This window comes from Arachis stenosperma, chromosome 2 (assembly GCF_014773155.1).
Source record: "Arachis stenosperma cultivar V10309 chromosome 2, arast.V10309.gnm1.PFL2, whole genome shotgun sequence".
Classification (NCBI taxonomy): Eukaryota; Viridiplantae; Streptophyta; class Magnoliopsida; order Fabales; family Fabaceae; genus Arachis; species Arachis stenosperma.
The window spans coordinates 62,566,821-62,638,909 of NC_080378.1; the positions used below are offsets into that span (position 1 = coordinate 62,566,821).

Sequence of the window (72,089 nt, forward strand, 5' to 3'; positions counted from 1 at the left end):
TGTTGCTGGGTTTGATGGTGCATTTGTTTGCTCAAGTTCGTGAATGCATTCACTCTTTAAAGATTCATCACTTCTTTTTCTGAAATTGCATTCCGTGGTTTCTCAAATGAGTGTTGGTTGTTGACTCTTTTGTCATTGAAATTTGCAGTTCCTTGGGCAGTTGTTGTCGCTTTGAGTATGCCATCTGAGAAGTAGTCCACTGCTTTTCTTGTTTCTGGGGTTAATCCCTCATAGAAAGCTCGGAAACCCACTTTGTCAGTTGCTTTCTTGTATCTTTCCCAGCCTTGAAGAGTGGTTCTTCTTCTCCTTGTGTGAATGGATGTACCCCCTCTTTCAGCTTGATGATCTGTTGGGATGAGGAGAATTTGGCCAGAAATTTGGTAACCAAATCGTCCTAACTAGTGATACTTCCTTGGGGAAAGGTTTCGAGCCATTGTGCAGCTTCACCCCTTAGTGAGAAGGGGAATAACAAGATCTTATAGGTGTCATGATCTATACCATCGGGTTTGACAGCACTACAAGTCCTCAGAAAAGTGGATATGTGCTGTTTGGGATCCTCCAATGGATTTCCGTCATAGGAACAATTGTTCTTGATTAGTGTAATGAGTGGTGGCTTCATGTCATGATATTCATCTTCTGCAGAGACTTCTTTTCCAATATTAGTCTTCCCTCTGACTTCTCTTCTTTCCTGTGGCATGCAAACAATCACAAGGAACAAACAGCAGTACTCTTTGAGAATTGAGTGCAGTTAGTTGAGACAAATTCTCAAACAGTTAGTGAGTTGACAGAGGCAAATCTTCAAACAGTTAGTATGTTAGTTGAGAACAAAAGAAAAGAAAAAAAATGCTTAATCTAGATCTCCACTTCACTTAATTATTGTCAATCTATTTCAATCCCCGGCAACGGTGCCAAAAACTTGATGTGTGGAAAACGATCCAACACAAAACTCACCGGCAAGTGTACCGGGTCGCATCAAGTAATAAAACTCACGGGAGTGAGGTCGATCCCACAGGAATTGAAGGATTGAGCAATTTTAGTTTAGTGGTTGATTTAGTCAAGCGAATCAAGTATTAGTTGAGTGATTTTGTATCCAACAGTAAGTAAATAGCAGGAAATGTAAAGGGAGAGGGATAATTTGCAGAAATTAAAGAGACTTGAAAGTAAAGGTACTGAATCTTAAAGAACAAGAAACTAAATGACTGAAACTTAAAGTGCAAGAAATGTAAATTGCGGTAACTTAAAGTGCAAGAAATATAAATTGCTTGAATGAAGAAGGGATTTGAGGATTGGGACTTTAGAATTTAAGCTAGGGAAATTAAATTGCAACAATTATCAAAGCAAGAGATGATTTGAAATTAACTAGATCTCGAACAGAAATGGAAATTTGATTGCAGCAGTGGTTCAGCAGAAGAACCAAAAGGAAAATTAGATCTCAAGACTCCAAAGACTAGATAGTAGAGTCTAGATCTCAATTGCCTTCCTAGATCCAAGTTCACAAAGCAATTAAAGAGAAATTGAAGATTGAAGCAGTAAAGGAAATTGAATTCAACTTAATTATGCAGTAGGAAAATCAAAGAGATCTTAAATGGAAATTGAGATAGAAGTTCCTCAATTCTTCACACTCAAGACTCAAACAAAACCCAGTAAAGAAACCAAAATGATCAGAGGAAGAAGAAGTGAATTCTCTCCTCCAATTCTCAAGCCAATTGCAGAAAACAGAAAAATGGAAAGTGAGCTCTCAAGTTGACTAAGGATGAAAATTAAAAATGAAAGTAAGCTCCCTTTCTAATCCTAACTAACACCTATTTATACACTTTCTATTTTGGATCTAAGAATTTTGAGTGGGCTTTTTGGTTTGGTGAAGAAATGAATTAAGTTGGATTTTTGAGTGAAATTCAGCCCATGTTGCTCCCAGGAAGTTGCTCTGCGCTTATGGAGGGCAGAGCAGGGAAGCTTTGTGTAAGGATCCAACTAGCGTGCCAAATTTGCGAGGGGCATCAGGATGCTGCCCCGCCCTTGTGGAGGGCAGGGCAATGTTGGCATGGTGCGTCCAAGCTGCACGCCCAAGCTTCCTTGCTGTGCGTGCTGGCCGTGCCAATTTGTGTGCCGTGCACCAAGAAATGCTGCCCTGCCCTCCACAAGGGCAGGGCAGCACAAGCTTTCCTTGTTCTTGGGTGAGGTCCCAAGTTCGAAACTTGCTGGATGGCTTTTGTTGCCCCTTTTTTCTTGGTTTTCTTGGTGCCAAGGTAGCGCCTAGTTTCTTGCTTCCTCAAGGTCTTGTGTTCGATCCTTGGAGGTTGAAAACAAGCTAATTTTGGCTTGTTTTCCTTCCTTTTGAATGCTACTTCCTTCCCTCTTGAGCTTGGTTCGAAACCCATGGATGGCACTTGAAGAACAATTTCCTTGAATTTTTCCATGAGGAGCCCGAAACTGCTCTTGAGGAGGGCAGGGCAAAGATTTTCCTTCTCCCATTTCTTGGCCTAGAATTGTGCTCCGCCCTCAAGGAGGGCAAGGCAGTGAAGCCTTGAATGCTTGGTTCATTGTTGTGCTCCCTTGGAGGGCAGTGTGCTCTCGTGGAGGGCAATGTGGCTTCCTCCCTTCCATGCGCTACATTCTTTTCTTCCTTGAGCCACGCTTTCTTAAGCCACGCTTCCTTCTTTTCTTCTTTTCTTCACCTACAAATAATCAAAACAACCAATCAAAGTTTCACTAAATTCACAAGGTTTATAAATCAATTAAAAATCAATTAAATTTAGCTTAAACCTTATGATTTAGCATCAATTAAATGGTGGTTGTTTGATTCAAATAAAACATGCAATTCCACTCTAAATTGCTTACTTAGGGTTCAAGAAAGGACATAAAAACTAGTGAAACAAGTGAAATTAGCTTGAGAAATTGGTATATGATGACTTGTCATCAAAACACACGTGCGAAATGAGCGAAAAATATTAGTATGGGCAAAACGAGCGAAAAATACAAAAATATAATAAAATAAAAAAACACACATGTACGAAACAAGCGAAAAACACACATGTGCAGAACGAGCGAAAAATACAAAAAAAAAACATACACGTGCAAAACGAGCGAAAAGCAAAAAAATAAATAAAAAATCACACACGTGTAAAACGAGTAAAAAACACAAAAAAAAACACACACGTGCAAAACGAGCAAAAAATACACACGCCCGAGTCGAGCAAAAAATACGCACACTTTCGAAAAGAGTGAATAACTCGTACGAAACGAGCGAAAAATACGCACACGTGCGAAACGAGTGAAAAGGACAAAAATAAAAAATAAAAAAACACACACATGTGCGAAACAAGCAACAAACACACTTATGAGCGAAAATCATGCACACATGCGAAACGAGCGAAAATCACAAAAAAAAAACACACAGACACACATGTACGAAATGAGCGAAAAACAAAAAAATAAAATATAAAAAAACACAGGCACGTGCGAATCAAGCGAAAAACAGAAAAAAAACACACGTGCAAAACGAGCAAAAAACACAAAATAAATAAAAAAACCAAACACACATGAAAAACGAGCGAAAAACATGCACACATGCAAAATGAGCGAAAAACGAACACATGCGAAAAGAGCTAAAAACCACAAAGAAAAACACACACGTGCAGAACGAGCAAAAAACACAAAAAAAAATAAATAAAAGAACACACACGTGCAAAATGAGTGAAAACCACTCACACAAGCAAAACGAGTGAAAAACACAAAAAAAAACACGCACACGCGCGGAACGAGCAAAAAATATGCACACATATGAAAAGAGCGAAAAACACAAAGAATAGCACATAGAAAAACACACACGTGTGAAACTAACGAAACACACAAAAACTACACACGCACACACGCGCCAAACGAGCAAAAAACACAAAAAAAAAAACACACGTGCAAAACGAGTGAAGAACATGCATACATGCGAAACGAACAAAAACCACAAAAAAATAAAAAATAAAAATACACACGTGCGTGAAACGAGCAAAGAGCACTCACCTAAGGAAGAGAAAAAGAAAAAGAAAAGAAAAAGAGAATGTGTGATGTCTAAAGCATATCTACTAATAGATCAAGTATGTTTTAATGCATGGACATATTTTTGGTGTCGCCTATGATGTGCATGTCTTTTCTTTCAAGAGGTTAATTTGTTAGTCACTATATCATAATAGGGTACGCAATCCTTTTCAACTTAGAAATCCATAGAAACACCTCCAAGACAATGCCATGTGATCCCTTATCACTCCTCAAAAATAATTTCAGTTGGAAATTGATTTAAAGGTTCCTTACTTCCCCTTAGCATCCATATATACTAAATTTCTTGAGGTCTATAGCAACAGAAGTCATTTGCATTCTCAAGTATCCTAACTGAAATACTTATTTCTCATACAAGTTCTTTGAAAAATCAATACACAATATGGGTTTGCGCATTCCAAGTATTAGAAGGGCAGCAAAAACAATTTCCAAGGTGCTTGAAGTACCAAAAGGCTACCTTGAAGTCTATGTTGGAGACAACATAAGGCGGTTTGTATTCCAATGTCATACTTGAACCAACCTTTATTTCAAGAATTGTTGAGTTAAGTTGAAGAATATGGATACGATCATCCAATGGGTGGTCTCACAATTCTGTGTAGTGAGGATGAGTTTCTAAACATTGATTCTCACTTGAATGAGATGTAGATCATACTATTAGTTTGAAGATAAATTAGTTAAGAGATATTTGTACAGAAGGCACTTCATTCTTTGTCTTGTGGAGACTTTCCATCTTGCTTTCAATCTTATGGAATTGTACAGATTTTTTCTGAATGAGAAAGTAGTTATGAACTTCTGGCATGAAACTGTTGCAACTTAAAACACTTGTTGCTATTGTTAAATTCAATTCTCTAATGAATTTAACTCGTTCAAATGATATACTAAACAAGTGAATATAGATCATCAATCTAACAAAATAATTAGTACACTTGTTGCAATTGTTATATTTAATTCTCTAATGAATTTAACTTGTTCAAATGATATACTGATGAGTGAACGAATGGCTCTCTCTTACAAAAATTGAGCTCCAAGGGGAAATTGAGAACTGAAGTTTAGAAATGCATCCTCACTGCATGGAATTGTGAGACCTCCATTTGGATTATCATAACTGAATTCTTCCTTATTGTTTGACTACATATACTGCATATAGTTACTAAGGGCTTCCTTGAGAAATAATATTTGATAAAATGGGGTCTACCGTAATATGTACAAGGGATCACAAGAAATCACATGGTATTGATAGAAATCTTTATTAATGCACAAGTAAAACCTAGTTTTTGCTCTTGCAATGTACTATATACCACAAGTAACATCTCACATGTGTCTTAGGTGCTGATAATGAAATCAATAAATGATGATCAAGATTCAGGACCTTCTCTATGGGTTTGTTAAACAAAGTATTTATATAAACTTTACCTTTCAAGGGCAACATAATGTTGAACTTCTCAAACTATGAGAAACATGATGCAACATTAGACTTAGTTTGCATATATGCCTCTTAAGTCCATTTATCTATAGCTTTCAACTTCATAATAGTTCATCTCAAAGATATATACTAGTTGGCTGTTACACCTTAACATGTAGGAGGCTATGATCTATTATTGGCCATTGTTTGAGACTCTAAAACAGCATCTCATGATTTCATATGCATGACCCCATCTTTTATACCCCTACAACAATCATTTCTCTTGCCTTCAGAAACAACACAACACAACTCCCTGGCAATCTGAAGATCAATACTTGAACACCTTCTTAAGCACTAGAGCTTTCCCTTGCTCTTTCCATTCCCTACATACAGAAAAAAAATGGGGAAAGGCATCTTTCTCAGCTAAGCAAGCAATTTCAAAATCAGTACAAGAACAAAGGGTTATCTTGCAGTGTATGTCGGAGATAATCAAAAGCGTTATGTGATTCCCATTTCATATTTGAACCAAGCTTCATTCTATGAGTTGAGTGAAGTTGAGGAAGAGTTTGGATATGATCATCCCATGGGAGGTGGTATGATCATCCCATGGGAGGTCTCACAATTTCTTGCAGTGAACATGTATTCCACCAACTCGCATCTCCCTTGAGTTGAGATTGATGAAGAATCTGAAAATGACAAATTCAAAGAGTATGTGTTCTATACTTTTTTTTTGTGCAACACAAATTGACAATGAATTCAATCACTCATATCTATGACATCTTTCAATTCTCGAAGCAAGTAACAGCCTATATATGCCTGAGAAAAACCAGATTCTAGTGCGAATACATTTCAAGCATGAGAAAAACCAGATTTGATAAATTTCATATTGTGCTAATAGAGAAAGAAAACTCTATTGTGGAACCAGGAGATCCTTCACCATTTCAACTTCATATAATCAACTATACCATCAAACTTCAATATTCTAGAGTAAAAAATAACAGATGACATCATTTCACAAAGTAAGTGTCAAGCATACCATCATATCCAATTTTATAGACTCATAGGGACTAATATCCTTCATCACAATTCAATTTCACAAGGCCACATATATTATTATGTCTCAATATTGTTGGATAGAAAAATCCAGATATATCATACATTGCCACAATTTGATTTTGCAATCATATAGGACAAACATATTACTCTTCCACACATTTCATTTGTCTAGGCTCACAAGAATAATGAACATGATCTCACAATTTTACCATCAAAACAAATCATTGCACAATTATTTTCAACGGACAAAATTTTAATTTGATGTACTCGTAAGTGAACAGAAAAAACATCAATAAAAGAATTGAAATGACTCAGCAACTAAGTTGTCATGCTATAAAAGTCCATCACAAATAGATAATGAATTCAATCACTCAATTATTTTTTGTTTATATATAACATCTTTCAATTCTTGAGCAGCTTATATATGCAAAGTTACTTGTAGTGAGAAAAGCCAGATTTCATGGTTCAATATTCTAATAAATTTCAAAACATGAACAAGAACACATCAGAGAAAGAAAACTCTATTCTGGAGCCAAGAGATCCCTCACCGCATTTCAACCACATTGGGGCCAAACGATCCTTCACCATATTTCAACGTCATAAGGTCAATTAAACCATCAAACTTCAATGTTCATGGGTCAAACAAGCCAAATAACATATACATTCAAACTTTATCATATTCGATTTTTTTGGGTCATAGAGACCCTTCATCATAATTTCATTTCGTAGGGCCACACATCATTGTATCAGATTTTATCGGCTCATAGGGACTAAGATCCTTCATCACAATTCAACTTCATAAGGCCACATATATAATCATGTATGAACTAAAATCCTTTGCCACAATCCAATCTCGCAGGGCCACATATATTATCATTCCAATTTTATCGGGTCATAAGGACTAGATCCTTCATCATAGGGTCACATATGTCATTACTTTGTGATTAGACAGAAAAAGCCAACTAAATTACCCTTCCACACAAACATTTTTCTAGGATCATAAGCATTATCGACATTATCACACAATTTTACCATCAACAAATCATTACACAACTTTTTCGAGGGACATCTTATTTGATCCATATAGTAATAAAAATCGTCTCACAAGAATTGAAACAACTCTGCAACTAAGTTTGTCATGATGTAAAAGTCAGTCCTATATCATCCTGCAACAAATGCATTTCCTAAACGCTCAAACATACATTGTGCAAGGTAAAATAAAAATAAATTCTAAGTCCAGAGTCACATCCAAATCATAAAAATAATAGAGAAAACAGTCAATCCCTAGAACTATCAAAAGGCAAAACTCAACTGTCCTTAATAATAGAAAAATAGATGGGGAAATGAAGAAAAACCAACCTTTCCAAAACTAACTCATCCCCAAGATAATAAAAATTTAACACCAATAATCGAAAGCAAACCTTTTTCTTTTTTGGACATGAATATATTCCATAAAAGCAACAATTTGCACACAATTTTGTAAAACACAAATTGACAATGAATTCAGTCACTCAATTATTTTCTGTTTGTCTAACATTTCCGACAAAATAATTATCTCATCTTTCAACGCTTGAACAGCTTGTGCAAAGCTACTTGCAGTAAGAAAAATCAGATTTTACTGTTCACTCTTTCTGATAAATTTCAAAGCATGAAGAAGAAACATCAGAGAGAAAAAATAGTATTTTGGACACAAGAGATCATTCACCACATTTGGAGCCAGAAACCCTTCACCAAATTTTAAGGTCATAGGGTTTACTATCAAACTTCAATATCATTTTGCAATATAAGGGTCAATTATATCATCATATCCAATATACTCAAGTCATAGGGACTAAGATCCTTCACCACAATTCAATTTTATAGGACCACACATCATTGTATCCAATATTTTCGGGTCGGGCCATAGCGACTAAGATCCTTTGCCATAATTCAATTTCATAGGGCCACGCATCATTATATCTGAGTTTTTTGGTTTATAGGGACTATGATCCTTCATCACAATTCAATTTCATAGGACCACAAATTATTGTATCCAATTTTTTTGAGTCATAAGGACTAAGATACTTTGCTACAATTCAATTTCATAGGACCACGCATATCATCTTATCCAATTCTATCACGTCATAAGGACTAAAATCCTTCATCAAAATTATTTTATCGGGTCATAAGAACTAAAATCCTTCATCACAATTTATAGGGCCACGTCATAAGAACTAAAATCCTTCCACACATTTCAGTTTTCTAGGATCATAAGCATCATGGACATTATCAGACAATTTTATCATCAACAAATCATTACAAAACTTTTCAAGGGATGTTATATGATCCACATAGTAAAAAATCATCACAAAAGAATTGAAAAAATTCTACAACTAAGTTTGTCATGCTGTAAAAGTCAATCATATATCATTCTGCGACAAATTCTTTTCCCAAAAGACTCACACATACAATATGCAAGGTAGAATTGAAATAAATTCAAAGTCTAGAAGAGAGAAAACAGTGCATCCCAGAATTATCAAATGGCAATACTCAATTGTCTGTAATTCAATCACAGAAAACTAACTTGTCTAAAACCAATTCATTCCCAGGATAATCAAGAAGTAACAACATAATAAAAAAGCAAACCCTTTTTCTTTTCTTGCACAAAAAAGCCATCTTTACAATGGATTCCGACGTTAAGCACCAAAATGCAAAAGATTTTCGGGGGAGGGGAAAGAGAAGGGGGGACATCTTTATAAAGAGAACCAACAACAAAAGGGGGGGAATCATCCCCATTACCGAAACGTGCAGATAATAAAGATTCTTCACTCACCATTGTTGATTCATACATTCTTTAAAACTCTAATCAATTAGAGTTTACAAAAGCACCAACAAATTTCCTCGTATTTACCGTAGAAATTTTGTTAAACCGAGCCTCCGAAATTCACCCACAGTAGAGCCTTGAGCCCATTACTCCATTCCCATTATTCAAAGTTATAACAGAGAAAGAAGAACCCAGCAATTGGGAAAGAAGAGGAGAAAATAAAGAGCAATAGTACCACAGAAAACCAAATTTAAGAGGAACAAGAACCGCTTATTGAGAAATCACACCCAACGTAGGAAGTGCAATTGAAGAGTGAAGTTGAGAAGAGTTTCGCATTCTTATATAGGTTGTCAGTAGCGGTATTTTAGGCTTAGTGCACTATGTTTAGAAATTTAATAATTACATTTATAATTTTTTAATCCTTTCTATTCTTTTTTTTTCTTTTGTAGGTCAATCACTAATTGACTTATGCATTTATTTATCTAGTGTAAAACTCGGACTTTGCCGGGAACAAATATTATTTCAATATAAAAATTTGTTAATAACTATCTATTAATATATATCTTATAATTTATAAGTATAATTTAAATAATTGAGGTTAATTTCCAAATTCTTAAACATACATTATTAAGTAGATTTATAAAATACAAATAATATTATATATCTTAATAAATCGTATGTCATTTTAAAAAATGTTAATATTTTAGTAGAAGAATAATGATTAATGATATTAATTAAATTACAAAATACATAAAAAATATTATTCGTATATCAAATATTTTGTATATCCATATAAAAATACAATTGTTATTAATTAATTACATATTAAAATTTTTTAACTAACAAAAGTAATAAATCCATATATAATTGTTAAGAAAATACCAATATCAAAATAATATTTATTAAAAAAAATGTACACACAGAGAATTAAAAAATTAATCACTTAATACATTTTTTAAAACTATTTATTACTTTATTAGTAATAAATTAATAATTTATCTTTTATTGTAGTATGTCCTCTTCTAAAATTTTGAATAAAATAAAATAAAAAATTTGAATTATTATCTACTATGATAACAGTCAAGATTGCATGGTTTTTTTTTTTTAATTCTTCCATAACAAAATGCTATACTATACAATATCTAAAAATAAAAAGACAAAAATACTCCCTACAAAATTAATAGTAATAACATACACCACTATCATTAGGTACATAAATCTTAAAAATTAAAAAATAAAAAATAAAAAATTATAGATGAGATCAAATATAAATTTTAAATTCTATAAAAAAAGATCACTATTAATACCAAAAAAAAAAAATAGTGAAAAGTAAAGAATTTTGATATGATTCAATTTTTACATGTCTCTCGAATTTTTCTCTATCTATTTGATAAAATTAACCAAAAAAAATTTGTATTCTCAAAATCATATAAGAGACTAATCTTATATTTAAATTAAAAAATTTTATATTCATTTTACTCTAATTATTAAATTTTTATCACCATTGTACAGAAAATCATCAAATCACATTCACTTCGACACTTGAACTTTCCTAGTTTTAGGATACAATATCAAAATAAATTGAAAAAATAAAATAAAATATTACTTAAATAAATTTTTAAATGTCCACAAAGCTTTCTAGAGTTCACATCCATAGCCAAATAATATTTTCTTCCATACTTCCTAATAGTATACTTAGATTGTGTACTTATTCAATAGTAATGTTGTTGTACATTTAATTTTAAATAAAATATATATATATATATATATATATATATATATATATATATATATATATATATATATTTAAACTGAAACTCAAATATTACTGTCTGTAACTATACATTGAATGCAAATAAATTGTATAAAAAAATATAATAATATCTTTCTGGTACCTTATTCTATTAGTATTATACTAATATTTTTACAAATACTACACATAGCTAGAGGCCTAATCACAGCTCCATTTTATTTTTTTTTTAAATATGTAAAGTTAACTCATTTTTAAAAACTCGTTCTTCTACACTCCTATTGAATTGCACATTTTCTTTCTTTGCACCTTCGATACTCCTAGTTATAAAGAGTTGATTATGACACTCGAGTCAAAATCCTATCCTAAATCAACAATAAATCCCTCAACATCTCTCTTGTTTGGAGGTTCATTCTTGGTATTGGTCAAAAATAAACAATCAAGCAAACAAAATAAATGGAGAACACAAAACATCAAACAAGATCTCATATGAAAGGACTAAAAACGCAGTATACTGAGTGCGAGTGATGCTGATATGAGTGCCTAAGGTATAAGTTGTAATAAACTTGGAAGAATCCCCTAAAAACTAAAATTTATCAGTAGGCACAGAAAAATAAAATAAATCAAGCTGCTTCTATTTAACCTCAAACATGCATTTAGGATTTAGCCATTAACTTGTTAGCTATAAAGCTTCTATTTTATTTGCAATCTCCATTTTCATAAATAACCACAACAAAGTACTAACTTGAACTCTACAAAATGGACAGTTAAGATCACATTTTGACATCATCTATTTATATATCTTGATTCAAATTAAACCAACTTTTCTATCATCGCCGTGACTGCAATTTAAAATAATAGACAACTTTAAAAAATGAAATACAAAGAGGTTCACAGTACTCTTTCAATAAGCTTCCTATATATGAGGTAACACATGAAATTATCTATATAGATGATAGAGTACTGTGATATTTCCACTTTCTTAATATAATTGAATTATAGCCTGATGATATCTATTGTTTGAAGGCACTAAAGACTTTTGGCGCTAGTGGAGTAGATGCAATCATAATAGCATGGATTTTAAGCTTGCTAAGATCAAATTGCAAACTCAAAAAGTTTCAAATTCTATGGTTTACAGAAAAAAATAAAAATGAAAAAAATCATGCATTATACAATAGCCAAAAACTTGTTTAACAAAAAATGGAATTGCATAATTCAACTTATAACAATTACCTTATCATAGATGATAGAGTACTGTGGATATTTCCATTTTCTTATTCTTCTTGGTTTTTCATATAATTGAGTCCTCAAAATATGAGTATGAAAGCCAAAAAATTAACAAAATAAAGGATAATTTAGTAAGAGTTCTAAAAAGATAACCACTACCCTGATCAACAATCAAAAGATTTATTAATACTGCGCTCATAAGAAACTAAAACTTGACATTAAATAATGAAAGAAAACAATATATTACATAAGTTCTTTATTATCTATGCAATCTAATAATTCAATGGGCACATGTAAATAGATGTACTTTCAAATGCAAATTACGAAAATGTCTATTCAACCATTATGGCATCACATAATGAGTTTGAATGATTTCTAATGAACATGAGCAAAAACATAATAACACACCATGAGTTGTTTGAATGTTAAAATTTGTATATGCTATATAAACTTAATTAAGCATGTGCTATAGCTAATTGGTACAAATCTCAATTGTAGTATTTGGAATGAATTCAGAGCTGTTGTCAGGATCAAAATTTATGTCCTTTCCTGGCAACTTTGATAGTATAATATCATAGTTATTAAAACAACCTACAATTTTATAATACCTTGAAAAAAAAGCAAAAATGAATGCTTGTGAAGATGCAACCAAATAAAACAACAGAAGCTGGAATTTATCTTATGTAGACAAATCAATCAAAACAAACTACAAAATCAACAAATCCTATGTTGTAAGACATGCTACCTATACATGTAACATATATAGGAGAGCAATCAACTTGACACTAATGTAAGAATTCAATATGAATGCAAAAATATGGTAGTTGTTTAAAGAGATTAAACCTTAGCAGGCTTCTCAAAGGAGTTGTTGGTGCGGGGGAGTCTAGTTGCTTCGTCGGCAAATCGGCAACGACCATAATTCAGAATGATCATCCCTGTGATCAGTGACGGATTCAGAAAATTTTAACAGTGGGGGCAAATATATATAGTATGATAATAATTTTTACAATTGTATTATAATATTGTAATTTATAAAATATAATTACTTTTTAAATTATCTAACCAACAAATTATTAAAGATAATTTTATGTTTAAGATTTCAAAATTTTAGAGGGTTTTAATAAATCCAATATTACAGCACCTAATGTATGATTTTAGAGGTAAATTTTTTATTTTTTCAACCAATCAAAAGGCTAAAATTACTATTCAATCTTATTTCAAATATGAAAATGTCTACAAAAGTTGCCAGTAACCTATATTAGTTTGTTGTGGGGGCAAAATTAGTTTTGTGCTGGAGGCAACTAACTTATATTATCAAGAACTATTAACAAATTTTCAAATTTTCTCTGGGGGCACTTGCCCCCACTACTTCAAGAGTAGATCCGTCCCTGCCTGTGATGGAGCCTCGGTTTCTGGTGTTCTGGTGCCGGAACCCTTGCCGAAACCATCACACCTTCCTCTGGCGGTTCCTTTGCTTGCATCTCGAACCCTAACGACATTTTCTGTAATTTTATTAAAATTAAAGAAGAAAAAAATTTCTACCTTCAAAAAAGAAAAATGACCTCTGCAAAAAATATGGATGGTATATGGATCTCAGAGCTCTCCATTCTCTTGATCGATGTCCTGAACTTGTTGCCAACTGCTCCCTAAAAGCTCAATAAGCTTCTCAAGAACACTAAATGCTAGTGACATGGCATTTGCATTATGGAATTTGCAAGAGAGGAGAAATTTAAAATATAAACATCTTTGTCAGTATCAAATACCAAACATATAAACCAAAATAAGTATAGATCAAATAACATAATGACCAGAGACCAAAATACAAAAATAAAATAGTATGCTTCAAATAAATTTAGTTGGCAAAAATAGTATATTTTGCTAGAAATAATTTAGGATGATACAATGCAGATTTGAACAAACCAAAATTTATCCATATATACCATTATCATTTGATCAGAAGACAGATCAGAGATTTTCAATGTTGATAGTACTATCATTGATTCTAAGAATAAGATCTTTAAAAGATGGATCTCAAAACACGTTTTTTGATGAATAATTAAGAAAATGTATGAGCTTTAGAAGTGAACATTATGATATATGCTTTTGGTCACCATATTCGTTATCACTATTATAAAACAGAAATTACATGAAAGAAAAATACCTTAAGTTCATACTTGCACTTCTGCCGCATGATTTTTAATGGTAGGGGAAGAGCAGAGAGAAAAAATATCAAATTGCAATTAAAAAAATAAATTTATCAAAATGAATCCCATGGCAGAGGCAGAATAGATAAGGGAGGCAAAGCAAGACCAGGTGTTGGGCACGATGGCTATCGTCCTTTCCGGCGGTGACGACGGTGAAGCGGCGGTGTATGGTAGCTGAAGGGCTCCTCCTCTCCCACGTTCTCTGCTTCCGGTCTTCCTCTCTACTTTTCTTCTTCCAATTTTTTTTCTCCCCTCTTTCCAATGAATTTCTTTTCTGGCGTTGGATTTAGCAGCAGCGGTGGCCTCCATCACTGTCGTCACCTCCTTCCTCTTCCTTTCTCTCTCGGTGTAGCCTCCTTTCTCTTTGACTGTTCTATTTTCTCTCTTCAATTGATTCAGCGGCAACGACAACCTCTCTCACCGCGGTCGTCGCCTTTGTCATCTCCCTTTTCTGCTTCTTCCATCGCGCTTCCCTTCACTGGTGATACGTGGTCAGGAGAAAATTTTTGTCATGTTAGAGCTAAGGGACGGAATGATAATCTTGCCATATTCAAGGATCTGAATTCTAGAAGAATTGTGCCATGCCAGTCTTGGACATCAAGAAGACCAAGAGTCCGTCTCAAAAACAGTGGTACTGAAAGGACAACAATTCATAAGGCCCATTGGGCTAAGTCAGGATAGCAAGAAGTCCAATAATGCTTTTCAAATTCTATGGGAGGCATAAATTATTAATATTTTTGAATTTTTTTATAATTTATTTTAATTTGTTTTACCGTTAGAGTTTGTTGGAAGATTTGATTTACTTCTGATTTGCTTAGTAGTATTTTTAGGAATCTTAAATTTAAATCAAATCTGATCTAATCAATTAAAGATCAAATCTGATTTAAATTAGTTATCATATCTTTAGGATTTTAAAATTTAAATCAAATCTGATCTAATCCAATTAGATCAAATCTTATTTAAATTAGTTATCTTATCTTTTAGTTAGTTTGTTAGGAGCCTATTTAAACACCTCTGGTGAGACCATTTGGGATAACTTTTGATGAATAAATTTTCAGTTGCTTTTTAGCACATTTTTATTGTGTGAGGAGTGAGGTGAGTGATTTGCTTCGCTTGTTGCATGGAGAAAATTGAGTGATTCAATTTTCATCCCTCTGATCTAGGTTGTCAAGGACAAATTATTTGAAGGTCAAGGACAAGTTCTTTTTTCTTAGTGTTTTAGATGTGTATTATTTTTTAGTATGAATGTACGAGAGACTAGGGTTCATCAGTTTATGATAGAGCATCAATAAGATTGAACAATTTTTTTAGTGTTGATGAATAATTAAAAGTGTTTTTGTGTTTTATATAAAAAATTTAAAATTAACGTTAGTTGAATTTTAAAATTTAATTAATTTAAATAGATAATTTTTGTTCGATAAAAAAAAGAATATTTAGATTTTTTTTGTAAAATTAAATAAAAAGATTTTTTGTTTAATTAAATTATAAGGGTGTTTAGTAAAATTATTGATATGATATATATTTTTTTAAAAGAAAATTAAATATTGACATAGATAATATAATCCACGTGTCTTTTTGTTATTTGTTTACGTTTGAATTATATCGGTACGTAAAAATTTATCATCGTACTGTAGAAAATACTAAAATTTTTTGTTAAAAATTTAAACGGAAAATATATAGTAATTATTACTATAAATATTTTATAATTTAAAAATATTAAAATTAATTAGTATTTTTTAATCAATTTGTGTTGGTTGAGCCGTCATCTCATTTGTCTGCTTAAGTAAGTATTTGTGGTTTGAATTCCATCTTGTGTGTAGCAATTTATTGGCTAATGGTAGATCCTTAATGAATAAAACATCAATACGTGGTAGATTAGTCATCGACCTGCAAAATTAGAAAATCCATTAAAAAAATAGTATTTGTCTTTAAGCAAAACAATTTCTCATTGATAGCAATACTTATGAAGATTTACCTTTGTTAAATTTATTTGGGACAATTTTATTTATTGGTATCGTATTCATTTTTGAAGTCAAAATAATCATATTTTATGACATGATTTTTAAGTTTTCAAACTTATAGACTTGTATCGTTACAAAAGCTATTAGATTGATTAATATTTTTTTGTAATATTACCAGAACATCACCGTTGAGTATTAGTTAGTGTGAAGAAAAATCAATAACAACTTTTTAATAAATTAATATTTTCTAAATTGGTAAATATATTTCTTTTAATTCTTACAACATTTTATTTAACAATATTTGCCATTAAAGAATAACAAATGACCACACACACTATCATACAATATGATTTATAAAGTAATTTCTTATCTTGAAATTAATTATGATTAGTGAAAATTCAAAATCATTTATTTTTCTTTCCCAAATTTGAATTTAGAATTAATTAACAACTCATCATTTTTTTAATTTCAATAACAAAATAAAATCAATTAGGTGCAAAATATATAGAATTTAATGATTTCAATTATTTAAATTTTAATTACCAAAAATCAGATTAGAAATTAATTATAACTTAATAATCAATAATATATATTAGTATGTGAATAAAAATATCTAATATATTAATTATTTATTTTTTTGAAAGGGCTAATGTATAATTTATTGAGGGTTGATTTATTGTTAAAATTTTTTTATAAATTTTGTAATATGTGAAAATAGTAATCTTATTTTTTATTATTATTTAAAAAATTATTTACAATTTTTTATTATTATTTAAAAAATTATTTATAATTTTTTAAAATTATATAATTAACTTATTACTATTTTTCTACTAGAAAATATTAATTTATACTATTTATATATTTTTTCAATACTAATAAATAAGTAAATATTTGTACTATTATACTTATTATCTTAGATGATGACTTAAATTACTTATTTTGTATATTAAATAAAATAAATAATATCTTGTATCGTAAATTTATTAAATATTAAGAAAAAAATTGTGCAATAAATCATATAAATAATCAGTACAGAAAATAAAAAAATTATCATATATAATAATTTTTTATACATATAGTTCATGTATATTAAGCATTATCTATTTTAATTATGTGAGTGATTATGGTTGTTTTTACTTTTTCGTTATATTAGTAAATAATATTTAAAAACTAAAAGAAAAATTACTTAAAAAATTTTCTTAATTTCAATAAAAAATTATCTTATAAATATATCAAACTTTTGTATATACTAAATGTTATAATATTTAATAGTATAATATTTGTTATAACATTGACTCAAAAAAAGTAAGATCAATCTAAGCGCATTGTTAGGGTCTCAAATTCGACTTAAATTCATTACCTTAAATCCCAATGTAGATGAAGTCTACGTATCCCCTTTCAAATCGGCTTAGATTAGATCTCTATTGCTAATTAGGTATGGTAATGAGTACTCAAAAAGAGCATGCAGGGCTCCTTTCCCATCCCTCACTCCCGTTAAAAGAAATGCCCATGTCCCCTCTCCATCTTTGTAAGTCTCTATTTTATTTTCTCTTCAGAAAACGCAAATTTTTTCGAGTATCTACAGATATTTTTTGGACTTTTTGAAAGAAAAAGACATATTATAATAGCGTGTGTAAGTTAATTTTAATTTTTTAAATAACCATATTTGTCATAACGTAATCGATAAATTATGATAATAAATACGGATTGAATATATTTTGAGTATAATATATGTTTTATTATTTTGTATGGAATAATATTATTTTTTAATTTTTATATTTTTTATTATTGAGTATTAAACATAAACAGTATTTATATTATTAGTATTTTTTTTACCTTCCTCAACTCTAACTATGATTAGGCCTAAAAACTCGTTCACTTCATTGAAAACAAATGTAATCTAATTAGTTTTTTTTAGGATTAAGTATGATTTTTGTCCCTAAAATAGGGACTGAATTTTTCCCGTCCCCAACCTTTTTTTACTTACAAAATTATCCGTAAGGTTTAACTTAGTGTTAAAATCGTCCTTTTTACTAAAATTTTAATTTTTATTACCAAAGTATCCCTAATAAAAAATATAAAAAAGAAAACTAGTTAAAGTGCTGGGCAAAGGAATCACGTGGGGGGGTTTCAAGGAAGAAGAGCGGGAAGGGAAGGTAGGGAAGGGTAGGAGAAGGGAATCTGCCGCCGTTGCTCTTCGTCGTTCACTCCTTGCCGCTGGATTTCGCCACTGCTCCTCGTCGTTTGGTTCTCACCACTACTCCTCGACGTCGATGCCAGCAGATCTGTGAAGGTGAACGTCGCGCGCCACTTGCCATTTCTGCTTCTCCTCCTCGCTCGGTCGCCGGTCGTCGCTGCTTCTCGCCGATCACCGCTGCTCCTCGTCCTCCTTGCCGGTCACTCGCTACTGTTGTTGTTCTTTTGTTTTTGTTTCTATTATGTTGTTGATTCTAATTCCATTCTGCTTCTGCTTCTGCTTCTACTTCTATTATGTTGTTGATTTCTTATTATGATTCTTGTATATTTTTGCTTCTGGTTACTTCTACTTCTACTTCTGGTTGATTACATTATTTCATTGTTGTTGTTGCTGTTCTTCTGCTTCTACTTCTGGTTGATTATATTGTTTTATTATTTTATTATACAGATTTGTTGATCTATTATCCATTTTTTTAATGTTTATTACATTGTTTTATTGTTGTTGCTTCTGTTTTTGTTTCTGCTTCTGCTTCTGGTTGATTTTGGAGAAGAAGGAGAAGGGTATTTTGGTCTGAAGGATGATTTTAAAACTAAGTTAAACCTTAGGGACGATTTTGTAAGTAAAAAAACGTTGGAGACAAAAAAAATTTTTAGCCCCTATCTTAGGGACCAAAATCATACTTAACGCTTTTTATTTATAGTGCTATACATTGGCAAAATCATAAAAGAATTAACTTTAGCGAGATAACGATATAGTGTTTAGTCACCATAAGAGTATTTTTACACGAAATTATTAATCAATCATGTATGTCTTCTAATGAAAATAATATATTCAATATAGATGTGTGTTAGGTAAAAAATAAAATATTGACAAAGAAAATTCATTACAGTGGGTATATTCATTTTAACAAATATTCTTCTATCCAATAATATAAAAAGTACACTGTCCACACTAAATTACTACAAATTCAACTTTCATCAGCAGTAGTAGAATGTCTAAAGTGGGACATTTTCGGACTTCAGTTTGTCAAACAAATAATTAATGAAATACTCATACATGCCTTGTCATTTTGAGTATATTTATACATAAAAAAAATCAACATAAAGAAAAAAAAGTAAAAAAAAAAGAGTTGAAATAGTAAGAGCGATAAATATGATGCTTCTTATAATTTTGTTTGGCCATATATATATAAAAGACCATAAGATCATTATTATCTAACAAAATTAATTTGTATTTATTACATTCAATTTGAATAAGTAAAAAATTATCTTATTTAAATTTAGTTCTTAATTCACATACTTTAAATTTGGCTCAATACCAAGATTCGAAAAACCGATTGGACCAAACGAACCAGGAACCTTTGACTGCACCGATTCAGGTAACAGCAAAAACCGTCGCTTAAAAAATCGTTAAACTGGCAAAACTAAATCTTGGTATTGAGCCAAATTCAAATCATCTGAATTAAAGACTAAACTAAAATAAGATGATTTCTTACTTATTCAAATTGAATGCAATAAATGCAAATTAATTTTATTAGATAATCATGATCTTCTGGTCACTATATGTTGATGACCACACAAAATTATAAGAATCATCATTTTATCGCTCTTAGCTTGTTTTTTCAACTCTTCTTTTTCTTCTTTTTTTTTTCTTTATGTATAATTTCTTTTATGTATAAATATACTCAAAATGAGAAGGCACGGATGAATATTTCATTATTTGTTTGTTTAACGAATACTATAACTCGAAAATATCTCAATCTAGACATTTTACCACTGTCAATGGAAATTGAACCTGTAGTAATTCAAGGTGGCCAATGTATTTTTTATAGTATTGGATAGAAGAATATTTTTTAAAATGAATATATCCATTATAATGAATTTTTTCTCAATTATTAGATTTTTATGTCAATTTTGTGAATTTTTTAAAGGCACAAGACAATAAAATGGGTTGACTTTAATATCATTAGAAATTAAATTTAATTGTTCAAGTAAGCACCACTAATTATATTAATAAAGTAATTTTGTATTAATAATGTGATTTACATTTTAATTTTCTCGAGTAAATTTATTTCAAAATATAGGAATTAGATTCAATTAGCTAAAATTTTAAAGGTAATATAGAATTTTACAACAAAATTAACATTCATTAAGGAAATAAATTTATTTATGGCTCTTTTCTAATTATAAATAATAACAAAGATTAGGAAAAAAATTAATGTCATCATTTTTATTAACTAAACCATAATATTAGATAGTTGATAGTTTCATAAGCGGAAATTGTTAAGTAATAATGTAAAAATTAACAACAAACAAGCAATAAGGATTCATAAAAAATCTATTATATATTACTAATTTTATAATTAAAATAAATCACATATTATATTCTCATCTATTATATTTATTATCTATTATATTATATAAAAATAAAGTTTCTGTGCACTTAATGATGGAGTTGACGTGACATGTTTCTGAGAGTGTTTAGCAATTTATTTTTTTAACACATTAAATACAATTTATTATGATAAATTAACTATATCAACTAATTGATTTGATTAGATATTTAAATATTACATAATTTATTATAATTTATATCAATTTGATTTAATAGTATTTTCTAATTTATTTCTTTTAATTTTTTGTTAGTATTATTTATTTATTTTTTAATTATTAAACCAAATTCATAATACTAATTATATGTATTAATTAATTAATTTGATTAATTTATTGATCATTAAAATAATAAATCCATGAATAAAATAGATAATCGAGATATTTTTTACTAATAATTAAATCAAATCAAATCATATATATTGAGCTAAATTCAAGTAATGTGAATTAAGGGCTAAACTAAAATAAGATAATTTTTTACTTATTCAAATTGAATACAATAAATACAAATTAATTTTGTTAGATAATCATAGTCTTCTAGTCTTCTATATATAGATAGCCACACAAAATTATAAAAATCATCATTTTTATCGTTTTTGCTATTTCAACTCTTTTTTATTTTTCTTTTTTTTTTCTTTTGGTATAATTTCTTTTACGTATAAATGTACTCAAAATGAGAAGGCATAGATGAGTGCTTTATTAATTGTTTGGTTAATGAATACTATAGCCAAAAAATATCCCAATTTAATAATTCTACTGCTATTGATGGAAGTTGAATTTGTAGTAATTCAGGATGACCATGATAATTTTTATAGTATTGAATAAAAGAATATTTGTTAACATGAATATACCCATTGTAATTAATTTTCTTTGTCAATCTATTATCTTTTACGTAACAAATAATATCTATGTTGAATATATTATTTTCATCAGAAGCCACACATAATTGATTGATAATTCTATATATAAAAATACTTTTGTGGTAACTAAATAGCGTATTGTTAATTCGCTAAAGTTAATTCTCCTATGATTATACCAATGTATAGTATTATTAGATAAAAATTGATTAGATTACATTTATTTCCAATGAAGTGAGCGAGCTTTTAGGCCTAATCATGGTTAGAATTAAGGAAGGTTTGAAAAATGCTAACAATACGAATATTTTTTTATTTTTAATACCCAATAATAAATATATGAATTAAAACAAGCCTAGGTTCTTAACTAATCCATATAAGATTTAAATTTGCTAAACTCTCAACTCTATCAACTACCTCTAGCCTCAATTTTTTTCCATATATCATCATCTTTAACCTCAATCTTAAGATTTCTTAGTTCAGTAGGATCAATCATAAACACAATCCAAATACAAGGCAATCAGAAATAAACACAATTAGAACAAGTAGTACAACTAGCAGTTAAACAGAATTACTCGTATAGGTAAACAAAAAATAATTATGCATAGTTGCATACTCAAACAATAGCAAACAAATGCACATGATTCATGTCTGTCCTACCGGCCGTGAGCTCACGTATTGGTTAAAGTGCCAAACTCGACACATCCGATAGCTAACCCCGACATTGTCTCTTTGCTGTGCATCTCCAGGAGGAATAAATTTCAAAAAAGAGTGCTCTACCACCTTCTCTTGGAAGTACTCGGGGGGGGGGGGTAATGTTTTAAGGAAAAGTACCCTACCACCTTCTTATGGAGGTCGTTCCATATAAAACAAAGGATTAGTGCATTTCCAACTTGTAAACAGAGAAAATATGGGCGAGATCTCCATCTCCACATCACACCACAACTACAAGCAAACAGGATAAAGCCACCATCCTTACTCGGTACAGGTGCCACAATAATATGCAAACGGAAGGAAATCCACATCATTCCCACTTAAGTTTTCATATCACATTCAATCATATCACCAAGTCAATCAATTTCATAAGTTATAATTTGTAGTAACCACATTCGTTTATCAAAATAGTCAATCTCATCTTTCTGTGAGCGGGACTAAGCTACTGTCCTCACCATGGGCGGGACGAACTACGATTCCCATAATATTTTCATCCGGTTAACCAAGTTTTTATCCAAAAATTTAATTTATTATATTCTTCCCCAGTATATTCAAAGGAAGGGCTAAATGGTTCAAAAATAGCATTTCAGTAAAAACAGGGGAATGGTGCGTAGCATGCCTCATGCATACGCGTGGAACCTAGTTCAGTTCTCGCAAGAAGTTGGCATCATGAGTACGCATGTCTTGTGCGTACGCACAATAGTCTAATCATGTGTACTGATACGAGATTTTACAATCTCGCATAACTACCGGTAAGTGCCTTGGGTCTATCAAGTAATAAACTCACGGTGAGTGAGTGTCGATCCCATGAGGATTAAAGAATTAAGCAAGAAATATTTGATTAAGTATTCTAGTTATACAATCCATTATTTGATGATGAACATCTGATAATAGAAGCATGTAATTTAAATGACTTGAGGAATAAGAAATTGAAAGCAATAAAATGATAAAAAAGTAAATAACGTAAATGTAAATTGCTTGAAATTTAAAGTGCAAGAATGTGAATAATGAAAATGTAAATTGCAAGAAGAGTAAAGTGTTGAGAATGTAAATTGTAAGTAATTAAAATAGAGAAGAATAAGAAGGAGTAAAAGACAAGAATTAAAGGAAACGACTCAATAAAGAAAATGTAACCAAGCTTATAATTTACAATGAATTAAAAACAAGAAAGTAATCGACGTGAATCTTAAATTGCAAGAATTAAAAGGGATTGGGGAGTTAAGATGAAGAAACTATTGAAGATTATAGATATGGGCATCTCTAGATCAATGTGTGCTATTTCACCTTCTTTCATGCAATTTTAATCTCAAACACATCTTAAGTAATCAAATCCCAATCTCTTGGTGATTTGATTTCTCTTAACTCAATCAATTACTAATTCCTTGATCAATTTCTCAAGAAAAGAGGTGAAGTGTTACATGATACAAGTGGTCTATAGTAATTGTTATTTATGCTAGCTTGTTAAGTCTGTTACGTTTCCACTTGCCTTCCTTAGTTAGCCATAATTAATTGTGTCAAGTTGTATAGGAGTTAGTTAGAATTATCTAACTATATATATCAGGCAGTTAGCATTGTAATGTGCGTGACTCGTCATTATTGCAAGTTTTATTTTTCATTCTCCTCTCAGTTTTCTCTGGCTTAGTATGCCACCTCACCATGATCATATGCAATTTTCCGCATGGTGCGGTAAGCGTGGAACGAGGAGCACAAGAATTCTGACTGAGGAGAGAGTAGCTTCTTCTTTGATTCACAAGCAATCGTTGTGATCGAAGAAGTAGTGACGGGTCTAGCTTCGAAGTTGAAGCAGATTCAATGTTCTTGGTTTCTCTAATTCATCAAGTTCTTCGCCGATATTCCTTGATTCTTTCTTCGTCCTTCTCAGAATTCATTTCTTTCTCATCTTTGATTCTTCTTCTCATCTCTTGAACTCACACAACAGAGTTTGATGAGAGCTCGGTCACTTTGCGATCTTAATCATTTCTCTAGAGTGAAGTGACGAGTTTCTGATCAACGAGATCAATAGAGGAAGGCTCCGAATCTAATCATCAGGTTTGTCGATTATGGATGCAAATCCAAATTCAAGTCCCAAATCGGGAGGCTTCAAACCCTACCATGGACATGCAGCAATTAACAGCGTTCTTCAATCAAATTGCGCAGATTCAAGGCCACATCAACAAGCAGTCAAATCCAAGTGAAGTAAAGTCACCCAGCACCTTCCTTGCATTGTTGGCATTGTTGTTGTTTTCGGCTGCCATGGGTTCTTCTTCTTTGAAGATTTCTGTTAGGTCCTCTACAGAGAGTTGTGCCTTAGCTTTTCTTAGCTTTCGCTTCAAGGTCCTTTCAGGTTCAGGGTCAGCCTCAACAAGAATGCTTTTGTCTTTGCTCCTGCTCATATGAAAGAGAAGAGAACAAGAAAGTATGGAATCCTCTATGTCACAATATAGAGATTCCTTGGGGTGTCAGAGGAAAAGAAAAATAGAAGGAAGAAGTAGAGAATTCGAACTTATCAAGAAAGATGGAGTTCGAATTGTGCATTAAGGAATAGTGTTAGTCCATAAATAGAAGGATGTGAGAAGAGGGGAAGAAATTTTCGAAAATTAAGTAAAAACATTTTAAAAACATTTTGAAAAATAGTAATTGATTTTCGAAAACTAAGATTGAAAAAAAAATCAAGTGATTTTTGAAAAAGATTTTGAAATTAGAAATTAAAAAGATATGATTGAAAACTATTTTGAAAAAGATGTGATTAAAAAGATATGATTGAAAAGTTATGGTTTTAAAAAGATATGATTGAAAAGATATGATTTGAAAAATAATTTATAAAGATTTGATTTTAAAAATTAATGACTTGGCTAACAAGAAAAGATATGATTCAAACATTAAACCTTTCTCAACAGAAAAGGTAACATACTTGAAATGTTGAATCAAATCATTAATTGATAGCAAGTATTTTTGAAAATGGAAAGAAATTGATTTTGAAAAATATTTGATTGAAAAAAATTGATTTGAAAAAGATTTGATTTTGAAAAATTTTGAAAACTTGAAAAAAATTTGAATTGAAAACAGAATCTTCCCTCTTGTGCCATCCTGGCGTTAAACGCCCAGAATGGTGTACATTCTGGCGTTTAACGCCCAAAGCTCTACCCTTTTGGGCGTTAAACGCCTAGCCAGGTACCCTGGTTGGCGTTTAAACGCCAGTTTTCCTTCTTCACTGGGCGTTTTGAATGCCCAGCTCTTTCTGTGTAATTCCTCTGCTGTATGTTCTGAATCTTTAATTCTCTGTATTATTGACTTGAAAAGACACAAAGTAAAATATTTTTGGATTTTTAATAATCAAAATGCAACCAAAATCAAATGACAATGCATGCAAGACACCAAACTTAGCAGTTTGTATACTATTGACACTAACAAAATGAGAATGCATATGAGAAACAATAAAACACTCAAGTCAAGAGAATTTAAAGATCAGAGAAAGGAAATCATCAATAACAACTTGAAGATTAATGAAGACACGTGAATGAATGCAAGAAGAACAGAAACATGCAATTGACACCAAACTTAAAATGAGACATTAGACTCAAACAAGAAACATACAATATTTTTAGTTTTTATGATTTTGTAAATTTTTTTGGATTTTTCGAAAATTAAGTGGAAAAGAAAATAAAGGTATCAAAATTCTTAATGAGAATTCCAGGAATCATGCAATGTTAGTCTAAAGCTTTAGTCTAAAGGAATTAGACATGGCTAGCCAAGCTTCAGCAGGACATTGCATTCAAAAGCTAAATTGATGAGAATCAATCAGCTTTGGTGATGATAAGAACATCGCCTTGAAACACTAGAATTCATTCTTAAGAACTCTGAAGATAAATACCTAATCTAAGCAACAAGATGAACCGTCAGTTGTCCATACTCAAAACAATCCCCAGCAACGGCGCCAAAAACTTGGTGCACGAAATTGTGATCACTACTTTTCACAACTCAAATAATCCCCGGTAATGAATCCAAAAACTTGGTGCTCAATACCATGGTATAAACATAATTTCACAACTTCGCACAACTAACCAGCAAGTGCACTGGGTCGTCCAAGTAATATACCTTACGCGAGTAAGGGTCGATCCCACGGAGATTATTGGTATGAAGCAAGCTATGGTCACCTTGTAAATCTTAGTCAGGCAGATTCAAATGGTTATGGATGATATATAAATAAAGCATAAAACAAGGATAGAGATACTTATGTAATTCATTGGTGAGAACTTCAGATAAGCGAATGGAGATGCTTTGTCCCTTCCGTCTCTCTGCTTTCCTACTGTCTTCATCCAATCCTTCTTACTCCTTTCCATGGCAAGCTGTATGTTGGGCATCACCATTGTCAGTAGCTACAGTCCCGTCCTCTCAGTGAAAATGTTCAACGCATCCTGTCACGGCACGGCTAATCATCTGTCGGTCCTCAATCAGGTTGGAATAGAATCCATTGATTCTTTTGCGTCTGTCACTAACGCCCAGCCTTCAGGAGTTTGAAGCTCGTCACAGTCATTCAATCATTGAATCCTACTCAGAATACCACAGACAAGGTTTAGACCTTCCGGATTCTCTTGAATGCCGCCATCAATTCTAGCTTATACCACGAAGATTCCGATTAAAGAATCCAAGAGATAAACATTCAAGCCTTGTTTGCTTGTAGAACGGGAGTGGTTGTCAGGCACGCATTCATAAGTGAGAATGATGATGAGCGTCACATAATCATCACATTCATCAAGTTCTTGAGTGCGAATGAATATCTTGGAATAAGAACAAGCTGAATTGAATAGAAGAACAATAGTAATTGCATTAATACTCGAGGTACAGCAGAGCTCCACACCTTAATCTATGGTGTGTAGAAACTCCACTGTTGAAAATACATAAGAACAAGGTCTAGGCATGGCCGTGAGGCCAGCCTCCCAATACATGATCAAAAGACTCAAAATGATCAAGGATCCAAAGATTCAAAGATCTAAAGATGATCTAAGATCCAGAGATGAAAATACAATAGCAAAAGGTCTTATTTATAAAGAACTAGTAGCCTAAGGTTTACAGAAATGAGTAAATGACATAAAAATCCACTTCCGGGCCCACTTGGTGTGTGCTTGGGCTGAGCATTGAAGCATTTTCGTGTAGAGACTCTTCTTGGAGTTAAACGCCAGCTTTTGTGCCAGTTTGGGCGTTTAACTCCCATTCTTGTGCCAGTTCCGGCGTTTAACGCTGGGCAGTTTTGAGCTGATTTGGAACGCCAGTTTGGGCCATCAAAGCTCGTACAAAGTATGGACTATTATACATTTCTGGAAAGCCCAGGATGTCTACTTTCCAACGCCGTTGAGAGCTAGCCAATTGGGCTTTTGTAGCTCCAGAAAATCCACTCTGAGTGTAGGGAGGTCAGAATCCAACAGCATCTGCAGTCCTTTTTAGTCTCTGAATAAGATTTTTGCTCAGGTCCCTCAATTTCAGCCAGAAAATACCTGAAATCACAAAAAAACACACAAACTCATAGTAAAGTCCAGAAAAGTAAATTTTAACTAAAAACTAATAAAAATATACTAAAAACTAACTAAAACATACTTAAAACATACTAAAAACAATGCCAAAAAGCGTACAAAGTCACCCTCAGAAATTCCAGCGTTAAACGCCGGAACTGGCACCTAAATGGGAGTTAAACGCCCAAACTAGCATAAAAGCTGGCGTTTAACTCCAAGAAGAGTCTCTACACGAAATTGCTTCATTGCTCAGCCCAAGCACACACCAAGTGGGCCCGGAAGTGGATTTTTATGTCATTTACTCATCTCTGTAAACCTTAGGCTACTAGTTTTCTATAAGTAGGACCTTTTGCTATTGTATTTTCATCTTTGGACATCTAGTTCTTAGATCAGATCTTGGTTCTTCTGGTTCCCTCTCTGGGGCCGAAACCAATGATCACTCTTGTTCTTATGTATTTTCAACGGTGGAGTTTCTACACACCATAGATTAAGGTGTGGAGCTCTGCTGTACCTCGAGTATTAATGCAATTACTATTGTTCTTCTATTCAATTCCGCTTGTTCTTTGTCCAAGATATCACTTGTTCTTCAACTTGATGAATGTGATGATCCGTGACACTCATCATCATTCTCACCTATGAACAAGGTGACTGACAACCACTTTTGTTCTACAAGCAAACAAGGCTCTAGTGTTTATCTCTTGGATTCCTGATACACGATGCATGGTTGATCGCCTGACAACCGAGTGCTCGCCTGACAAACGAGCCAGCCATTCCGTGAGATCAGAGTCTTCGTGGTATAGGCGAGAACTGATGGCGGCATTCAAGAGAATCCGGAAGGTCTAAACCTTGTCTGTGGTATTCTGAGTAGGATTCAATGATTGAATGACTGTGACGTGCTTCAAACTCCTAGCAGGCGGGGCGTTAGTGACAGACGCAAAAGAATCACTGGATTCTATTCCGGCCTGATCGAGAACCGACAGCTGATTAGCCATATGCTGTGACAGAGCATAGGAACATTTTCACTGAGAGGATGGGAGGTAGCCACTGACAACGGTGAAACCCTACATAAGCTTGCCATGGAAAGGAGTAAGAAGGATTGGATGAAGGCAGTAGGAAAGCAGAGAGACGGAAGGGAAGGCATCTTCATACGCTTATCTGAAGTTCCTACCAATGAATTACATAAGTACCTCTATCTTTATCTTTATGCTTTATTTGTATATCACTATACCCATTTGAGTCTGCCTGACTAAGATTTACAAGGTGACCATAGCTTGCTTCATACCAACAATCTCCGTGGGATCGACCCTTACTCGCGTAAGGTATTACTTGGACGACCCAGTGCACTTGCTGGTTAGTTGTGCAAAGTTGTGTAGTGATCACAATTTCGCGCACCAAGTTTTTGGCGCCGTTGCCGGGGATTGTTTGTGTATGGACAACTGACGGTTCATCTTGTTGCTTAGATTAGGTATTTTTCTTCAGAGTTCTTAAGAATGAATTCTAGTGTTTCAAGGTGATGTTCTTATCATCACCAAAGCTGATTGATCATCATCAATTTAGCTCTGGAATGCAATGTCCTGCTGAAGCTTAGCTAGCTATGTCTAATTCCTTTAGACTAAAGCTTTAGACTAACATTGCATGATTTCTGGAATTCTCATTAAGAATTTTGAAACCTTTATTTTCTATTTCCATATAATTTTCGAAAAATCCAAAAAAATTACAAAGTCATAAAAACCAAAAATATTTTATGTTTCTTGTTTGAGTCTAGTGTCTCATCTTAAGTTTGGTGTCAATTGCATGCATTCATTCATGTGTCTTAAGGATCTTCAAGTAATTCTTGATTATTTCTTACTCTGATCTTTGAATTCTCTTGACTTGAATGTTTTGTTGTTTTCCATATGCATTCTCATTTTGTTAGTGTCAGTAGTATACAAACTGCTAAGTTTGGTGTCTTGCATGCATTGTTATTTGATTTTAGTTGCATTTTGATTATTCCTCATTATTAAAATTCCAAAAATATTTTTAATTTGTGTCTTTTCAAGTCAATAATACAGAGAATTGAAGATTCAGAACATACAGCAGAGGAATTGCACAGAAAAAGCTGGGCGTTCAAAACGCCCAGTGAAGAAGGACAGACTGGCGTTTAAACGCCAGCCAGGGTACCTGGTTGGGCGTTTAACGCCCAAAAGGGTATAGTTTTGGGCGTTAAACGCCAGAATGTGCACCATTCTGGGCGTTTAACGCCAGGATGGTACAAGAGGGAAGATTTTGTTTTCAAATCAATTTTTTTTCAAGTTTTCAAAGTTTTTTCTAAATCAAATCTTTTTCAAATCATATCTTTTCAATCAAATGTTTTCAAAATCAATTTCTTTCCTTTTTCAAAGATACTTGCTAATAATTAATGATTTGATTCAACATTTCAAGTATGTTGCCTTTTCTGTTGAGAAAGGTTTAATGTTTGAATCATATCTTTTCTTGTTAGGCAAGTCATTAATTTTTAAAATCAAATCTTTTTAAAATTGTTTTCAAATCATATTTTCTCAATCACATATTTTTAAAATCAATCATATCTTCTTAACCTCATCTTTTTCAAAATAGTTTTCAATCAAATCTTTTTGAATTCTAATTTCAAAATCTTTTTCAAAAAGATCACTTGATTTCTTTTCCACTTTCATTTTCGAAAATCAAGTAGTGTTTTTCAAAAATATTTTCAAAATCCTTTACTTAATTTTCGAAAATTACTTCCCTTCTTCTCACATCCTTCTATTTATGGACTAACACTATTCCTTAATGTAAAATTCGAACTCCATCTTTGATAAGTTCAAATTTTCTACTTCTGTCTTCTACTTTTCTTTTCTTCTGACACCTCAAGGAATCTCTGTACTGTGACATAGAGGATTCCACATTTTCTTGTTCTCTTCTCTTTCATATGAGCAGGAGCAGAGACAAAGGCATTCTTGTTGAAGCTGACCCTGAACCTGAAAGAACCTTGAAGCGAAAGCTAAGAGAAGCTAAGGCACAATTCTTTGTAGAGGACCTAACAGAAATTTTCAAAGAAAAAGAACTCATGGCAGCCGAAAACAACAACAATGCCAACAATGCAAGGAAGGTGCTGGGTGACTTTACTGCACCTACTCCCGATTTCTATGGGAGAAGCATCTCTATCCCTGCCATTGGAGCAAACAACTTTGAGCTTAAGCCTCAATTAGTTTCTCTAATGCAACAGAATTGCAAGTTCCATGGACTTCCATTGGAAGATCCTCATCAGTTCTTAGCTGAATTCTTGCAAATCTGTGACACTGTCAAGACTAATGGGGTTGACCCTGAGGTCTACAGACTTATGCTATTCCCTTTTGCTGTAAGAGACAGAGCTAGGACATGGTTGGACTCACAACCTAAAGAAAGCCTGGACTCATGGGAAAAGCTAGTCAATGCCTTCTTGGCAAAGTTCTTTCCACCTCAAAAATTGAGTAAGCTTAGAGTGGAAGTCCAAACCTTCAGACAAAAGGATGGAGAATCCCTCTATGAAGCTTGGGAAAGATACAAACAATTGATCAGAAAATGTCCTTCTGACATGCTTTCTGAATGGAGCATCATAGGTATTTTCTATGATGGTCTCTCTGAACTATCCAAGATGTCTTTGGATAGCTCTGCTGGAGGATCTCTTCATTTGAAGAAGACGCCTACAGAAGCTCAAGAGCTGATTGAAATGGTTGCAAATAACCAATTCATGTACACTTCTGAAAGGAATCCTGTGAACAATGGGACTAATCAGAAGAAAGGAGTTCTTGAGATTGATGCTCTGAATGCCATTCTGGCTCAGAACAAGATATTGACTCAACAAGTCAATTTGATTTCTCAAAGTCTGTCTGGAATGCAAAATGCACCAAGCAGTACTAAGGATGCTTCATCTGAAGAAGAAGCATATGATCCTGAGAACCCTTCAATGGAAGAGGTGAATTACCTAGGAGAACCCTATGGAAACACCTATAATTCTTCATGGAGAAATCACCCAAATTTCTCATGGAAGAATCAAGAAAGACCTCAACAAGGTTTCAATAACAATAATGGTGGAAGAAATAGGTTTAGCAATGGCAAGCCTTTTCCATCATCTTCTCAGCAACAGACAGAGAATTCTAAGCAAAACCCCTCTGACTTAGCAACTATGGTCTCTGATCTAATCAAAACCACTCAAAGTTTCATGACTGAAACAAGGTCCTCCATTAGGAATTTGGAGGCACAAGTGGGACAGCTGAGCAAGAAAATTACTAAACTCCCTCCTAGTACTCTCCCAAGCAATACAGAAGAAAATCCAAAAGGAGAGTGCAAGGCCATCAACATGGCCGAATTTGGAGAGGAAGGAGAGGAAGTGAACGCCACTGAGGAAGACCTCAATAGGCGTGCACTGACCTCCATTGAGTTCCCCAATGAGGAACCATGGGAATCTGAGGCTCAAAATGAGACCATAGAGATTCCATTGGACTTACTTCTGCCATTCATGAGCTCTGATGAGTATTCTTCCTCTGAAGAGGATGAGTATGTCACTGAAGAGCAAGTTGCTAAATACCTTGGAGCAATTATGAAGCTAAATGACAAGTTATTTGGAAATGAGACTTGGGAGAATGAACCCCCTTTGCTCACCAAAGAACTGGATGACTTGTCTAGGCAGAAATTACCTCAAAAGAGACAAGATCCTGGGAAGTTTTCAATACCTTGTACCATAGGCACCATGACCTTCAAGAAGGCTCTGTGTGACTTAGGGTCAAGTGTAAACCTCATGCCTCTCTCTGTAATGGAGAAGCTAGGGATCTTTGAGGTGCAAGCTACAAGAATCTCACTAGAGATGGCAGACAACTCAAGAAAACAAGCTCATGGACTTGTAGAGGATGTTTTGGTGAAGATTGAAGACCATTACATCCCTGCTGATTTCATAGTCCTAGAGACTGGGAAGTGCATGGATGAAACCATCATCCTTGGCAGACCCTTCCTAGCCACAGCAAAAGCTGTGATTGATGTTGATAGAGGCGAACTGATCATTCAAGTGAATGAAGAATCCTTTGTGTTCAAGGCTCAAGGATATCCCTCTGTCACCATGGAGAGGAAGCATGAAGAGCTTCTCTCAAATCAGAGTCAAACAGAGCCCCCACAGTCAAACTCTAAGTTTGGTGTTGGGAGGCCAAAACCAAACTCTAAGTTTGGTGTTGAACCCCCACATTCAAACTCTAAGTTTGGTGTTGGGAGGTTCCAACATTGCTCTGAGAAAATGTGAGGCTCCATGAGAGCCATCTGTCAAGCTACTGACATTAAAGAAGCGCTTGTTGGGAGGCAACCCAATGTTAGATGTTATCTATTTCTCTTTGTTATTTTATATTTTTTGTAGGTTGATGATCATGAGAAGTCACAAAATCAATTGAAAAAGCAAAAACAGAATGAAAAACAGCACACCCTGGAGGAAGAACTTACTGGCGTTTAAACGCCAGTAAGGCTAGCAGGTGGGCGTTTAACGCCCAGTCTGGCACCATTCTGGGCGTTTAACGCCAGAAAGGGGCACCAGACTGGCGTTAAACGCCAGAAAAGGGCAAGAACCTGGCGTTAAACGCCAGAAATGGGCACCAGCCCGGTGTTTAACGCCAGAATTGGCTCAAAACGTGATTTTGCATGCCATTTGGTGCAGGGATGACTTTTCCTTGACACCTCAGGATCTGTGGACCCCATAGGATCCCCACCAACCCCACCACTCACATCCATCCTTCATAAAACCCCATCTACCTCACCATTCAAAATTCAAACCACTCTCCTATATATACCCTTCTTCACCCCTTCATTTTCACACAACCTAAACACCCCTTCTCTCCCTCTTTGGCCGAACACAAAAGCCATTCCCCTCTTCCTCATTTCTTCTTCTTCTACTCTCTTCTTTCTTCTTTTGCTCGAGGACGAGCAAACCTTTTAAGTTTGGTGTGGTAAAAGCGTTGCTTTTTCGTTTTTCCATAACCATTTATGGCATCCAAGGCCGGAGAAACCTCTAGAAAGAGGAAAGGGAAGGCAAAAGCTTCCACCTCCGAGTCATGGGAGATGGATAGATTCATCTCAAGGGTGTATCAAGACCACTTCTATGAAGCTGTGGCCTTGAAGAAAGTGATCCCTGAGGTCCCTTTCAAACTCAAAAAGGGTCAACTTTGATCAAAGGTTGGACCAAGTCCTCACAGACATTTGTGAAGAGGGCGCCCAATGGAAGAGAGATTCAAGAGGGAAGCCGGTTCAACTGAGAAGGCATGACCTCAAGCCCATCACTAAGAAAAGGATGGAGCAAGCATAAGGAAATTCCTCCTCATGAAATCCCTGAGATGCCTCAAGGGATGCACCTTCCTCCACAAAACTACTGGGAGCAAATCAACACCTCCCTAGGAGAATTGAGTTCCAACATGGGACAACTAAGGGTGGAGCACCAAGAACACTCCATCATCCTCCATGAAATTAGAGAAGATCAAAGGATCATGAGAGAGGAGCAACAAAGACAAGGAAGAGACATTGAGGAGCTCAAGCACTCCATAGGATCTTCAAGAGGAAGAAAGAGCCGCCATCACTAAGGTGGACCCGTTCTTTAATTTTCTTGTTCTTTATTTTCTGTTTTTCGAAATTTTCATGCTTATGTTTGACTATGTATGTGTCTTATGATCATTAGTGTCTTAGTGTCTATGCCTTAATGTTATGAATGTCCTATGAATCCATCACCTTTCTTAAATGAAAACTGTTTTTATTACAAAAGAACAAGAAGTACAGGATTTCAAATTCATCTTTAAAACTAGCTTAATTAGTTTGATGTGGTGACAATACTTTTTGTTTTCTGAATGTATGCTTGAACAGTGCATATGTCTTTTGAATTTGTTGTTCATGAATGTTAAAATTGTTGGCTCTTGAAAGAATGATGAAAAAGGAGACATGTTACTGAGGATCTGAAAAATCATAAAAATGATTCTTGAAGCAAGAAAAAGCAGTGAATACAAAAAAAAAGAGAGGAAAAGAAACGAAAAAAAAGAGAAAAAGAAAAGAAAAAGAAAGAAATAAAGTTGTGATCCAAGGCAAAAAGAGTGTGCTTAAGAACCCTGGACACCTCTAATTGGGAACTCTAGCAAAGCTGAGTCACAATCTGAAAAGGTTCACCCAATTATGTGTCTGTGGCATGTATGTATCCGGTGGTAATACTGGAAGACAGAGTGCTTTGGGCCACAGCCAAGACTCATAAAGTAGCTGTGTTCAAGAATCATCATACTTAACTAGGAGAATCAATAACACTATCTGGACTCTGAGTTCCTAGAGAAGCCAATGAATTTCAAAGGATAAAGTGAGATGCCAAAACTGTTCAGAGGCAAAAAGCTACTAGTCCCGCTCATCTAATTTGGAGCTAAGTTTCATTGATAATTTGGAGTCTATAGTATATTCTCTTCTTTTTATCTTATTTGATTTTCAGTTGCTTGGGGACAAGCAACAATTTAAGTTTGGTGTTGTGATGAGCGGATAATTTGTACCCTTTTTGGCATTGTTTTTAGTATGTTTTTAGTATGATCTAGTTAGTTTTTAGTATATTTTTATTAGTTTTTAGTTAAAATTCACTTTTCTGGACTTTACTATGAGTTTGTGTGTTTTTCTGTGATTTCAGGTATTTTCTGGCTGAAATTGAGGGACCTGAGCAAAAATCTGATCCAGAGACTGAAAAGGACTGCAGATGCTGTTAGATTCTGACCTTCCTGCACTCGAAGTGGATTTTCTGGAGCTACAGAAGCCCAATTGGCGCGCTCTCAAAGGCGTTGGAAAGTAGACATCCTGGGCTTTCCAGCAATATATGATAGTCCATACTTTGCCCAAGATTTGATGGCCCAAACCGGCGTTCAAAGTCACCCTCAGAAATTCCAGCGTTAAACGCCGGAACTGGCACCTAAATGGGAGTTAAACGCCCAAACTGGCATAAAAGCTGGCGTTTAACTCCAAGAAGAGTCTCTACACGAAATTGCTTCATTGCTCAGCCCAAGCACACACCAAGTGGGCCCGGAAGTGGATTTTTATGTCATTTACTCATCTCTGTAAACCTTAGGCTACTAGTTTTCTATAAGTAGGACCTTTTGCTATTGTATTTTCATCTTTGGACATCTAGTTCTTAGATCAGATCTTGGTTCTTCTGGTTCCCTCTCTGGGGCCGAAACCAATGATCACTCTTGTTCTTATGTATTTTCAACGGTGGAGTTTCTACACACCATAGATTAAGGTGTGGAGCTCTGCTGTACCTCGAGTATTAATGCAATTACTATTGTTCTTCTATTCAATTCCGCTTGTTCTTTGTCCAAGATATCACTTGTTCTTCAACTTGATGAATGTGATGATCCGTGACACTCATCATCATTCTCACCTATGAACAAGGTGACTGACAACCACTTTTGTTCTACAAGCAAACAAGGCTCTAGTGTTTATCTCTTGGATTCCTGATACACGATGCATGGTTGATCGCCTGACAACCGAGTGCTCGCCTGACAAACGAGCCAGCCATTCCGTGAGATCAGAGTCTTCGTGGTATAGGCGAGAACTGATGGCAGCATTCAAGAGAATCCGGAAGGTCTAAACCTTGTCTGTGGTATTCTGAGTAGGATTCAATGATTGAATGACTGTGACGTGCTTCAAACTCCTAGCAGGCGGGGCGTTAGTGACAGACGCAAAAGAATCACTGGATTCTATTCCGGCCTGACCGAGAACCGACAGCTGATTAGCCATATGCTGTGACAGAGCATAGGAACATTTTCACTGAGAGGATGGGAGGTAGCCACTGACAACGGTGAAACCCTACATAAGCTTGCCATGGAAAGTAGTAAGAAGGATTGGATGAAGGCAGTAGGAAAGCAGAGAGACGGAAGGGAAGGCATCTTCATACGCTTATCTGAAGTTCCTACCAATGAATTACATAAGTACCTCTATCTTTATCTTTATGCTTTATTTGTATATCACTATACCCATTTGAGTCTGCCTGACTAAGATTTACAAGGTGACCATAGCTTGCTTCATACCAACAATCTCCGTGGGATCGACCCTTACTCGCGTAAGGTATTACTTGGACGACCCAGTGCACTTGCTGGTTAGTTGTGCAAAGTTGTGTAGTGATCACAATTTCGCGCACCAGCTAACAAGAAAAGATATGATTCAAACATTAAACCTTTCTCAACAGAAAAGGCAACATACTTGAAATGTTGAATCAAATCATTAATTGATAGCAAGTATTTTTGAAAATGGAAAGAAATTGATTTTGAAAAATATTCGATTGAAAAAAATTTGATTTGAAAAAGATTTGATTTTGAAAAATTTTGAAAACTTGAAAAAAATTTGAATTGAAAACAGAATCTTCCATCTTGTGCCATCCTGGCGTTAAACGCCCAGAATGGTGCATATTCTGGCGTTTAACGCCCAAAGCACTACCCTTTTGGGCGTTAAACGCCCAGCCAGGTACCCTGGCTGGGGTTTAAACACCAGTTTTCCTTCTTCACTGGGCGTTTTGAACGCCCAGCTTTTTCTGTGTAATTCCTCTGCTGTATGTTCTGAATCTTCAATTCTCTGTATTATTGACTTGAAAAGACACAAAGTAAAATATTTTTGGATTTTTAATAATCAAAATGCAACCAAAATCAAATGACAATGCATGCAAGACACCAAACTTAGCAGTTTGTATACTATTGACACTAACAAAATGAGAATGCATATGAGAAACAATAAAACACTCAAGTACAAGAGAATTTAAAGATCAGAGCAAGGAAATCATCAAGAACAACTTGAAGATTAATGAAGACACATGAATGAATGCAAGAAGAACAGAAACATGCAATTGACACCAAACTTAAAATGAGACATTAGACTCAAACAAGAAACATACAATATTTTTAGTTTTTATAATTTTGTAAATTTTTTTGGATTTTTCGAAAATTAAGTGGAAAAGAAAATAAAGGTATCAAAATTCTTAATGAGAATTCCAGGAATCATACAATGTTAGTCTAAAGCTTTAGTCTAAAGGAATTAGACATGGCTAGCCAAGCCTCAGCAGGACATTGCATTCAAGAGCTAAATTGATGAGAATCAATCAACTTTGGTGATGATAAGAACATCACCTTGAAACACTAGAATTCATTCCTAAGAACTCTGAAGATAAATACCTAATCTAAGCAACAAGATGAACCGTCAGTTGTCCATACTCGAAACAATCCCCGGCAACGGCGCCAAAAACTTGGTGCACAAAATTGTGATCACTACTTTTCACAACTCAAATAATCCCCGGTAATGAATCCAAAAACTTGGTTCTCAATACCATGGTATAAACATAATTTCACAACTTCGCACAACTAACCAGCAAGTGCACTGGGTCGTCCAAGTAATAAACCTTACGCGAGTAAGGGTCGATCCCACGGAGATTGTTGGTATGAAGCAAGCTATGGTCACCTTGTAAATCTTAGTCAGGCAGATTCAAATGGTTATGGATGATATATGAATAAAGCATAAAACAAGGATTGAGATACTTATGTAATTCATTGGTGAGAACTTCAGATAAGCGAATGGAGATGCTTTGTCCCTTCCGTCTCTCTGCTTTCCTACTGTCTTCATCCAATCCTTCTTACTCCTTTCCATGGCAAGCTGTATGTTGGGCATCACCGTTGTCAGTGGCTACAGTCTCGTCCTCTCAGTGAAAATGTTCAACGCACCCTGTCACGGCACGGCTAATCATCTGTCGATCCTCAATCAGGTTGGAATAGAATCCATTGATTCTTTTGCATCTGTCACTAACGCCCAGCCTTCAGGAGTTTGAAGCTCGTCACAGTCATTCAATCATTGAATCCTACTCAGAATACCACAGACAAGGTTTAGACCTTCCGGATTCTCTTGAATGCCGCCATCAATTCTAGCTTATACCACGAAGATTCCGATTAAAGAATCCAAGAGATAAACATTCAAGCCTTGTTTGCTTGTAGAACGGGAGTGGTTGTCAGGCACGCGTTCATAAGTGAGAATGATGATGAGCGTCACATAATCATCACATTCATCAAGTTCTTGAGTGCGAATGAATATCTTGGAATAAGAACAAGCTGAATTGAATAGAAGAACAATAGTAATTGCATTAATACTCGAGGTACAGCAGAGCTCCACACCTTAATCTATGGTGTGTAGAAACTCCACCGTTGAAAATACATAAGAACAAGGTCTAGGCATGGCCGTGAGGCCAGCCTCCCAATATATGATCAAAAGACTCAAAATGATCAAGGATCCAAAGATTCAAAGATCTAAAGATGATCTAAGATCCAGAGATGAAAATACAATAGCAAAAGGTCTTATTTATAAAGAACTAGTAGCCTAAGGTTTACAGAAATGAGTAAATGACATAAAAATCTACTTCCGGGCCCACTTGGTGTGTGCTTGGGCTGAGCATTGAAGCATTTTCGTGTAGAGACTCTTCTTGGAGTTAAACGCCAGCTTTTGTGCCAGTTTGGGCGTTTAACTCCCATTCTTGTGCCAGTTCCGGCGTTTAACGCCGGGCAGTTTTGAGCTGATTTGGAATACCAGTTTGGGCCATCAAATCTCGGGCAAAGTATAGACTATTATACATTTCTGGAAAGCTCAGGATGTCTACTTTCCAACGCCGTTGAGAGCGCGCCAATTGGGCTTCTATAGCTCCATAAAATCCACTCCTAGTGCAGGGAGGTCAGAATCCAACAGCATCTGCAGTCCTTTCAGTCTCTGAATCAGATTTTTGCTCAGGTCCCTCAATTTCAGCCAAAAAATACCTGAAATCATAGAAAAACACACAAACTCATAGTAAAGTCCAGAAAAGTGAATTTTAACTAGAAACTAATAAAAATATACTAAAAACTAACTAAAACATACTAAAAACATACTAAAAACTATGCCAAAAAGCGTACAAATTATCTGCTCATCAGGGATTATGAGGAAAGCTCCACCACTCCTCCCGTAGATCCCGCGGCTGCACCTGGTCCTGAGGTTCAGTCCTGTCCTCCTCAGGGGGAAGTCGCTAAGACCATCTCCAATCCGGTTCCCCCAGCAAAAGAGGCCTCGGGGGAGGGAGGAGGTCCAAAAGTCGCCATTGTCGACAACCCCAGAAAGAGGAAACCGACCTCTTCCCCGGAGGGAATGCTTACTGTCATGAAAAAGAATTTTGACGCCAGCTACTTCATCGACGCTCAGCTTCTCCCGGGGAGAGAGGAGTTCTTCGATGGCGGGGACCTTGCCTCCCAGGCCAAGAGGGTGTACCACATTCTGCTCTAGGCTGCCGCGATTGCAAGGAAGACAGAGCCCATTTTGGCCAGTGCCCAAAACTTGGAGGGCAAGTTTTAAGGAGCTATTAAGTCTGTGGAGAGGGCGAAGGCGAAGGTGACTATGTTGAAAGCCCAGCTAGCTATTTCAGAGGAGAAGTTGACAGCCTCTGACGTGGCGGTCGCCCGGCTTTTCGAGTGCGAGCTTGCCTTGGAAGGCCAAGTTTCTGCTGCGCAAGCTCAGGTCGCAGAGCTGGAGGAGGAACTGGTCACTTTGGTGGCCTCGGCCGATGCTGCCAAGGCCAAGGTTGCTGCTCTGAAGAAGAAGAATAAAGAGACCGTGAAGGAGGCCAGGGATGCCAACATGGCCACCAACAAAGCGATTAAGGCCCAGGTGAAGCTCTTAGCTCCTGAGTTTGATGTGTCCCCCGTGGATGCCTTAAAGACCATCAAGGATGGGAAGATTGTCGACCTCTCCAAGAAATGAGTTATTTGTACATTATCTCTTTGTTTTTGGTTTGGTAGTTTGTAAGACAACTTTTGTCGTTCTATCGTTCTGACTTTTTGAAGCCGCCTAGGGGCTTTTATGTGTAATTATTTAACTTTGAAACAATGTTATGACAAAAACAAAGCCGAGTCATGGCTTTTTCGCTTAAGCGTCTAAAATCTGGCCTTATTTAGTAGCCGTTTATTGTAGCGTTCTCGACTTCGATGGTTCCCAGGCTGATCAGTCCCGGGATGCCGTGTCGTTATCTAATTGATTACTTTACAAGGCAAGGTAATTTAAACAATTTAAACAGTGAATTAAAATATGAAACGAGAAAGGGACAATTAGTGTAGTCTAGACATAATTATATCATGATAAATTGCAATTCATGTAAACAACCAATGGAAGATAATGCAAACATAAAATATAATGGGCCTTACTAAACCAGGGCACCGCCTGTCTGCCGGGTGTGCTTCGGCTTCTAGGAGTAGAACCTTCTTAGGAACTTCCCTGCCGGCTACTTCCTTATAGGCTCCGCTGCTTGCTACTTCCTTTATCCTGTATGGACCTTCCCAATTTGCTGCTAACTTTTCCTCCCCTGGTATCGGGAGCCCCACGTCGTTGCATTGTAAGACTAGGTCATTTGGCTCAAAATCTCTTTTTAGCACTTTGGCATTCTAACCTATGGCCATTCTTTGTTTTAACGCCATCTCTGACAAGTGGACCATCTCTCTAGTCTCATCTACTAAGTCCTTCTCCACGGCTTCCTCAACTCCTCCCAAGAGTAGTCGTGGACTCGGTTCCCCAATCTCCACGGGTATTATCGCGTCAACCCCATAGGTGAGCCGGAAGGGCGTCTCTCCGATGGAGGACTACTGCGTTGTGCGATAGGACCATAGGACGGACGCTAGCTCGTCTGCCCAGGCTCCCTTCTTTTGGTCAAGTCGCTTTTTAAGACCTCGTAGGATAACTTTGTTCGCTGCTTCAACTTGGCCGTTAGTTTGGGGGTGCTCGACAAACGAGAACTTCGGCTTTATCCCTAAACCGGCGAGAAATTTGCTGAATTTTTTATCGGCAAACTATATTCCGTTGTCCGAGATGACGACCTCTGGGATTCCAAATCTGGATATTACTTGCCTCCACATGAACTTTCGACAGTTTGTCAAGGATATGCTAGCCAATGGCTCGGCCTCCACCCATTTGGTGTAATAGTCGATGGCAACAATTAGGTACTTGACCTACCCAGGTCCGATCAGGAAAAGTCCTAACAGGTCGACACCCCATTGGGAGAAAGGTCGGGAGGCCATCAGTAAACTCAGCTCCACCGTCAGTGCTTTGTGAAAGTTGGCATTTTTCTAGCATCTCCTGCATTTCTTTACGAACTCTTGGGAATCTAACATCATTTAGGGCCAATAGTAGCCAACCCTGACAAGCCTTCGAGCTAAGGCCTTTCCTTCGATGTGGTGGCCGCAACACCCCTCGTGGACTTCGCTTAACATGTAGTCCGTCTGGTCGGGGGGTAGGCACTTTAATAGAGGTTGGTTCAACCCTTACTTAAATAGCTGGCCTTGTATTATTGTATATTTGGCCGCTTCTCTTGTCAGTTCTCTTGCTGCCTTGTCGTCATCAGGGAGCTTACCATTTTACAAGAAGTTAGTGATTGGATCCATCCATGAGGGGGAAACGTGTTGCACCGTGACCTCGTCAAACTCTTTGCTAAGCTTTTTGACCTTTTCCAAGTATTTTTACAGCATGGAGTCCCTGGCCTGATACGTTCCATTAATCTGTGATGTGACGACCTGAGAGTCGCTGCATATTTCCACTCTGGTGGCCCCGACTTCGCTTGCCAAGAGTAGGCTGCTAAGAAGGGCTTGATATTCTGCTTGGTTATTGGACACCGGGAACTCGAATTTGATTGATTGCTTGTACACAACTTCAGCTGGACTCTCTAGGATGATCCCCATTCCCCAAACGTTTGGTTGGAGGCTCCGTCCACATGGAGTTTTCACCGTGTGCTCGATGTCTCAGGAGTGCATATGCCAGCTTTTCTAGCTTACTGTATTTCAACTCTGCTGCTTGCAATTCCTTGCTCATAAAGTAGACTGGCTACTGGATCTTTCCCTCCTCCCGAACCAGGACGGTCGCCAGAGCCTCGTCAGTTACTGCCAAGTATAAGAACAGTGCCTCGCCATTCCTAGGTTTGCCGAGGACAGGGGGTGCTGAGATTATGCTTTTGAAGTGATTGAAGGCTTCCTCACACACCGGGGTCCATTCAAACACTATCCCTTTTTTCATCAAGTTCAAGAACGGAAGAGGTTTGGCAGCCGACGCGGTGAGAAACCGGGATAGTGCCATGAGTCTTCCCGCCAGTCTCTGCACGTCTTTAACACATCCCGGGCTCGTCATCCACAAAATTGCTTCGCATTTCTCTAGGTTGGCTTCCACACCTCTTTGGGTTATCATGAAAACCAAGAACTTCCCGGCTTCCATGGAGAAGGCTGATGAGCGGATAATTTATACGCTTTTTGGCATTGTTTTTAGGTAGTTTTTAGTAAGTTCAAGCTACTTTTAGGGATGTTTTCATTAGTTTTTATGTTAAATTCACATTTCTGGACTTTACTATGAGTTTGTGTGTTTTTCTGTGATTTCAGGTAATTTCTGGCTGAAATTGAGGGACTTGAGCAAAACTCTGAAAAAGGCTGACAAAAGGACTGCTGATGTTGTTGGATTCTGACCTCCCTACACTCAAAATGGATTTTCTAGAGCTACATAACTCCAAATGGCGCGCTCTCAACGGCGTTGAAAAGTAGACATCCAGAGCTTTCCAGCAATATATAATACTCCATACTTTATTCGGAAATTGACGACGTAAATTGGCGTTGAACGCCAAGTACATGCTGCTGTCTGGAGTTAAACGCCAGAAACACGTCATGATCCGGAGTTGAACGCCCAAAACACGTTATAACTTGGAGTTCAACTCCAAGAAAAGCCTCCGCTCGTGGATAGATCAAGCTCAGCCCAAGCATATACCAAGTGGGCCCCGGAAGTGGATTTATGCATCAATTACTTACTCATGTAAACCTTAGTAGCTAGTCTAGTATATATAGGACATTTAACTATTGTATTAGACATCTTTTGATCACTTTAGATCTAAGGAACATCTGGGGGTGTATAGTTCTCAGATCATGGGGGCTGGCCATTCGGCCATGCCTGAACCTTTCACTTATGTATTTTCAACGGTGGAGTTTCTGCACACCATAGATTAAGGGTGTGGAGCTCTGCTGTACCTCAAGTTTCAATACAATTACTATTACTTTCTATTCAATTCTCTTTTATTCTTATTCCAAGATATACGTTGCACAACACTTTGATGAATGTGATGATCCGTGACACTCATCATCATTCTCACCTATGAGCGCGCGTGATTGACAACCACTTCCGTTCTACTCTAGGCTGGGCGCATATCTCTTAGATTCCCCACTAGAATCTTCGTGGTATAAGCTAGATAGATGGCGGCATTCATGGGGATCCGGAAAGTCTAACCTTGTCTGTGGTATTCCGAGTAGGATCCCGGGAATCCGGAAAGTCTAACCTTGTCTGTGGTATTCTGAGTAGGATTCCGGTATTGAATGACTGTGACGAGCTTCAAACTCCTGAAGGCTGGGCGTGATGACAAACGCAAAAGAATCAATGGATTCTACTCCAACCTGATTGAGAACCGACAGATGATTAGCCGTGCTGTGACAGAGCATTTGGACTATTTTCACTGAGAGGATTGGATGTAGCCATCAACAAGGGTGATGCATCCAGACGATTAGCCGTGCAGTGACAGCGCATAGGACCATTTTCCCGAGAGGATTGAAAGTAGCCATTGATGATGGTGATGCCCTACATACAGCTTGCGATGGAAAGGAGTAAGAAGGATTGGATGAAAGCAATAAGAAAGTAGAGATTCGAAAGGATTCTAGCATCTCCACACGCCTATCTGAAATTCCCACTATTGATTTACATATGTATTTCTATCCCTTTTTATTTTCTATTTATTATTAATTATTCGAAAATCCATAAACCAATTTAATCTGCCTAACTGAGATTTACAAGGTGACCATAGCTTGCTTCATACCAACAATCTCTGTGGGATTGACCCTTACTCACGTAAGGTATTACTTGGATGACCCAGTACACTTGCTGGTTAAGTTGAACGGAGTTGTGTCCACACATAAGTGCCATAATAATGATTCCATACAACAACAAAGAATACTATATTGATGTGATCACAATTTCGTCCACCAAGTTTTTGGCGCCATTGCCGGGGATTGTTCGAGTATGGACAACTGACGGTTCATCTTGTTGCTCAGATTAGGTACTTTTCTTTTCAAAAACTTTTTCAAAATTTTTCGTTTATTTTTCGTTTTCTCAAACTTTATTTTCGAAAAAAATAATAAAAATCTAAAAAAATTAATAAAATCATAAAAATCCAAAAAAATTGTGTTTCTTGTTTGAGTCTTGAGTCAATTTTTAAGTTTGGTGTCAATTGCATGCTTTAAAACTTTTCCTTGCATTTTTTGAAAATTCCATGCATTTATAGTGTTCTTCATGATCTTCAAGTTGTTCTTGATAAGTCTTCTTGTTTGATCTTGATGTTTTCTTGTTTTGTGTTGTTTGTTGTTTTTCATGTGCATTTTTCGTTTGTTAGAGTCCATGCATTAAAGATTTCTAAGTTTGGTGTCTTGCATGTTTTCTTTGCATCAAAAATTTTTCAAAATTATGTTCTTGATGTTCATCATGATCTTCAAAGTGTTCTTGGTGTTCATCTTGACATTCATAGTGTTCTTGCATGCATCTTGTGTTTTGATCCAAAATTTTTATGTTTTGGGTCATGTTTGTGTTTTTCTCTCTCCTCATTAAAAATTCAAAACTCAAAAAAAAATATCTTTTCCTTATTTCCCTCCAAATTTTCGAAAATTTGAGTTGACTTAGTCAAAAATTTTCAAAATTAGTTGTTTCTCATGAGTCAAGTCAAATTTTCAAATTTTAAAAAAATCTTATCTTTTCAAAATCTTTTTCTAAAATTATATCTTTTTCATTTTTTTTCTATTTTTCGAAAATTTCAAAAATCTTTTTTAAAATATTTTCAAGATCTTTTTCTTATCTTTATATCATATTTTCGAAAATATGCTAACAATTAATGTGATTGATTCAAAAATTTGAAGTTTGTTACTTTCTTGTTAAGAAAGGTTCAATCTTTAAGTTCTAGAATCTTATCTTGTAGTTTCTTGTTAGTGAAGTAAATAATTTCAAATTTTTAAATTAAATCTTTTTATCTTTTATCTTATCTTTTTCAAAAACTTTATCTTTTTCAAAATTTGATTTCAAAATATCTTATCTAAACTTCTTATCTTCTTATCTTTTCAAATTTGATTTCAAATCTTTTTCAATCAACTAACTAACTTTTTGTTTGTTTCTTATCTTTTTCAAAACCACCTAACTACTTTTCCCTCTCTAATTTTCGAAAATACCTCTCTTTTTTTAAAAAAAATTCTTTTTAATTAATTAATTGTTTTGATTTTAATTCTATTTTATCTTTTAATTTTCGAAAATACTAACCCCTTTTTCAAAATTATTTTCGAATTTTCTATCACTTCTTCTTATTCTCTTTAATTATTTATTTACTAACACTTCTCTTCACCTCCCCTATCCTTACTCTTTATACAGACTATTCATTCTTCTTCTCTTCTCCCCTTTCTTTTTCTAACATAAAGGAATCTCTATACTGTGACATAGAGGATTCCTCTTCTTTTTTTGTTTTCTTCTCTTTCATATGAGCAGGAACAAGGAAAAAGGCACTCTTGTTGAAATTGATCCTGAACCTGAAAGGACTCTGAAGAGAAAATTAAGAGAAGCTAAGTTACAACAATCTAAAGGTAACCTTTCAGAAATTTTCGAACAAGAGAAGGAGATGGCAGCCGAAAACAATAATAATGCAAGGAGAATGCTTGGTGACTTCACAAAGCCAACGTCCAAATTTGATGGAAGAAGCATCTCCATTCCTGCCATTGGAGCCAACAACTTTGAGCTAAAACCTCAGCTAGTTGCCTTAATGCAATAAAACTGCAAGTTTTATGGACTTCCATCTGAAGATCCTTATCAGTTTTTAACTGAGTTCTTGCAGATCTGTGAGACTGTAAAGACGAATGGAGTTGATCCTGAAGTCTACAGACTCATGCTTTTCCCTTTTGCTGTAAGAGACAGAGCTAGAATATGGTTGGATTCACAACCTAAGGATAGCCTGGACTCCTGGGATAAGCTGGTCACAGCCTTCTTGGATAAATTCTTTCCTCCTCAAAAGCTGAGCAAGCTGAGAGTGGATGTTCAAACCTTCAAACAAAAAGATGGTGAATCCCTCTATGAAGCTTGGGAAAGATACAAGCAACTGACTAAAAGATGTCCATCTCACATGTTTTCAGAATGGACCATATTAGATATATTCTATTATGGTCTGTCTGAATTTTCGAAAATGTCATTGGACCATTCTGCAGGTGGATCTATTCACCTAAAGAAAACGCCTGAAGAGGCTCAAGAACTCATTGATATGGTTGCAAACAACCAATTCATGTACACTTCTGAGAGGAATTCCGTGAATAATGGGATACCTCAGAAGAAAGGAGTTCTTGAAATTGATGCTCTAAATGCCATATTGGCTCAGAACAAAGTGTTGACTCAACAGGTCAACATGATCTCTCAAAATCTGAATGGATGGCAACATGCATCCAACAGTACTAAAGAGGCAGCTTCCGAAGAAGCTTATGATCCTGAGAACCCTGCCATGTGATGACATGTCATCATATACCCATTTTCTATGCTTTTTCATACAAGAAATTGATGATTTGTGCTTAAATATTGAATGCTTTTTGTACTTAAATGATATATTTTCTTGATATTTTAATTTTATAAATCTTGTAGGAAATAAGAAGAAAAAGAAGCAAAGAAGCACAAAAAAAGAGGAAAAAAAGAGCTTTGGGGTACACTTTGAAGTTGGGGTACACTTTGGAGCTTTAGGCCACGCTTTTAAAAGCGTGGCCCATGACAAAATCGAAGAGGAAGCAGCCAGCACGCACACGATCCTGCCCTTGCCAAGGGCAGGGCAGAATTGTGATGCAAAGTATGGTTGGAAGCAAAATTTTCGCTAAGTTAAAATCTGGCCGCACACAGCATGACCATGCCTACTTCAAAGGGCTATAACTTGAGCTACAGACGTCCGATTGATGTGCTTCCAGTTGCGTTGGAAAGCTGACATTCAGAGCTTTCCAACGATATATAGAAATCCATATTTGGCGTCCAATTGAGGCAGGAACGAAAGGCATCTTTAAGGGCCAAAAACAAGCGAAAATAAACCAAAATGCTTCCACCAAGGCTCGAAGAGGGAGACACACGGAACCTCATTTTTGAAACTCTGCCCTGCCCTTGGCGCGGGCAGGGCAGCATCGTGTGGTGCATCACGCACATTTCTGGCACACCAAATCACTCCCCTGGCAGCACCATGCGCGCACCAACTCTCAATCATGGCGCACCAACTTTTCCTGCCCTGCCCTTGGCGCGGGCAGGGCAGCATCCTTGCGCACCAAGCAGCGTTCCACGCACCTTTGGCGCACCAATCCTCGCACCACGCCGCACCAATTCTCACACCAAGCTTCAATTTTCTGCCCTGCCCTCCACAAGGGCAGGGCAGCCTCCTGGAAACAATTTTCCTTCATGGGCTAAAATTGAATTAAAAACCCAATTTAATTCATTTCTTCACAAAATCAAAAGCCCATCCAAACCCCAAAATTCAAGAATAGAAAGTGTATAAATAGGAGCTAGCTTTATGTAATTGGAGAGCTGGAGACTTTATTTTGTAATTTTCCTTTCCACTTGCATTTTAGCTTTCCTTTGAGATTTCTGAGAATTGGGGAGGAGAATTGATCTCTCTCCTTCCTCAATCTTGTGTGGCCAATTTTAATCTTCTGTTTCTGAGTTTTGGGTGTGAGAAATTGAGGAAATTCTGTCTCAATTCCCATTCAAATTCTCTTCAACTCTTTTTCTGCATAATTCAAGTTTATTTCTGTTCTTCTACTGCTTTCTCTTTTAATTCTCTGTCAATTGCTTTGTTTACTTGGATCTAGGAAGGTAAATAGAGATCTAGGCTCTGTTACCTAGTCTCTTGAGACCTGAGACCCAATTTCACTTTTGGTTCTTCTGTGAACCTTGATGCATTTTACTTTAATTTCTGTTTAAGCTTTTATTGCTTCTGATTTAATTCCTGCACTACTAATTGTTGCAATTTACTCTTTCTTTGTTTAGATCCTGCAATCCCATTCCTCAATTCCCTTTTATATTCAAGCAATTTTCCATTTCTGTTTAAATCTGCTGCATCCCATTTCATATTCTAGCTCTCTGCCTGAATGATCTTTACATTCTCTTATTGAATTTTAATTCCCAGCTCCCAAGTCCTTTTACTTTTCATGCAATTTAATTCTTATGCAATTATTCCAAGTTCTGCTTGCTGCTTGTTTTAATCTCCTTGTTCCCATTCCCCTTTACATTTAATGCAATTTACATTTCTTGTCATTTAAGATTCTTGCAATTTTACTTTCTTGTTCTTTAAGTTTCCTGCAATTTTACTTTCTGCACTTTAATTCTCCTTGCTATTTAATTTCTGTTGGTTACACTTCATCCAAATTCACTTCAATGTTAGCTTGACTAAACTAATCACCCACTAAAATTGCTTGATCCATCAATCCCTGTGGGATCGACCTCACTCTTGTGAGTTATTATTACTTGATGCGACCCGGTACACTTGCCGGTTGGATTTGTGTGTTGGAAATTCATTTTTCCACAAAAACACCATCAAGTTTTTGGCGCCGTTGCCGGGGATTGATTAGATCAACAATGATTAAGTGGGTGAGAAGTCTAGATCAAGCAATTTTTTATTTTTGTTCTCTGCTTTAAAGTGAAACCAAGGTGTTTGAGTTATTGCCTCACTAAGAAATTCTTTCTCTGTGACATGAATTTCAAATTTCATTGATGTTTACAAAATACAAATGGAGTTCAACTCATCTTATAGTCAAACAAAATTTTATGGGATATCATCCACCATCACCAATATCTAATGATGGCTGGGAATATCACCAAGAGAATACACATTCTAAGCACTCCAACTCATGGAGATTTGCTTCAGAGACACAAGATGAGCAAGAAAATCATATGGGATATTTCCCACCACCACAAAATGATTCAAGTCATTACTCTAATGGTGGCTGGGAGTATCACCAAGGAATGGAAGAGCATCCACCCTCACATCCCAGTTTCTCATTTGAAAGTTCTTCATCACTTGATTATTATTACTCTCAACCTTCATCTCTTGAACCACCTGATGAGGATTACCTTCAAGCCATTGAAATACATAAAAAACTCGTGGAAAGATACACACAACCCCAATCCTGGAAAGAAATCATCTTCAAGAAGATGAATGGCCCCTTAGAGCAAACAAGGAGGAGCGTAGAACCACTGAGCAAGGAAAATGAAGGCCAATTGATGGATGTGAAGGAGAAAGTGGAAGAGCAAGATAAGGAGGCCACTGCATCAAGTGAACTTTCAATGAAGAATGAGGTGGTTGAAAATGAAACTGCACTTGAGATGACAAGGGAACATGACAACTCACAAATCTCACAAACTTCCCTGGACCAAAATGCCTCAACACTTGAATCCATGATTGAAAGGTATGAAGAGGAGATGAAGAAAGCTTGGGAAGATCAACAAACCTCCTCCATGAAAGAGCTATTAAAGCAAATGTTGAGTGCAAGAGAGGAAGTGGAAGAGCAAGAAAGTGAGAAAGACATTCAAGAGGAGTCACACTCAAGTGAAGCAGAGAAGTGCAAAGAGAAAAAGCTCATTGAACCACCAATTCAAAAGGCTCTGGATGAAGATCAAACTCCAAAAATCACACAGCAACCATGTCTTGACATCCAAGAAGTGAAGGCAACTAACAAAAGCACCAAGCCTGTCCCTAAAAGCAAGCTCAATCAAGCAAAATTCAAAAGGAAGCTTGCTGAGAGGAAACCAAGAAAGGGGACAAAAGCTGAAACTTCTCCCCCCTTGAAGTCATTCCTCTTAACCAATTGGAAGAAGAGGAAGAAAGTGAATAACAACATGTCAAGCTAATGACACTAAAAGAGCACTTGTTGGGAGGTAACCCAACCGTAGGTAACATTTCTTCTCTGCTTTGTCTTCGTTCTTTACTTTGTTTAAATTCAATAAATGGGCATATGGTTACATTCTAAGTTTGGTGTTGTCTTGCAACAACTTGTTTTTAATTTTTTTGGATGATTGCATCAAATCAAAAATGGAAGTGACACACTAAGATTCTAAGTTTGGTGTGCCACTTAATTTTCTATGCAATTCATTAAGCAACACCACTTGTCTGCATAATCATAAGGCCTTTGTAGTGTTGTTTTTCTTTTGGTTTGACACTTTATTATTCTGTTTACTTTAGTTACTTCTTTATTTTTAATACTTCCACTTATTTTGCTTCTTAACTGTTTTTGTTAATATATCACCAAGAGATCCTTATTCATGACATATTCTTGGCTTGGTGATTATATTTAACATATAACAGTTTCTTTTGTTTAGTTTTAATTCAAATAAATTGACATATGGTTGTACTCTAAGTTTGGTGTTGCTATGCAACAAAATTTGGTTCCAATCCTTACAAGATACTTGCATCAATTCCAAGTGAAAGTGTCACACTAAGTTTGGTGTGCCACTTATATTTTTTTATGCAATGTATCATGCACACCATCTTATGTTTGCAATCATAGTGTTTTTATTTCTCTGTGCCTTGATTGTTATCTTAATCTTGCTTGCCTAAACACATATGCTACTAACATCCTTTTGTGTAAGACATTCATGATCCATTTTAGACCCCACCACCATTGTTCTAATTGTTGCTTGAGGAAGAGCAAGCATTCTGATTTGGTATGGGAAGGAGAAGAATGGGAGGAAAATGACAACAATAGAGAAGATGGACTACAAGGTTGTAAAGTTCCTTTTCCTCTCATTTGTTTCTAGCACTTTAAATTGCATGATTGTCACATTATCTTCTTTGTATGCATGTGTGGTATGAATAAGCATAGCCTAAATTTTGATTTGTAACATGTTGCTGTGGCATTATAACTACCAACTTGAGTTTTGTAAATTCAAAAGCAAAAAAAAGCATCATGATCATAAACAAACAAGGAATTAAAGAAGAATTTAGCATGTGCATACAAGTATTGGAAAGCTAATATGATTGATTGTTGCTCAATTGCATTGGATTTTATTTAATTGAAGTTTTTCATCTAGTACATTTTGTGAAATCTTTTGAAATCATGAAAACCTTGAAGAAGCAAATACAATTAAAGCAAGAAAAGAAAAAGGGAAAGAATGAGAAAGCTAAAGGCTCTGAGTACCAATGGCAATTTATTTGCTAAGTGCTTGTGGTGTTTATGTATCAAGCCAAATGCTTGAAAACAAAACACTTAGAAGTCAAGGCTAGGCTCAAGTGCAAAAGCACTCCCTCAAAGCTCAAGGTTCTGAGCATCAATGATTAGAGAGTCAAAGAAAAGAAAAAATGTGCTTAATGAAGTCCTCTAATTAAATGCTTGTGGTGCTTATGTATCAAGTGGTAATACTTGAAAACAAAGCATTTAGAAGTCGTAGCTTTGTTATTAACTCATGGGGCAAAGCACCCAAAAGGAGAAAAAAAAAATTCAAAAGCTTGTTTCAAGGGAGAATTATAAGAAAATGATTTCATAAAATAAGCTAGATAGAAGCATCAATCATTTACATCTCTTTTGTAATTGTAGCATGCATAGAAAACTAGCTTGCCATGAACATTGAGTTGCTATTCTTCTTACCTTGGATTGTCAATCTTTATTGCATGATTCTTTTCTTGCTTGGGGACAAGCAAGATTTAAGTTTGGTGTTGTGATGACATGTCATCATATACCCATTTTCTATGCTTTTTCATACAAGAAATTGATGATTTGTGCTTAAATATTGAATGCTTTTTGTACTTAAATGATATATTTTCTTGATATTTTAATTTTATAAATCTTGTAGGAAATAAGAAGAAAAAGAAGCAAAGAAGCACAAAAAAAGAGGAAAAAAAGAGCTTTGGGGTACACTTTGAAGTTGGGGTACACTTTGGAGCTTTAGGCCACGCTTTTAAAAGCGTGGCCCATGAAAAAATCGAAGAGGAAGCAGCCAGCACGCACACGATCCTGCCCTTGCCAAGGGCAGGGCAGAATTGTGATGCAAAGTATGGTTGGAAGCAAAATTTTCGCTAAGTTAAAATCTGGCCGCACACAGCATGACCATGCCTACTTCAAAGGGCTATAACTTGAGCTACAGACGTCCGATTGATGTGCTTCTAGTTGCGTTGGAAAGCTGACATTCAGAGCTTTCCAACGATATATAGAAATCCATATTTGGCGTCCAATTGAGGCAGGAACGAAAGGCATCTTTAAGGGCCAAAAATAAGCGAAAATAAACCAAAATGCTTCCACCAAGGCTCGAAGAGGGAGACACACGGAACCTCATTTTTGAAACTCTGCCCTGCCCTTGGCGCGGGCAGGGCAGCATCATGTGGTGCATCACGCACATTCCTGGCACACCAAATCACTCCCCTGGCAGCACCATGCGCGCACCAACTCTCAATCATGGCGCACCAACTTTTCCTGCCCTGCCCTTGGCGCGGGCAGGGCAGCATCCTTGCGCACCAAGCAGCGTTCCACGCACCTTTGGCGCACCAATCCTCGCACCACGCCGCACCAATTCTCACACCAAGCTTCAATTTTCTGCCCTGCCCTCCACAAGGGCAGGGCAGCCTCCTGGAAGCAATTTTCCTTCATGGGCTAAAATTGAATTAAAAACCCAATTTAATTCATTTCTTCACAAAATCAAAAGCCCATCCAAACCCCAAAATTCAAGAATAGAAAGTGTATAAATAGGAGCTAGCTTTATGTAATTGGAGAGCTGGAGACTTTATTTTGTAATTTTCCTTTCCACTTGCATTTTAGCTTTCCTTTAAGATTTCTGAGAATTGGGGAGGAGAATTGATCTCTCTCCTTCCTCAATCTTGTGTGGCCAATTTTAATCTTCTGTTTCTGAGTTTTGGGTGTGAGAAATTGAGGAAATTCTGTCTCAATTCCCATTCAAATTCTCTTCAACTCTTTTTCTGCATAATTCAAGTTTATTTCTGTTCTTCTACTGCTTTCTCTTTTAATTCTCTGTCAATTGCTTTGTTTACTTGGATCTAGGAAGGTAAATAGAGATCTAGGCTCTGTTACCTAGTCTCTTGAGACCTGAGACCCAATTTCACTTTTGGTTCTTCTGTGAACCTTGATGCATTTTACTTTAATTTCTGTTTAAGCTTTTATTGCTTCTGATTTAATTCCTGCACTACTAATTGTTGCAATTTACTCTTTCTTTGTTTAGATCCTGCAATCCCATTCCTCAATTCCCTTTTATATTCAAGCAATTTTCCATTTCTGTTTAAATCTGCTGCATCCCATTTCATATTCTAGCTCTCTGCCTGAATGATCTTTACATTCTCTTATTGAATTTTAATTCCCAGCTCCCAAGTCCTTTTACTTTTCATGCAATTTAATTCTTATGCAATTATTCCAAGTTCTGCTTGCTGCTTGTTTTAATCTCCTTGTTCCCATTCCCCTTTACATTTAATGCAATTTACATTTCTTGTCATTTAAGATTCTTGCAATTTTACTTTCTTGTTCTTTAAGTTTCCTGCAATTTTACTTTCTGCACTTTAATTCTCCTTGCTATTTAATTTCTGTTGGTTACACTTCATCCAAATTCACTTCAATGTTAGCTTGACTAAACTAATCACCCACTAAAATTGCTTGATCCATCAATCCCTGTGGGATCGACCTCACTCTTGTGAGTTATTATTACTTGATGCGACCCGGTACACTTGCCGGTTGGATTTGTGTGTTGGAAATTCATTTTTCCACAAAAACACCATCACCATGGCAGAGGTTAATTACATGGGTGACCCTTATGGAAACACCTATAACTCATCATGGAGAAATCATCCAAATTTCTCATGGAAGGATCAACAAAAGCCTCAACAAGGCTTTAACAATGGTGGACGCAATAGGCTGAGCAATGGCAAGCCTTTTCCATCATTTTCTCACCAACAGACAGAGAATTCTGAACAAAACACTTCTAATTTAGCCAATCTAGTCTCTGATCTGTCAAAGGCCACTTTCAGTTTCATGAGTGAAACAAGATCCTCCATTAGAAATCTGGAGGCACAAGTGGGCCAGCTGATTAAGAAAGTCATTGAAACTCCTCCCAGTATTCTTCCAAGCAATACAAAAGAGAATCCAAAAGGAGAGTGCAAGGCCATTGATATAATCAATATGGCCGAATGCACAAGGGAGGAGGAGGACGAAAATCCTAGTGAGGAAGACCTCCTAGGACGTCCCTCAAGCAAGAAGGAGTTTTCTATTAAGGATCCAAAGGAATCTGAGGCTCATATAGAGACCATAGAGATTCCATTAAATCTTCTTCTGCCATTCATGAGCTCTGAAGACTATTCTTCCTCTGAAGAGGATGAAGATGTGACTGGAGAGCAAGTTGCTCAATATTTAAGAGCTATCATGAAGCTGAATGCCAAGCTGTTTGGTAATGAGACTTGGGAAAGTGAACCTCCCTTGCTCATTAGTGAACTGGATACCTAGATTTAGCAAATTCTACCTCAAAAGAAACAAGATCCTGGCAAGTTCTTAATACCTTGTACCATAGGCACCATGACCTTTGCAAAAGCTCTGTGTGATCTGGGGTCAGGGATAAATCTTATGCCACTCTCTGTAATGGAGAAGCTGAGGATCATTGAGGTACAACCTGCCTTGTTCTCATTACAATTGGTAGACAAGTCATTGAGACAAGCTTATGGAATAGTGGAGGACGTGTTAGTAAAGGTTGAAGGCCTTTACATCCCTGCTGATTTCATAATCTTAGACACTAGGATGGAAGAGGATGAATGCATCATCCTTGGAAGACCTTTCCTAGCCACAGCAGGAGCTGTGATAGATGTCAACAGAGGTGAATTAGTCCTTCAATTGAATGGGGACTACCTTGTGTTTAAGGCACATGGCCATCCCTCTGTGACAAAAGAGAGTAAGCAACAAGAGCTTCTCTCAGTTCAGAGTCAAGAAGAGCCCCCACAGTCAAACTCTGAGTTTGGTGTTGAGAGACCACAACCAAACTCTAAGTTTGGTGTTAAGACCCCATATCCAAACTCTAAGTTTGGTGTTGGGACTATACAACATTGACCTGATCACCTTGTGGCTCCATGAGAGCCACTGTCAAGCTATTGACATTAAAGAAGCGCTTGTTGGGAGGCAACCCAATTTTATTTATCTAATTTTTATTTTATCTTATTTTATTGTTATTTTGTGTTTTATTAGGTACATGATCATGTGGAGTCACGAAAAAAATATAAAAATTAAAAACAGAATCAAAAACAGCAGAAGAAAAATCACACCCTGGAGGAAGCACAGGCTGGCGTTCAACGCCAGTAAGGAGCATCTGGCTGGTGTTCAACGCCAGAACAGAGCATGAATCTGGCACTGAACGCCAGAAACAAGCAACATTCTGGCGTTTGAACGCCAGGAATGTGCCTAGAGGAAAAGCTGGCGCTGAACGCCAGTAACAAGCATGAAACTGGCGTTCAACGCCAAAAACATGTTACATGTGGGCGTTGAACGCCCAGAACGTGCACCACTCAGCGTTTAAACGCCAGAATGGTATACAAAGGCATTTTACATGCCTATTTGATGCAGGTATGGAATTCCTTGACACCTCAGGATCTGTGGACCCCACAGGATCATCTCAGGATCTGTGAACCCCACAGGATCCTCACCTACCTCACCCTCTCTCTCCATTCATGGTCATCCCTTCTATTTTTCATTCACCACCTACATCTATCCACTCTTCCCCATACACCCCACCTACCTTTACAAATTCAACTTCTCTTTCCCACCCAATCCCACCCATATAGCCGAATACACACATCCCTCAATCTCCTCCATATCTTCTTCTTATTCTTCATCTTTTCTTTCTTCTCTTGCTCGAGGGCGAGCAATTTTCTAAGTTTGTTGTGGTAAAAGCATAGCTTTTTGCTTTTCCATAACCATTAATGGCACCTAAGGCCAGAGACATCCAAAAAAAAAAGAAGAGAAAAAAAAAGGGAAGACAAAAGCTTCCACCTCTGAGTCATGGGAGATGGAAAGACTCATGTAAAGGGTTTATAGCTCAGTGGTAGAACATTTGACTGCAAATCAAGAGATCCCTGAGATACCTCAGGGGATAAATTGTCCTCCACACAACTATGGGGAGCAACTAAGGATAGGAACACCAAAATTACTAGGAATCATGCAACAGAAGCAAGGAAGAGACATAAAGGAGCTCAAAAAGCACCATTGGACCTTCAAGAAGGTGCCACCTTCACTCAGGTGGATTCATTCCTTGTTCTTATTTCTTTCTGCTTTTCAGTTTTTATGCTGTGTTTATCAATGTTTTGTGTCTCTACTTCATGATCATTAGTATGTAGTAACCATGTCTTAAAGCTATGAATAAAATTCATTAATCCTTCACCTCTCTTAAATGAAAAATGTTTTAATTCAAAAGAACAAGAAGTACATAAATTTCGAATTTATCTTTGAATTTAGTTTAATTACATTGATGTGGTGACAATACTTTTTGTTTTCTGAATGAATGATTGAACAGTGCATAATTTTGATTTTGTTGTTTATGAATGTTAAAACTGTTGGCTCTTGAAAGAATGATGAACAAAGAAAATGTTATTGATGATCTGAAAAATCATGAAATTGATTCTTGAAGCAAGAAAAAGCAGTGAAAAAGAAAGCTTGCGAAAAAAAATAGAAAGAAAAAGAAAAAGCAAGCAGAAAAAGCCAATAGCCCTTAAAACCAAAAGGCAAGGGTAAAAAGGATCCAAGGCTTTGAGCATCAATGGATAGGAGGGCCCAAGGAAATAAAATCCAGGCCTAAGCGGCTAAATCAAGCTGTCCCTAACCATGTGCTTGTGTCATGAAGGTCCAAGTGAAAAGCTTGAGACTGAGTGGTTAAAGTCGTGATCCAAAGCAAAAAGAGTGTGCTTAAGAGCTCTGGACACCACTAACTGGGGACTCTAGCAAAGCTGGGTCACAATCTGAAAAGGTTCACCCAGTTATGTGTCTGTGGCATTTATGTATCCGGTGGTAATACTGGAAAACAAAGTGCTTAGGGCCACGGCCAAGACTCATAAGTAGCTGTGTTCAAGAATCAACATGCTTAACTAGGAAAGTCAATAACACTATCCAAAATTCTAAGTTCCTAGAGAAGCCAATCATTCTAAACTTCAAAGGAAAAAGTGAGATGCCAAAACGGTTCAGAAGCAAAAAGCTACAAGTCCCGCTCATCTAATTAGAATTAATATTCATTGATATTTTGGAATTTATAGTATATTCTCTTCTTTTTATCCTATTTGATTTTCAGTTGCTTGGGGACAAGCAACAATTTAAGTTTGGTGTTGTGATGAGCGGATAATTTATACGTTTTTTTGCATTGTTTTTAGGTAGTTTTTAGTAAGTTCAAGCTACTTTTAGGGATGTTTTCATTAGTTTTTATGTTAAATTCACATTTCTGGACTTTAGTATGAGTTTGTGTGTTTTTCTGTGATTTCAGGTAATTTCTGGCTGAAATTGAGGGACTTGAGCAAAACTCTGAAAAAGGCTGACAAAAGGACTGCTGATGCTGTTGGATTCTGACCTCCCTACACTCAAAATGGATTTTCTGGAGCTACATAACTCCAAATGGCGCGCTCTCAACGGCGTTGGAAATTAGACATCTAGAGCTTTCCAGCAATATATAATAGTCCATACTTTATTCGGAAATTGACGACGTAAATTGGCGTTGAACGCCAAGTACATGCTGCTGTCTGGAGTTAAACGCCAGAAACACGTCATGATCCGGAGTTGAACGCCCAAAATACGTTATAACTTGGAGTTCAACTCCAAGAAAAACCTCAGCTCGTGGATAGATCAAGCTCAGTCCAAGCATACACCAAGTGGGCCCCGGAAGTGGATTTATGCATCAATTACTTACTCATGTAAAGCTTAGTAGCTAGTCTAGTATATATAGGACATTTAACTATTGTATTAGACATCTTTTGATCACTTTAGATCTAAGGAACATCTGGGGGTGTATAGTTCTCAGATCATGGGGACTGGCCATTCGGCCATGCCTGAACCTTTCACTTATGTATTTTCAACGGTGGAGTTTCTGCACACCATAGATTAAGGGTGTGGAGCTCTGCTGTACCTCAAGTTTCAATACAATTACTATTACTTTCTATTCAATTCTCTTTTATTCTTATTCCAAGATATACGTTGCACAACACTTTGATGAATGTGATGATCCGTGACACTCATCATCATTCTCACCTATGAACGCGCGTGATTGACAACCACTTCCGTTCTACTCTAGGCCGGGCGCATATCTCTTAGATTCCCCAATAGAATCTTCGTGGTATAAGCTAGATAGATGGCGGCATTCATGGGGATCCGGAAAGTCTAACCTTGTCTGTGGTATTCCGAGTAGGATCCCGGGAATCCGGAAAGTCTAACCTTGTTTGTGGTATTTCGAGTAGGATTCCGGTATTGAATGACTGTGACGAGCTTCAAACTCCTGAAGGCTGGGCGTGATGACAAACGCAAAAGAATCAATGGATTCCACTCCAACCTGATTGAGAACCGACAGATGATTAGCCGTGCCGTGACAGAGCATTTGGACCATTTTCACTGAGAGGATGGGATGTAGCCATCAACAAGGGTGATGCCTCCAGACGATTAGCCGTGCAGTGACAGCGCATAGGACCATTTTCCCGAGAGGATTGAAAGTAGCCATTGATGATGGTGATGCCCTACATACAGCTTGCCATGGAAAGGAGTAAGAAGGATTGGATGAAAGCAATAAGAAAGTAGAGATTCGAAAGGATTCTAGCATCTCTACACGCCTATCTGAAATTCCCACTATTGATTTACATAAGTATTTCTATCCCTTTTTATTTTCTATTTATTATTAATTATTCGAAAATCCATAAACCAATTTAATCTGCCTAACTGAGATTTACAAGGTGACCATAGCTTGCTTTATACCAACAATCTCTGTGGGATCGACCCTTACTCACGTAAGGTATTACTTGGATGACCCAGTACACTTGCTGGTTAAGTTGAACGGAGTTGTGTCCACACATAAGTGCCATAATAATGATTCCATACAACAACAAAGAATACTACATTGATGTGATCACAATTTCGTCCACCAAAGGCGCACTTGAGAAGGTTAAGCCTCATGTGAGTGTCGTCAAAGGGATGCGAACACAGTCTCTAGGTCACTGATAAGGTCTTCGGCCTGGGTGGTCTTCACCAGAATGTCGTCCACATACAATTCTACCATTTTGCCGATAAGATTGCTAAAAATCTTATTCATTAGCCTTTGATATGTAGCTCTTGCATTTTTTAGTCCAAACGGTATCACTTTATAGCAGTACGTACCTCCTGGTGTTATGAACGCCGTTTTTTCCTCGTTTGGCCGGTGCATCGGTATTTGGTTGTAGCCAGAGTATGCATCCATGAAACTCAGAAATCGATACCCTACAGCCGCGTCCACTAGAGCATCAATATTAGGGAGGGGGAAGGAGTCCTTGGGGCATTCCTTGTTGAGGTCAGAGTAGTCTTCACACATCCTCCACTTTCCATTGGCCTTCTTAACCAGGACTTCGTTTGACAGCCAGGTCGAGTAGTCCAGTTCTCGGAAGAACCCCGCTTCTAGCAAGCTGGCCGTTTGCTTGGCCACCTTGTCAGCTCTCTCTTGGGAAATCTTTCTTCTTCTTTGTGCTATGGGCTTGGCCTCTGCCTTCACAGCCAGGTGGTGTGACATGAACTGGGGGGTCAATCCCCAGCATGTCGGCTGGTGTCCAGGCGAACAGATCGGCGTTTGCTCAAATCATCTCCACCAACGGCTCTTTCAAGTTGTGGAGGAGGTTTCTGTTCACAAAGGTGAACTTGTCTTCCGAGTCGCCGACCCTAAACTTCTCGAGGTCTCCTTCAGGCTCCGATCTCGACTTGTCATCGATCCTAGCATCCAGATCAGCTAGGAAAACCCCGGATGCCTCTTTTGACTTCTTTCTTAGGGAGAGGCTGGCATTGTCAGACGCGACCGCCGTTTCTAGATCTCCCTTGATGGATCCTACTGACCCATCGTCAGCCATAAACTTCATCATCAGTAGCTTGGTGCAGATTATCGCTCTAAACTCGTTAATTGTTTTCCTTCCCAGGATAAGGTTGTAGGCCGTGGAGTCCCTTAGAACAACGAACTCTGCCATTAACGACCTCTTTCCTTGACCTCCTCCTATGGAGACCGGGAGGGAAACTATTCCATCAGGCTTGATAAAGTTATCCCCCAAGCTGACGACACCGTGCTGATGAGTTTTTAGGTCGGTTTCTCGAAGGCCCAGAGCGTCAAACACATTTCGTAACATGATGTTTGAGTCGGCTCCAGTGTCAACGGGAATTCGCCTAACCAAACCAGTTCCCACTCTTGCTGTGATTACCATAGGAGGGTTCTCTGGAATGTCGTGGAACCATTGGTCATCCGGTCTGAATGATATTGTCGGGACTCTCCTGGAGGGAGGCGAAGGAGTAGATAATGACATGACCAATATTTTGGCGCCTTTCTTGTATGCTGATGAGCGGATAATTTATACGCTTTTTGGCATTGTTTTTAGGTAGTTTTTAGTAAGTTCAAGCTACTTTTAGGGATGTTTTCATTAGTTTTTATGTTAAATTTACATTTCTAGACTTTACTATGAGTTTGTGTGTTTTTCTGTGATTTCAGGTAATTTCTGGCTGAAATTGAGGGACTTGAGCAAAACTCTGAAAAAGGCTGACAAAAGGACTGCTGATGCTGTTGGAATCTGACCTCCCTGCACTCGAAATGGATTTTCTGGAGCTACAGAACTCCAATTAGCGTGCTCTCAACGGCGTTGGAAAGTAGACATCCAGATCTTTCCAGCCATATATAATAGTCCATACTTTATTCGGAAATTGATGACGTAACTTGGCGTTGAACGCCAAGTACATGCTGCTGTCTGGAGTTAAACGCCAGAAAAACGTCATGATCCGGAGTTGAACGCCCAAAACACGTCATAACTTGGAGTTCAACTCCAAGAAAAGCCTCAGCTCATGGATAGATCAAGCTCAGCCCAAGCATACACCAAGTGGGCCCCGGAAGTGGATTTATGCATCAATTACTTACTCATGTAAACCCTAGGAGCTAGTTTATTATAAATAGAACTTTTTACTATCATATTATCATCCTGGATTGTATTTTGAATCCTGTGATCACGTTTTGGGGGCTGGCCATTCGGCCATGCCTGAACCTTTTACTTATGTACTTTCAACGGTGGAGTTTCTGCACACCATAGATTAAGGGTGTGGAGCTCTGCTGTACCTCAAGTTTCAATACAATTACTATTACTTTTTATTCAATTCTCTCTTATTCTTATTCCAAGATATACGTTGCACAACACTTTGATGAATGTGATGATCCGTGACACTCATCATCATTCTCACTTATGAACGCGTGTGATTGACAACCACTTCCGTTCTACCTTAGGCCGGGCGCATATCTCTTAGATTCCCCAACAGAATCTTCGTGGTATAAGCTAGATAGATGGCGGCATTCATGAGGATCCGAAAAGTCTAACCTTGTCTGTGGTATTCCGAGTAGGATCCTGGGAATCCGGAAAGTCTAACCTTGTCTGTGGTATTCCGAGTAGGATTTCGGTATTGAATGACTGTGACGAGCTTCAAACTCCTGAAGGCTGGGCGTTAGTGACAGACGCAAAAGAATCAATGGATTCTATTCCAACCTGATTGAGAAGCGACAGATGATTAGCCGTGCTGTGACAGAGCATTTGGACCATTTTCACTGAGAGGATGGGATGTAGCTATCAACCAAGGGTGATGCCTCCAGACGATTAGCCGTGCAGTGACAGCGCATAGGACCATTTTTCCGAGAGGATTAAAAGTAGCCATTGATGATAGTGATGCCCTACATACAGCTTGCCATGGAAAGGAGTAAGAAGGATTGGATGAAAGCAATGAGAAAGTAGAGATTCAAGAGGAGCACAAGCATCTCCATGCGCCTATCTGAAATTCCCACTATTAATTTACATAAGTATTTCTATCCCTTTTTATTAATTATATTTGATTTTCTAAATTCCATAATTTTAATCTGCCTAACTGAGATTTACAAGGTGACCATAGCTTGCTTCTTACTAACAATCTCTGTGGGATCGACCCTTACTCGCGTAAGGTTTATTACTTGGACGACCCAGTACACTTGCTGGTTAGTAGAACGGAGTTGTGAATTCAACTGGTGCCATAATAATGATTTCATACAAATACAAAGAATATGGATCACAATTTCGTCCACCAAGTTTTGGCGCCGTTGCCGGGGATTGTTCGAGTATGGACAATTGACGGTTCATCTTGTTGCTCAGATTAGGTAATTTTCTTTTCAAAAATCTTTTTCAAAATTTTTCTTTTTATTTTTTGTTTTTCCAAACATTATTTTCGAAAAAAAATTAATAAAAATCCAAACAAATTAGAAAATCATAAAAATCAAAAATATTTTGTGTTTCTTGTTTAAGTCTTGAGTCAATTTTTAAGTTTGGTGTCAATTGCATGCTTTAAAAATTTTTTCTTGCATTTTTCGAAAATTCATGCATTCATAGTGTTCTTCATGATCTTCAAGATGTTCTTGGTAAGTCTTCTTGTTTGATCTTGATGTTTTCTTGTTTTGTGTCTTTTCTTGTTTTTCATGTGCATCTTTGCATTCATATTTTCCAAGCATTAAAAATTTCTAAGTTTGGTGTCTTGCATGTTTTCTTTGCATCAAAATTTTTCAAAATTATATTCTTGATGTTCATCATGATCTTCAAAGTGTTCTTGGTGTTCATCTTGACATTCATAGCATTCTTGCATGCATTCATTGTTTTGATCTAAAAATTTCATGCATTGAGTAATTTTGTTATTTTTCTCTCTCATAATTAAAAATTCAAAAATAAAAAAAATATCTTTTCCTTATTTCCCTACAAATTTTCGAAATTTTGGGTTGACTTGGTCAAAAATTTTTAAAATTAGTTGTTCTTACAAGTCAAAGTCAAAATTTCAATTTTAAAAATCTTATCTTTTCAAAATCTTTTTCAAAAAATCCTATCTTTTTCATTTTTTTTTATTTATTTTCAAAAATTTTAAAAATTATTTTTCAAAATCTTTTTCTTATCTTTTATACCATATTTTCGAAAATATACTAACAATTAATGTGATTAATTCAAAAATTTGAAATTTGTTACTTTCTTGATAAGAAAGGTTCAATCTTTAAATTCTAGAATCTTATCTTGTAGTTTCTTGTTAGTTAAGTCATTTTAAAAATTAAATCTTTTTCAAAATATCTTTTTATTAAAATTTTTATCTTATATTTTTATCTTATCCTTTTCAAAATTTTATATTTTTCAAAATTTGATTTCAAAATATCTTATCTAACTTCTTTTCTTCTTATCTTTTTAAAATTTAATTTCAATATCTTTTTCAATCAACTAACTAACTTTTTGTTTGTCTCTTATCTTTTTCAAAACCACCTAACTACTTTTCCCTCTCTAATTTTCGAAAATACCTCTCCCTTTTTTCAAAAAAAAAATTTCTTTTTAATTAATTAATTGTTTTAATTTTAATTCTAGCCTATCTTTTAATTTTCAAAATTACTAACCCCTTTTTCAAAATTATTTTCGAATTCTCTTCCTTTTCTCTTCTTCTTCTATTTAATTATTTAATTACTAACACTTCTCTTCACCTCTCTTCATCTAAAAATCCGAATTCTTCTTCATTCTTCTATCCCCTTTCTTTTTCTACTAACATAAAGGAATCTCTATACTGTGACATAGAGGATTCTTCTTTCTTTTCTTGTTCTCTTCTCTTTCATATGAGCAGGAACAAGGAAAAATGCACTCTTGTTGAAATTGATCCTGAACCTGAAAGGACTCTGAAGAGGAAATTAAGAGAAGCTAAATTAAATTATTCTAAAGGTAACCTTTCAGAAACATTGGAACGAGAGAAGGAGATGGCAGCCGAAAATAATAATAATTCAAGGAGAATGCTTGGTGACTTCACAAAGCCAACGTCCAAGTTTGATGGAAGAAGCATCTCCATTCCTGTCATTGGAGCCAACAACTTTGAGCTTAAGCCTCAACTAGTTGCTTTAATGCAACAAAACTGCAAGTTTTATGGACTTCCATCTGAAGATCCTTATCAGTTTTTAACTGAATTCTTGCAGATCTGTGAGACTGTAAAGACGAATGGAGTTGATCCTGAAGTCTACAGACTCATGCTTTTCCCTTTTGCTGTAAGAGACAGAGCTAGAATATGGTTGGATTCACAACCCAAAGATAGCCTGGACTCCTGGGATAAGCTGGTCACTGCCTTCTTGGATAAATTCTTTCCTCCTCAAAAGCTGAGCAAGCTAAGAGTGGATGTTCAAACCTTCAAACAAAAAGATGGTGAATCCCTCTATGAAGCTTGGGAAAGATACAAGCAGCTGACCAAAGATGTCCATCTGACATGTTTTCAGAATGGACCATATTGGATATATTCTATTATGGTCTCTCTGAATTTTCGAAAATGTCATTGGACCATTCTGCAGGTGGATCTATTCACCTAAAGAAAACGCCTGAAGAGGCTCAAGAACTCATTGATATGGTTGCAAATAACCAATTCATGTACACCTCTGAAAGGAATTTCGTGAATAATGGGATACCTCAGAAGAAAGGAGTTCTTGAAATTGATGCTCTGAATGCCATATTGGCTCAGAACAAAGTGTTGACTCAACAGGTCAACATGATCTCTCAAAATCTGAATGGATGGCAACATGCATCCAACAGTACTAGAGAGGCAGCTTCTGAAGAAGCTTATGATCCTGAGAACCCTACCATGGCAGAGGTTAATTACATGGGTGAACCTTATGGAAACACCACTACAAGAAAACACGTCTATTGCCACGCTTTTAAAGCGTGGCGAAAAGCTGAAAAAAGTGTGGCGATAACTTTTCGCCACGCTTTTTGAGCTACCGCCACGCTTTTGAAAGGGTGACCTATCAAAGGGTGGCGGTTGCTCTATCACCACGCTTTTGGTGACCTATCGCCACGCTTTTTCTTTTGCCACGCTTTTTACAACTGGCCACCCATTAAAGCGTGGCCATATGCGAGAGATACGGCCACGCTTTAGAAGCGTGGCCATAGGGAAAGATACGGCCAGGCCTTAGAAGCGTGACGATAGAGAGAGATAGGCCACGCTTTGGAAGCGTGGCGATAGCAAAGATATACAGCCACGCTTTAAAAGCGTGGCAAAAGCCTTGTTAAATTAAAAAAAAATAATATTTATTTTCCTTACTTGATCTTCATTACTACACAATATAAATTTTCAATCCTTTTTTATTACCAAACCTACAAATATAGTATGCAATTTTTATTACAAGACAAATCAAACAATAGTTAGTGACATATATAATTTACTATAATTGTTTTATACATTAAAAAACTAATACTCAAATACAAAATAAATCTCGAGTTCAAATTCCAAAACTAAAAACCGAAGAAGAATACAAAAACAATACAAGTTAGAACTGCTCATAGTATATCAAATTACACTAATAGAGATGATCATCAACCTAAATACTTGGTAAAAGATCAGAATCAACCTAAAACTGCTCCACTTTGTGCACGTTCAAGTAATCCATTCTAATACTAGCCTGCAGCAAAATATCAAAAACAAATTGAACCAACAAAAACGATATATAATGATTTATAATGCTGTATCTCTAACTCATAATGATCAAGTGTCATTATCTTTTTAATATAATCTTCAAACTTCAGAAATAAACATGATTGGTTGAGATATTGATGGTGCAATGTGCTCAGATTAAGTGTATTATGAACCTATGTGCTCCATAAGAGTTGCAACCCCATCGCAAAACTGTAGCAGTTCCATCTCTTTCTATTAGAAATTTAGAACTAGCTAGCTCGATTTCTTTGTATCATAATGAATAATGAATATCAATTATCTTTTCTTTTTGTATGTGAAGTAATGAATATGATGCACATCAAAGATAGTTATAAATAACTAAGATATTAATAGAAACACAAAATCGAGACTATGTTATAAATAACTCCTAAATCAAACAAATACGCAGATACAAGATCCTCACAAAGTCAAAATAGTGTATCTAATAGTACTATAGTAGAGAAGTAAAGAAGACTTAGATAACTAGCTCAACTTGTTTGGAGGCCCCAAAATCTGCAAGTTTAATGCAACCTTTATTATCTACAAGAATATTGGCCCCCTGAAATTGATTACAATTGAACATTAGTAACTCAAAAAAGGGGAACTGACATGCTAATCAATGATACTACAAGAAAAATCACATTTTTTATTATTATTATTATTATTATTATTATTATTATTATTATCATCAAACTTTGGTGTCAGGATTCAGAACGTTCAAGACACAACTCAAAATAAGAAAGAATCATCAACAGAAGCAATTGTTTATTAAACAGCAGCAGTAAATAGCATGTTTCCGAGGTTCAAGCAAGCAGCAAACAGAATTCATATGACTTAACCAGTTCCACAAACTGAAATCATTGCAGTTCATATAATATCGACCAAGCAACAAGCAAAGCAGCACTCAGCAACAACAAACCAAGAAAAATTAATGAAACAGTAACACTTTCACAGCATCTATTTTGGACAATGAAAAAAAAATACAATAAACAGCAATCACAAGTCCAGAATTCAACACCAAAACAGCACAATAAACAAGTTCATCCAGGGCAACATTCAGAGGAAAGATAAATTCATTCCGAATAGCAGCAGTAAACAAAACAAAACCTACATCCACTAACCAGTCCAGATTCTCTAACCACCTAATTCAACTAAACTAAATTAGTTGAACTATACAAGCTAAACAGAATGAGTTAAACCAGATTAAATGAGATGAAAGGGGAACCTGGGAAGCAGGGAATTGGAACAGGGGAAAGAAAGGGAAAGATTGATGATGATGAGTGAATGGCCGGAGCAACACGGTGGCGGCCTAGTGGTGGCGCTGGGGTAGCGACAGTGGCAGAGGGTGGGTGCACAGTAAAACAGGGTCTAGTAGTGGCTCTGGGCTCGCGGAGAAACACTGGACATCGGGCAACCATCATTGTAAAGATTAAAATGCAAATCAGAAGACATCAAACAAAAATATCCCTGAGTTCACGTCAGTAATAGTTAGTCTTCCAAACTGACGACATTTCTTGGATTCAATATTTACAAATTGCCTAAAGATCAAACCCATAAAAGAATTGCTGCATTTAAAGAGAGGAAATTACAATATTGGACCTACCCAAAAGCTTCAACCTATTTGAATTCTTTTGGAATGTATCTTCTAGCTTTCTCTGCCTTCACAAGATGGAGTTAATATAAGGCACTGATAAACAAAGAAACAGAACAGTTAATTAAAGAAACAATTCCCATTTCCCACAAATTAAAGTTGAACATACATAAACAACACTTAGAGAAAGATTCATTGTTACAATTTTGCAGACTTAATGAATTACCTTCCTCTAAATACCCATGTGATGTCTTGTAAAGCCACCAAAGTTGTTTCCAACATGTCAAGGCCAGCTTGGTTTGCAAAGATAAACACTGGCACCGACTACGATCCAGACAGAGAATCATATATATCTTAAATTAAAGGCTTTCATGGAAATGATGAACTCTACTATGAACAAAACATCTGCCATACCTTCAAAGAACAGCACAAAATGGCATCCTGATGATGCCACAAATGTTTAAGCACTGACTCACCAATGAGAGAATCAAATCTCAGCAACTCTGCCCCCAAATAATAACTGTTATTAGAAGAAAAAAGAACACAAAAGTGAAGTGCATCATTAGATACTTTTCAAGAATGAATATTCAACAATAAAGCTTGAACACAATACAACAGATGCAGACTTGCCTATAACTGCAGCAGATCCAGTTGGCTAGTGTAAGAGACTCTGGAGAACTGGGAGAGAGTTTTTAGCCAACTGCCGGGTTTATACCAGATGGAGAAATCGCCATGGCAACCCTCTGCACAGAAGGAAGAAAAAGGAAGGCAATTGAAGAACAGAATGAAAGAATGGTAGCGTCTCTTGTTTGTTTCTAGATTATATGGTTCAGTAAAAAATTATAACCAACTCACATCATCCATATAAGAAGGCAGAACCTAAGGTATAAAATATAAGCATTTCATTTCCTAGTTGTCCTAAATGTTTGAATCTATCTATTCTGCCATTCCAGAAGTCATCTTGTAGAAAAAGCAACAAAAATAAGGGAATCCATACCTGATATTCAAGTAATGGTTTGACACACTTTGGTTTGCAAGAGTCTTCGAGGTATCTCTTTTGATCAACGGGTTCGTCGTCAGCCCTAAGTGCAGGTCAATAAAAAAGAAAACAACAAATTAACATAGGATCAGATCCATGGGAAAAATCAAGTACAAAGAGAACAGATCTGACTGAGGAGACTTACATTGCAGTTAGCGTTGGGAGCAGAGAGAGAGACGACACTGACGATGCAGAGGAGATCGGCGAGGAGGGCGACCCTAGTGACGAGGGGGAGACGAGGCAGAGGGGAGGCTAATGGCGCAGCGAGGACGGTGCTGGTGACGGCGGGGATTTGAGCTCTTCCATGGTTGAGAGATGGGAGTTGAGAGTGACAGCGTAAGATCGAGTTGAGAGTGAGAGAGTAGTCCCGAAGCTTTCTTTGGGCTTATTAGGGTTTGGTGAAGAGATCATACCTTTGGAATCGGAGGGCTTGGAGGAGAAGAGAGCGTCGCGGATACCTTGCCGTCGCCCATGTTTGGTGGAGCTTGAAGGTGAACAGAGAGATGAAAAGTATGAAGAAGAAGATGAAGATTAAGAAGATGAAGAAGATGAAGAGTATGAAGAGTATGAACAGTGACGAGGGCGAAGGGCGAAGGAGCTCTTCCAGGCAAGTGTGGTTTCGAAGGGAAAAGAAGATTAGGGTTAGTTTCTAACGGGTTGCGGGCCGGGTTGCGGGTCGGGTTGGTGTCCATGGGTTGGGGACCCTCTTGCCACGCTTTTACAACGTAACTGTTTCTCTCTACGGCCACGCTTTCGAAGCGTGGCAGAAAAAACCTTTTGGCCACGCTTTTAAAGCGTGCCAAAAGAGGACCAGAATATAGCCACGTTTTCCAAGCGTGGCCTTAATGAAACCCTTTCACCACGCTTTTAAAACGTCCTTGTTGCTCTCTATGGCCACGCTTTTGAAGCGTGGCAGTTTTAAAACGTGGCCGTTTCTCTAATCAATTGCCACCCTTATAAAAGCGTGGCCGTTGATCCTTTTCGGCACGCTTTTGAAGCGTGGCAAAAAAAAAGGTGGCCAAATCTCTAATCTATCACCACCCTCATAAAAGCGTGGCCATTGACCACTTTTGGCCACGCTTTTAAAGCGTGGCAAGAAAAAAGCGTGGCCATAGGCATTTTTTCTTGTAGTGCACCTATAACTCATCATGGAGAAATCATCCAAATTTCTCATGGAAGGATCAACAAAAGCCTCAACAAGGCTTTAACAATGGTGGACGCAATAGGCTGAACAATAGCAAGCCATATCCATCATCTTCTCAGCAACAGACAGAGAATTCTGAACAAAACACTTCTAATTTAGCCAATCTAGTCTCTGATCTGTCAAAGGCCACTTTCAGTTTCATGAGTGAAACAAGATCCTCCATCAGAAATCTAGAGGCACAAGTGGGCCAGCTGAGTAAGAAAGTCATTGAAACTCCTCCCAGTATTCTCCCAAGCAATACAGAAGAGAATCCAAAAGGAGAGTGCAAGGCCATTGATATAATCAATATGGCCGAATGCACAAGGGGGGAGGAGGACGAAAATCCTAGTGAGGAAGACCTCCTCGGACGTCCCTCAAGCAAGAAGGAGTTTCCTATTAAGGATCCAAAGGAATCTGAGGCTCATACAGAGACCATAGAGATTCCATTAAATCTCCTTCTGCCATTCATGAGCTCTGAAGACTATTCTTCCTCTGAAGAGGATGAAGATGTCACTGGAGAGCAAGTTGCTCAATATTTAGGAGCTATCATGAAGTTGAATGCCAAGTTGTTTGGTAATGAGACTTGGGAAAGTGAACCTCCCTTGCTCATTAGTGAACTGGAAACCTGGATTCAGCAAATTCTACCTCAAAAGAAACAAGATCCTGGCAAGTTCTTAATACCTTGTACCATAGGCACCATGATCTTTGAAAAAGCTCTGTGTGATCTAGGGTCAGGGATAAATCTTATGCCACTCTCTGTAATGGAGAAGCTGAGGATCATTGAGGTACAACCTGCCTTGTTCTCATTACAATTGGCAGACAAGTCATTGAGACAAGCTTATGGAATAGTAGAGGACGTGTTAGTAAAGGTTGAAGGCCTTTACATCCCTGCTGATTTCATAATCTTAGACACTAGGAAGGAAGAGGATGATTGCATCATCCTTGGAAGACCTTTCCTAGCCACAGCAGGAGCTGTGATAGATGTCAACAGAGGTGAATTAGTCCTTCAATTGAATGGGGACTACCTTGTGTTTAAGGCACATGGCCATCCCTCTGTGACAAAAGAGAGTAAGCATGAAGAGCTTCTCTCAGTTCAGAGTCAAGAAGAGCCCACACAGTCAAACTCTAAGTTTGGTGTTGTGAGGCCACAACCAAACTCTAAGTTTGGTGTTAAGACCCCATATCCAAACTCTAAGTTTGGTGTTGGGACTACACAACATTGACCTGATCACCTTGTGGCTCCATGAGAGCCACTGTCAAGCTATTGACATTAAAGAAGCGCTTGTTGGGAGGCAACCCAATTTTATTTATCTAATTTTTATTTTATTGTTATTTTGTGTTTTATTAGGTACATGATCATGAGGAGTCACGAAAAAATCAT

At 36.4% G+C, this 72,089-nt stretch overlaps 2 long non-coding RNA genes and 2 other non-coding genes across 5 annotated transcripts; all 4 read right to left on the reverse strand.

The window, feature by feature from the left end:
• Window positions 1–31,581: 31,581 nt before the first annotated feature.
• Window positions 31,582–31,689, reverse strand: LOC130965104 (small nucleolar RNA R71). The gene has a single exon (XR_009081158.1). It is a non-coding gene; the product is annotated as a small nucleolar RNA R71 (small nucleolar RNA).
• Window positions 31,690–47,244: 15,555 nt separating this feature from the next.
• On the reverse strand, window positions 47,245–47,348 carry LOC130963995 (small nucleolar RNA R71). Its single transcript, XR_009080110.1, has one exon. It is a non-coding gene; the product is annotated as a small nucleolar RNA R71 (small nucleolar RNA).
• An 18,649-nt stretch (window positions 47,349–65,997) lies between these two features.
• On the reverse strand, window positions 65,998–69,008 carry LOC130960633 (uncharacterized). Of its 2 annotated transcripts, XR_009079180.1 has the most exons (6): window positions 68,901–68,995; window positions 68,713–68,810; window positions 68,499–68,582; window positions 68,121–68,294; window positions 67,389–67,454; window positions 65,998–66,863 (listed from the first exon to the last, which is right to left on the reverse strand). It is a non-coding gene; the product is annotated as an uncharacterized LOC130960633 (long non-coding RNA). The 2 variants fall into 2 exon arrangements; XR_009079181.1 differs by having other exon boundaries at window positions 65,998–67,454; window positions 68,901–69,008.
• A 114-nt stretch (window positions 69,009–69,122) lies between these two features.
• Window positions 69,123–70,123, reverse strand: LOC130960634 (uncharacterized). The gene is made up of 3 exons (XR_009079182.1): window positions 69,671–70,123; window positions 69,484–69,568; window positions 69,123–69,229 (listed from the first exon to the last, which is right to left on the reverse strand). It is a non-coding gene; the product is annotated as an uncharacterized LOC130960634 (long non-coding RNA).
• Between the last annotated feature and the right edge of the window lie 1,966 nt (window positions 70,124–72,089).